We start from the raw sequence: 71,180 nt of genomic DNA on the forward strand, positions 1-71,180 counted from the left end.
CCTAAGTCCTGTCAATATGTAAATGTTTCATGTAGGAAGCTGTACAACTTACCTGACTGTAAGTTGGAATTCCTCCAAGGTATTACTGGAGTAATAGATTTCTACAGTTCCTGGTGTATATAACATAATGGTTTATGAGCGTGCACCCTGTAGGTTTGATTCTATCTCTGCATCTTGATAGCTGGTAAAATAGAATAATGATAGTACCTACCGCCTAGGCTCTTTTTGGAACTCAGTAAATGTTATTATTGGCTTCTCTCTCTCCCCCCTCCACACACACCAGACCCTTACATGAACAGCCCTCTTGACCATCGACATGAAGGTGGTGTAGACCCACCAGGGCTTCTCAAAATTTAATATGCATGTGAATGACCAGGAGATCTTGTTTAAATGAGGGTTCCGACTCAGGAGGTCTGGGCCTAAGATTCTCCATTTCTAACAACCTCTAGGTGATGTCACGCTGCTGATCCATGGACCACACTTTGAGACAAGAAGGTAAGGATGAGTTAATGTCTTTTTACAATGTCCAGGAACAAAATGCCCTTAAATGTATTCACATGTTACCTGTTGTAAGGACTCTCTTCTCCCTTGGGCAGTACTCTGTCATTCTGTCCATCAGTAAACATAAACACCTACTTCTGTGTGTAAGACCCTGTGCTGGGTTCTGGGAAATCAAGGTATCTGTTACAAGAGAGGGCCCCTGCCCTTAAGGAGCTTGCATTCAACACCTAAGCATAAAAATGTCGGCAGCTGTGAAAAGAATTTATCCTGGGTGCTGAGGGCTCCAGACAGTGAGTGAATGAAAGCAGGATTCCAGGGTCTATTTTAAATGCTGTAGAGAACTCAAGTCCAAATACTTACTTTGAAACGTTGAGGATTAACACATGCTCCAGATGCGGGATTGCATGAATAAGTCTTAACAGTTAATGTGAGTCATGTCTCTCTATATAAATATATGCTCCCATAGGATCTGTGAGGTTGTGGTGTATTGTTTTCATAGTTGCAAGTCCTCCCCATTCCTTGTTGAATGGAAGAACCAGGGGTTGAGATATGGAAGTCATCTGGAACATAAATACATAGGCTTGCGGCCATACCACACCATTGTATCCATTGTGTAAAGAACATGTTTGTCTCATTTGGCTGCATTTTGTGGGGCTTTCAGCTCCTGCTGTATTCCATTTGAAGATTATTATTTGATATGGAAACAGTGATGTCAAGTTGATGTGGATGGGACTCGGGCCATGAATAAACACAAAATAGTTCATCACACAGGGTGCAAATTATTATTAGGCTTAGGAGTTTCCAGCTTGTGCAGGCACCCCCCCAAGTTTGTGGGGAGTAGGCTGGCAGGCCGTGGGCTGGCACACTTGGGAGAAAGTGTCCATTTTAAATGGCACGAGTGTCTTGGAATAAAGCTATCAGCCCTGCTGAAACAGGACATGGTCTGCCCACAGGAGCAATGGGAAAGAAGAGGCGATTTAATGGCGACACATGAAGATAAGTGACCCACTGTGGGAAGATTTTCTTAAGTGATGATTGCCCTAGGAAGCAAGAACTCCCTTTTACATAAGGAATTTCTATCAGGTGGGGACCCTTTGGAATGGGAACTCCTGGAAAATGGGGCTCTCTGGGAGTACTTGGAGTTGAGCAGGTCTGAGGTTGACAGGAACTGCTGTGGGAAGCCATGGGGCCAGAAGAGAGCCATAGGCCTAGCTCATGGGGACGGGAGGTGTAAATAAGACTTCCCAGTAATATCAGCTGTTTTTATCAGGTGCTAGTTATGTTCCAGACATTATATCCTTCAGTTCTCTCCATAAGCCGTATGTTTGACCTGAATAGCAGTGTTGCTTCCCTCTCACAGATGTGGAAACTGAGGCTAAGGGAAGGCAAGAACTCGATGATGGAGTGAGATGAACCCATTCTGACTCCAGAACCTACTTTTTTTAAACACCACTCCATGTCCTTAAAGAAAAAGATGGAACCACAGCCTCAGAGTTTACCATATTCTGCTCAAAGTGTTTTGTTATCTCTAGATCCACGAAACACACACCATGGTCTGGTGACAGAGCACCCAACCGATCGGGGGGTGGGGGTGGGGTAGCTGGAGCGTGACCAGGTTCCGTCTGCTGGTTTTCCCTGGTAAAGGCGATGAAATCTTAGACCGGAGCTGTGCGAGAATACCATTGCCTCACTTTACAAAGCTCTTACCAAGGCTCCAGACACGTGCTAGGCAACACTAAGAGGCCCAGACTGTTCCACTCAACAGATAAAGGGGACAGAGGTATGATAACTTTCAGGGAAATACTCAAAGTTACTCAGGCAGTAAGGAGCCAAATCCTGGGACTACGGGAGTCAGCCCTTGACTGCTCTGCTCTTCTGCATGTGGACCAGAGACCTGGTGACTGCAGGTGAGCGGGAGGGCCACCTGGATTGCATGCTGGTTCAGCAGGACAGTGTCGGAGGCCCCTTTCACAAGGCTGAGGGGAGATGGAGGCCAGGAGAAGCCTCAGCAAGATTTACAGCTATTTAGTACTACTTCTGCTGGGACATACTCTTCCTCTCAGCACCCAGAACCTTCTTCTCCTCTCATGGTTTGCCCCTGCATTATTCCCCTATACACATGTTCTCCTAAGTGCCACTGAGTGTTTCCCTTGTGCCAGACATGGGGCCTTTTGGTGGCAGGGAGGGGTCAGTGGGGCCATCCGACCTGAGGCCCCAGCTTGAGGGAGAAGTTTGCAAGGAGAAGGCTACATCATAAGTGCTGATTTCACCTGCAAACTCTAGCCTCTAAGACTTTGCGTAGGAACTGAAAACTCAAAGAAGAAAATGAAAAGAAAAAAAAATTCCCAGCAGACAAATAAATGAAAAAGCTCTGTGTAGAAGCTCATGGAAAAACAGTCCTCTGCTTCTAATGGTCTCTGGGACTGAAAGGGAAGGGGGCTCAGTCCCCACAGTCTGGGGCCAAGTCTGGTTGAGTTACATGACCTGGTAAGAGTGATGGGTATCGAAAAAGTGCTTTGTGAACTCTGACGTGATATTGAGTGGGAGTTGCTGTTTTAATTACATAAAATACGAGTCTTAGAAAATACCCAAGAAAGGAAGCTCAGGATCTGGGGAAGATTAGAAGTAAAATTGAGGATCATGTAAGCCATCCAGGAACCCCAAATTATACAATGTCTTCATTTTTTACCCTAGGCACAGATTGCTGGTTTGAGGTCCAATTTCTAGATTTCCTTTTCAGTTTTTTTTTTTTTTTTCCCCAGGAAGGCATACTCATCTCTCTACTGTCCTCTGCCACCCAGGGCTGTGACATAAGTCTGTGCAGGTTACCCCCAGTATAGCTGCAGGGGACACCATTCACATCAAAGTCCATGTGAGTCAGACCATTGGTTCTTAAACTTGGTTGCACATTGGAGTCACTTGGGAGACTTTAAACATTATTGACATCTTGGTTCCTCCTTTAGATAAGAGTCTGATTTAATTGGTCTGAGATTCAGTCTGGGCATTGGGATTTTTCAAGCTGTTCAGGAGGCTCTAATAAGCAGGCATGTTTGAGAACCACTGAATTAGACTATGCTGTGGATGGTGTCCACTGGGGGATGTGTGGTGTACAATGTCTTAGCCCTTCAAATTGGCCCTGCCCATACACATATATCATCTTCAATGACCTGAACTTGCTAGTAGGAGAGATCACAGACTAAATACATATTTCTCTGTCTTTTGAGTCACAGTTTCCCTTGGGTTAGGACTGAGGTTGAAGAGGGTGTGGGGACTGACCTCTGAGCCTTTGAAGGCTCTCTTAAACTTTCTGCATCCTTCTGAAGAATGAGGGAGAGGCAGGGGTCTAATCCTGCTGAAAATGGGGAGTTTGTCAAGGCTGGTTTTGGAGCCTGCATAACTCTGGTGCTCTGCCCAGCGTAAGCATGCTGTTTTGATCTCTTGGCTGAGTGATTTAGGCCTTCAGAAGAATCTGGCATATTTCCCCTGGTGCCTAGGTTATAAATCAGCCCCTGTTAGCAGCTGCATCTTACTCTCTTAGGCCACAAGGGAACTGTAGTAGGTTTTACTGAATTAGCAACTTAATTGCACTAAATATAGCTCTAATGCCCCAAAGAAGTTATGGCAGCTCCCAAAGGGGTCTGGCTTCCTATACTCTCCCCCCTCTCTCCCCACCCCAAACTCAGAGAACCAGTTAAACTCTGAACAATTCAAGTTATTAAATCCCAGCTTCTGGAATGAACGCACTTTGTTTTGAATATGTCAGTATCATTAACTCCTGCCATGTGAATTTAATGTCACTGTTTCCCTAACAACTAATGTCCTTCAAATGTGAAGATGGAGGACACCGAAAATCCCACAAAAACCCAGAGAAATGAGACAAATATGTGACACAGCAAGTTCTTGGTGTTGTGGTGCAGTCAGTCAAAAGCTTGCCTGTTTTATAAGTTAGATGCTCTGTAACTCATTGATGCTTCCTGCAGATGAGTGCATCTATCGTCCTAAAATTACAAGGCAAGCTTCTTTGCCTGAAACCTTGCATCTGGCATGTGTATTTAGACTTGGCATTTCAAAGTTAATGTTTTTGGTTCAGCAGAAGGATTCAAAACAAACATTTTCTGAAAAGTTCCACATTCTTGAGCAGATAGTTGAATCTAGACTGAGTGAAAGAGAGAGAGGACCAAGTATGGAAGAAGCTGCTAGTTGCTACCCAGCATCCATTCTACTCTTTTCCCTTTGCAATAGAACAGCAGTAACAAAAAACAACTCTGTTTCCCAGAATGCCTTGACAGCTTGGTGAAGCCATGGGACCAAACTCTGGTTGGTGAGGTGGAAGTAGAAGTATAACATGGAGCTTCCAGGAAGTCTTTCTTTAAGAGAATTGAATGAGGTGTGAGGTGTGTCCTTTTTTCTTTTCTTTTTCTCCTTCCTTCAACCTTCTAGAATGGGGACATAATGCCAAGCTTCTGCAGTCACCTTGCACCATGAGATGACTTTGAAGAAGAAAACAAGGTGACAATAAAAATGGCGGAAAGATAGACATCTGGGCCACCAATGATAGGGATCAGCAGCCCTGTCCTACCTCTGTCTGGGCTTTTTATATGGAAGAGAGAAATAAATTTCTCCTGTTTGAGTTAATGTTATTTGGGGTTTTTAATGATATGAAAACAAATCTAATTCCAAGTGATGGATAATGGTAGGGCAAAATTAATAGAAAAATCATTTCTCTGATGATGTTAGCACATTTTGGCCTGTGTTTGTCCACCTGCTAGCGTGAACAGCATGATTTGAGAAGCCGTACATTTCTTGTGCTCAGCAAGGTTAAGCAACTTGCTTAAAGTCACCAAGCTAATAAGTGGCATCCCACCTACGCTTGTACTTGACCCTGCTTTCCCTGTCAGGGGAGCATGCCTTACTAATCACAACTCTGCAGACTTGTAGTTTTTGATCAACAGTGTCATCATGTCTAATCCCCAGCCGGCTGTGCAGTGGTCAGGTCTGGCCTGAGTGCACCCCAAACCCGAGGAGCCTGGGAGAAACCTGGTTACTCTGGAGATGCTACCCCTTCTGGAATCTGCATTTGGAATCTGGAATTTGGTCCTGTGGCTTCACCAAGTTGCCAAGGCATTCTGGGAAACAGAGTTGTTTTTTGTTACTGCTGTTCTATTGCAAAGGGAAGAGTAAGGCTTTTATACGTCTCTCCTTCACCCAGTCCTCACCTATGATGCTCCCAGGAGATGGTAATAGACTTTGTATAACAGGAGGGAGGAGACTGCTCTAAGTTTCCACAGAAAGTTACCTTTGCTTAGAAGATTTTAGTTTACCTTTGCTTAGAAGATGGACAAGTTTTGTTGGCCTTCTGCAACTGTACGTTCAAATCAGGCCAGTTACTATATGGATAGTGTAGCATGAGAGAGAGCGCTGAGTAGCTGACGTGGCTAGTCATGGAAATGAGATTTGTCAACCCATCCACCTTAAGGAAAGGGGAGAGGGGAGAGGGAAGCCTCTTTGTTTATTTGGGCCATTCTGGTTCAGTGAGTGTGGGTGACAGTGAAATTTGCTCAAGAGAATTTTAAGTCCTGCCCCAGAAATACCAGTTAAGGGACAAGCTGTCCACTTCTCTCGCTTTACTGAGAATAGTCCGTTATCTTACCTTGGGGCCCACAGCAGAGCCTCAAGGGCTGTACTAGTTCCTGGGGCGAGGCGGCTCCCTCCATGGACCCCAAGGGCTCTGAGGGTGTGTATACCCAGCGCCCGGCTCTCTGCCTGCCAAGAGCATGAGCCTCCTGAATGTTTGCTGATTAAAGAGCTGAACGAATTTCTTAGTGCCTGTAATGCTAACCCTGAGTAATGTTTTCTCAATATCATATCTTGATACAATGGTTGGCATGGGAGTGAAACCCAATCTTAAAAATACATAAGAAATAGTTATATAATCCACATAAAGATGGGCCCTTTGTGGCTACTCTTAACACACTGTCACACTTAAAGGAGACACTTAGCTTTCCCTACATGTAACAGAAAAATCAAAATAATGGTGGCTTAAACAAGATTTAAAACTTTTCTTCTCTTTCATTTAAAAGAAGTCTAGAGTAGACAATCAGGCAGCATCATAGTCATTGAGGACTCAACCTCTTCTGTCTTTTTGCTCCATCTTTGTAACAAGTAGCTTCTGTCCTCAGGGTCACCTCGCACTCTGAGCTGGCTGCCGGGTGTTCTGTGACAACATCCAAGTTGTAGTCTTTCAGAATGAGGAGAAGCAGAAAGTAGAAAAAGGAATTCCCCCAGCCATCTGTTTTCCAGGGAGCCTTTCTGGAAGCCCCACCCCCAAACTTCTGCTTACATCCAGTTGGCCAGAACTTCATTACATGCTCAAACTTAGCTGCAAAGGAGGCTGGAAAATGTAGTGTTTTAGGTAGGCTCATTGCCACTCCTTCTTCTCTGCCCCTAATCATATAGGCCAGCTGTTCTCAACACTTTGGAAATCATTTATACCCTTGAAATATATTGAGGAACCCAAAGAATTTTTGTTGATGTGATATCTATTAGTACTTACCATATTAGAAATTAAAACCAAAAAAAGATTAAATATTTATTTGTTTAATCATTTAAAAATTACATTATATCAAATTGTTTAGTTTAAAATCTTATAATTTTACTTGTCAGTTATACCTCAATAAAGCTGAAAAAAAATTAAAATAGCTCCAGGACCTTCAAAAAAATTAAAACATAAAAATAAAAATTACAGGGGCACCTGGGTGGCTCAGTCAGTTTAGCGTCTGCCTTCGGCTCAGGTCATGATCCCAGCAGGGAGTCTGCTTCTCCCTCTCCCCCTCCCCCTGCTCCTTCTCTCTCTCTCTTGCTCATGCTCTCTCTCTCAAATAGGTAAAAAATTTTTAAAAATAAAATAAAATAAAATAGAAATTACAGGGGCACCTGGCTGGCTCAGTTGGAAGAGCATGCAACTCTTGCTTCATCTTAGAATCGTGAGTTCGAGCCCCGGGTTGGGTGTAGAGATTACTTAAACAAACAAACAAACTTCAGAAAAATAGAGAAAGTAAAAAATAAATAAAAATTACAATTATAGATCCTTTATGTGTTAAATAACATATTTTTTTCCAATGTGGAAAAAAAAGGTGAGAAGAGTGGTATTTCTTTCCAATTTTACAAATTTTTAAAAAATATCTAACTTAACAGAAGACAGCCATAGTCTCATATCTGCTTCTTCATTGAATCTGTTGCAATGTGTTGTTTTGGTTGAATTATATGAAGAGAATCTGGTTTCACACAGATGTGTAAGTTGGAAAATATAGAAGTATTTTTAAAGCTCTTCAGATAGGGGCGCCTGGGTGGCTCAGTTGGTTGAGCGACTGCCTTCGGCTCAGGTCATGGTCCTGGAGTCCCGGGATCGAGTCCCACATCGGGCTCCCTGCTCGGCAGGGAGTCTGCTTCTCCCTCTGACCCTCCTCCCTCTCATGTTCTCTGTCTCTCATTCTCTCTCTCTCAAATAAATTAATTAATTAATTAATTAAAAAAAAAAAGCTTTTCAGATAATCGTAGATATTATTCTTTGATACTACACCAAAACTCACATAGCAGTTTCTTAAAGGCTAGTTGCGAAGTGGAATCGGAAATCATATCAATGAATATTGTGTACTCTATTACATGAAAACCCACTGGTCCATCTAGCATGTCGAACACATGTTGTACATGCACATGATTTTGTAATATCATCTAGTGCTCATGTGGAAAATTTTCACTGAGTTATACAGACCTTTTCAAATGTTGACACATCTCATTATATAATATTTTTTCAAATCACATTTTTAAATACCACTTCGATCTCAAAACCAAAGTCCACTTTTGGGGAAGTTGTCAAGCTCATGATGACAAAAGTTTTTCAGAAATTCTCATTTTCACTTGAAAGGTTGAATGTTATTGTGGGCCACACACACCGTCCATCACTTCTCTTGAAGTGACAAACTCACTTTGTTGAGGTTTGAGATGTCTGCCAAATACGCAAGTCTAAGTAGCCATGGTGCCTCCTGCCACAGGCCTTCGAGAACCACAGAGTAAGCTGGGGGGTCAGTCAGGGGCCAGCCGAGCACAGGGACCAGAAAGGTGACCCCTAAGGGTGAGTCCCTGTGGCCTCGAGGGGCCGAATGAGACGCAGACACACTCTAGTCTAAACCTGTTCTCTTTGGAGCTTTGTAGACAGAGCTTTTTGTTTTCCCTTCATAGTCTGTTTGCCTTCTGAGAAATTCCAAACATGTTTTTGTGGCTCCTGTGCAGACAGTTGAGGGATCAGGGCGTCCTTCCTGGCTGAAGTGGGATCAGGCCAGGCCCAGAGGCCCAGAAGGAGGCTGGATAGCAGGAGGGCCTGGGGGGCCCAGGAGGGAAAGCACCGGGGTGGCTGCTACAGGCCCTGATGTCCTTGCACACCCATCCAGAAGGAAGGAGGAGGAAATGGTTAGCCCCCAGCAGCTTCTGCTGAGGAATCAGGTAACTTAGGTTCCTCTCCATTTCACCTCCGAAGGTACAGAGGTAAATGAACGGCTGCCATGGTGAGCAGTTTTTCAAGGTGTGAAGGGGGAGGCTGGGTTGAGAAAATGATCAAAGGAAGAACCTGTGGAATCGGCCTCACGACTCTCTGTGCTGCTCCGTTGACACTGGTCCGTGTTTACCTAACACTGACCAGTAGCCCGCAGAGGACTTCAGCCAACAGCAGGGATGTGTGAAAAATCTTTCACACTCAGGATGAGCGATGGACAGAGAACACTCTGTTCTCTCCCCCGAGCCCTTATGTGTGTGTGTCCATGTAAAAGTGTTGTTCATATTCCAAGGTACTTGCGTCCACATGTCTATATACACACCGTATGTGCAGCGATGTGTCCTGTGTGTTTATCCGTGGGATAGATAAGCAGCAGTGACAATGAACATTATTTACCTCAGGACTCAAGAAGATGATGCTAACAGTAAAAGTACGTGGAGAGAGATCATTTCCTTCTCTTCTTCCTCTATTCTAAAAATAATTTTATGAACACATAGTAAATGGACTTGGTAAAAAAAAATTCATTAATTAGCATAGACTAAAGTGAAAAATGAGCCTCCCATCCTCTGCGTCAGAAATGACTATTACCAGTTCTTACGTAGTCATCAAAACATAAATACTAAAAAAGTGTACACACACCACACACACATTCCTTTTTAAAGTTTATTTCTTTAAGCTAATAAATGTGAGGATTCCAACAGGAAGATCGCGGACTTCTTACATAAGCTTCGTTTTCAGCCCCTTGTGTATCAGCAGACTCCAGCACACATAGTTGTGTCTATGATTTACACAAGTGTAAGTTTTGTGCCAGAGGACAAATTCTTTGTTTCAGGAGAAAACTTCTGGAACCCAGAAAACTGATTTCCTTCCCAGTTCATCTGGTTATTAATCTTCTTAAAAGCTCAAGACAAATAAAATTCCCATATCTGAGACCTTTGTGGTATCCCAGAGGCAGGTGAGAATCATTCCCATGGAGTTGTCTTCACTTTCTGATTTGTCATCAATTCTTAAGAGCAATCCAGGAAAGGTTTATTTAGTACAGCTCTCTGTTGATTTTATAACCAACTGCTGACTGCTTGGGACATAAGACTCTTGATGATTTACAGGTAGTAAATGGCAAGAAATCCATAAATCACATTCTATAAGAGGGATAGGTGAACACACACGCACACACACACTTATACTTAACCACCTTCAAAGGAAGAGTTGTAGGCATGTCCAGAAAATATATTCATTTTTAATTTGAGGAGAATCTCATTGGTGAGAGGTCCATAATCAATAACCTCTGTGAATTAAATTGTACCAGGTAATATTTTAACGTTCAGCAAGAGGCTTAGCGCATCATTTACTTACTTATTTATTTTAAAATTTATTTGTTTTAGAGAGAGAGAGAGGGCGAGCCAGAGGAGCGGCAGAGGGAGAGAGAGAGAGAATCTCAAGCAGACTCCCCGCTGAGAGTGGAGCCCAACGTGGGGCTCCATCCCAGGACCCTGCGCTCATGAGCTGAGCTGAAATCAAGAGTTGGAGGCTTAACCAACTGAGCCACCCAGGCGCCCCTGCCTATTAATTCTTAGAGGAGACTCTGGTTCCTACTTCTGAAATGCTCAAAGGAGTTTTTATGATTTCTAGAGGAAAGAACCTTTTTTTCCTACCAAGTCAAAAATGCTAAAGGTCGTCAGAGTTTTCAGATACTCTTGAAACTATTCTGCAGCAGATATTTCTCAACTAAACATTCACTTAAAGATCTCCTTTTGTTTTCATGTATATATTTCTTCTAGGCCTGTGTTTAGGAAAATCTCTAGTAATGTGCTAAAATCAGAAAAAATAAGTTTCTAATTCCAGGGAACTGACAGAGAAGGAGATACAAAGTGAAAAATCTTGAAAAACATTTTTGCTTGGAAAGTGAAATTTAATAAACATGAATCTGCTACCGTGAATAATTTGCCAACTCTCTGCCTCCCAGAATATAGTATAATATAACTAGAAATTTAGGATGCATTTAGCAAAAAGCTAATATCATTTGGATCCTGATTCAAGCAAAATGAAGAGGTAACAATAAAATAGAGAAAACTGGGGAAAGTTGAACACGGACTATTTGATGACATTAAGTAAGTATAAAGTTTTTAGACATACTAATGGTGTGATTTTTTTTGAGTCTTTACCTTTTAAAGATACACAATGAAATATTTTAGGATGACATGATTTGCTTTTTAAAAGTCCAGTTGGGTGATACAAATATCAAATCATTATATGGTACACCTGAAACTAACAAAATGTTGTATATCAATTACACCTCCATTTAAAAAAAGAAAAAAGAAATCTTTAAAACAGTAAAAAGATGAAAAACCCTGGAAAAAAAAAATAAAAATCCAGTTGGGGGATTGTGGGTGGGGGTGTAAATGAAACAGGATTGGTCGTGAGTTGAGGTTGGTGAGGGCCACACAAAGTTTGATATACTGTTCTCTCTACTCTTGTATTTGTTTGAAATTTTGCATAATGTAGAAAACACCAGAACAGCTAAGTTGCACTAGAGTGGTTCTGAATTATCTATTTGATAGATAATTTCTTTATTTCACATTTGTTGTTCAACAGGAGCTGGGTGCTGGTTGTGTGGAGGGGTCTGTATGAGGCTGAGTGGTGTGAGTTGCGGTCTGCAGACAGTGCCCTGGTGACCTTGACAGGTAGGGACACTACTGAGAACCAGGCAGGAAGCTCTCTTTGTTGGTAAGAAGTCTACTTCTCGGTTCCTATGAGGAGCTTCTGTTTGGGGGTGCAACACCAGCCATCCTGGGGAGGGGGCATGGGGCTTCAGCCGGCCCTGCTCCAGGGATCCAACAGTCAGCAAGGCCAATGAGGCGCCCCAGAGGTCAGAAGCTGAAAACAGACACCCACAGCCAGCTCTTCACAAACAAGAGGCTTTATTTTTATGCTGTACCCCCACCCTCTGCCAAATAAGTGGGGAGAGCATTGAAAGGGCTGACTTTGCTGTCGAGGGCCACTGAGTGCAATTGAAGCTTAGACTCGTGCCTGGCGCAGTGGAGCAAAGGGAGAAGGACCTCGGTCTCCAGGGAGTGCCACCTCAGCAAGACACCTCCCAGAGTTCTGCAGGAGGGAGTGAACGCAGACCCACACTGCACAGGAGATCCGTCCCTCTGTTGGCCCAACGGCAGAAAGAAGACGTCCTAAGAGCTTTGTGAAAATGTCTTCCCCTTGGTGGCGGGTCACAGGCCTGGATAATCCCTGTCCTGCCCTGTCAAGATGGTCAGCTGTCATCCATCTCTCCAGCCAAAAGGCCCGTCCCCAGTCGGCTCCTGGGAGATCTTTCCAGACAACATTACATTCTTAAGAAGCCTGTCTCCTTTGGTTAATTAACAAGACCTTTTAGCTTTCATTTGAATTCTATATAGATGGCCAGTACATGCCCACACACAATGCCCCACTGAAGGCTGGGGGTGGAGGAGCTGGTGCTGTGGTCACTTAGGTCTGAGCTTTGCCTGCGAGGTCCTTATTACCCCCTATGTGACTCTAGATCTTGCCTGAACCAGTAACTGTTCACAATCAGATCATAGCTCCCTCCTCATTAAGGCCGTTCAGTGGCTTTCCAGTTGTTCTCCAGACACAGACTAAAAGTTTGACAAGGCTGACCTGGCCCCTCAGGTTCTGGCCCAGGGAACTGAACCTTTTAGCACGTGTCTGAAGCCGGGGCCGCTTCCCCCACTGATAATCTCAGGGTGGATAGCATAGCCTGACCAGGACAGACAGACTCTAATTCACTCTCTCCAGATCAGTCCTCCATTCATCCCTGATAAGATACCGTGAGAAAGAATGATAAAAGGCAGATTTCTGGTTGACAAACTGGAAACTCGGCCAGGAATATGTCCTTGCTGGTCAGAGAGACCAAGAAAAGACCTGGTGTTGGAATCAAAAAGCCATGCAGTGGGCTTCCCATCATGCTGGTGCCTGCCACCCCCAAATAAAGATGGAGAGCATGGTGTCTAGAAGCCAGAGAGCAAGGGGATGGGATTCTCAGGTAGCAGAAGGGGGCTCTGTTTGAGCACGGTGGCAGCAGGGCGGTACAGTTTACACAGCCTGCAAGGCACTCCCTGATGCTCGGAGGGGTTGCCAGCCATCTCCCTCCTTCTCTTTGACTGGGTATCAGCTACTGTTCCTTCAGCTCCCAGCACAGTCCTCAGAGGTCAAGAGACACCAGTCGCATGGTGACCCAGTAGGAACAGTGCTCCCTGGGGTTATGCAAGTCAAGGGCCTTCACTTCACTTCCTCAAGCAAGCCCCCATGACCCTCCTGACCAGTCCAAATCCCTCTTGAAGCTACAGGACCCCTCATGGATGTCAGAGAGTGGTCAGATCTGTCTGTCTGTCTGTCTGTCTGTCTGTCTCTCTCTCTCTCACACACACACACACACACACATACACACACACCCCGACTAGAAGCTCTGTGAGGGCGTTTGTTGAGTGTTTCACTGTTATATCCCCACTTGATGGCCCATGTCCGGCCACAGAGGAGATACTCAATAAATGTTGAATGAATGAACACATTCCCATCCCACCTCCTTGACTCCCAACTGTTGTAGGCCAGCCACCCACCTTGAGCTCCTGAAGATCTGATGCAGTTTGGGAGGCATCAATTATCTCTGTGTTGGCCCTTTTTCCCTCTGAGAACAGGGACAGTTGGTGCTGAATCATTCTGCTGCCTGGAGCTAAAGACTCCCCAAGGCCACTTCCCTGCATGTGGGACTCCTGGCATCCCCGGGAGAAATCTGCTGCCACACGTGGACACCCTTTCCTAACATTCTTTTCCAGTTTGAGCTTCCCTCGATGCTCATTGTAACCCAAATCCAGGAATCTGAAGCTGTGGGGTGAGTGAGGATGAGCAGGGGAAGGGGTCAGGCAGGCAGGCATGCAGGGCGTCCTTACCAGTGGGTATGCTGCTGGTGATGCGCACGGCTATGTCCCTGTCACCACACTTCCTCCCCAGAACTGATGGCCCTCAGCTAGGAATCCAACATTTGATGACTATTGCTTCTGTAAACGGAAGCCTATTTTTCCATCCCCTTCTATCAGCACACATCAAAATGAATTCTCCTATGAAAATGTTCTGTTCCTAAGATAAAACACAAATCACAATAATCTACCAAGCATATTTTAATCATATCCTTGGAAAACTAGATGCTTTTGATAAAAATTAATTAAAATCACTTCCTATATACACATGGTACCAAAATTTTAAGGAATTGCCAAATCCTGTCTTCCTCTGGGATGAGTGTCCCTTATCTCGAGTGGCAGGAAAATAAGGAAAATATTTTCTTTTAAAACCCGACAGTTGTAACTGTCTCTTCTTAAGTCTTTGATCTGTCGTGGTTGTTTATTATACAGTTCAGATTCCGGAAGATTAAGGGCACCAACTTCTTTTATAAAGAAGGTGAGCTTGTCTTGACCATAAAGATCATTTCCATGATTCATGATTTTCCAGGTATTGACATGAGGCTCTATTTTGTCTAATTCAGGACTCATAGATAGGTGCTTACAGAAGTCCCCATGTTCTGTTGGTCACTGGGCCCGGGTAGCTCCTGTCCAACACAGATCCCAATCTGGGTGGGCAAACCAAGCTTTGGCCTTGCCGAGAGTCACTATGACCCAGTGATAACTTAAGGATTTATTGACATCATTGCCCTATCATATTTATTTTGTACGGTTATTAGTTTATTTTATAGCCAGCTACTTTTTTTTTTTTTTTAACAGGAGACATTATTTTATTTTATTCCACCAAAAAAATGTTTTGCAGCCTTTAAGATACCCAGAGTCCTCAAGGGACACCAGATGGCAAACATGTTGTTTGGGAATCTGCAAACCCCTCCAGGGGGTGGAGAACAGGTACTAGGAAATCTCCAGAGGAGCCTATTTTCTCTTCCCTGCTCCCTGCCCACCCCCCTTCTCACGGCCATGGAAACTCCCAGGGCCACAGCAGCGGTGATTTCCCCCTTGGCTGCTGGAGTTAAAATTGAGACACCAGTGCCTTCCAGTAGGAAAGGGGTGGGTTGTGGACCAAGTGAAATTCCTGCCCATGAGCCATATGCAGGGGATGTCCAGCTGTACCAGAAGGAAATTTCCCACCCCTGCCTAATTTTTACCCACCTGAGCTATTTTCCTTCCCATTTCCCCTCCCGCCCCACCCCCACCGTGCCCCTTCGAATGGTATCTGTCAGGCTGCCTGGGCTGCTCTGCTGTCTAACCTCTGAAGGTCACAGCACTGAACACCTCATTTGTCAGCAACAATGACTTGAATGCTGTTCCCTCGGCGTCATAGTCTAGTGAGGGAGGGAGTATATTTCCTCATAGGGGGGAGGAGAGAAGCAGGCGGAGTCCTCGTCTCCCAGCTGTGTCTCTTCTAGCTGGTCAGCATCAGGGCTGGATCTGAAATGGGAGCAGAAAACACAGACCCGGTAGAGTCCACGCCGCCTCTCTCGGAACCAGCGCCGCCATCTTGGCAACAGGCCACACGGACGCTTGCCTTCTCCCAACACCTTCCTTACACACCAGACAAAGCCATGGGCCGCGACTGTGACAGCTGGAAGGGGAGCATCCCCCTGCCACACAACATACCTGTCATTTCCACCGGCCACAAAGGAAGGGTAGTCTTGGTCACCAACAAATGCAGCGTTCTCTGGAGGATAGATGGTATAGTACTGCGGAGGGCTTGGCGTGGTGCTCACCACCCCTCCAGGTGGTATGAGACCACAGGGGTTCACCACTGGCTGCAGGTAGGTGGTGTTCATCCCAAAGGGCTCTTGAGCACCGTAAGGAGGAGGGATATATTGCACCACAGTGGCCCCGTGGAAGGTGATGGGTTGGTTGATACCAGTGAAAACAAATGATTGTCCTCCTGCCGTCTGCTCCGAATCCAGGACCCTTTCCTCACTTTCCTTGCACACCTGGCAGGAGAGCATTTTGAACTTGCACACAGCAATCAGGATGAATGTCACCCCCACTGACAGCAGGATGGGCCCAAGGAGCTGGGTCCATTCAAAGTGGGAAACACCTTGGTATTTGATCCAGCCCATGACGGTGAACGTGATCCCCACCAGTCCCAGGAAGATGCCTGAGAAGAGCAAGGTGGCCCCTGCCTTGTCATCATCGGACACCTGGATGTCAGCAGTGCTGGGTGTGTAAGGAGTGACGGAAAACACGTTGAGAGGGGAGTCCTCCAAGTGGCTGCTGCCTTGCTCCATCGTCCGCCTGTGATCACCCTGCTTCCTGGAGGGGAAGGGAGTGTGAGGGCTCCTAAGAGCCCAGCGGAATAATCATAGGCTCCGGTTAGTTATGGAAGAACTTTGGGCCTCTGTGGTTAACAGAGTATAACATGCAGAGGCCTGAACTTTGTTTAGAAGAATAAAGGTCTGAGAAATGAAGCTTGAAGTTTTCTAGTCGCTGTCAACAATTGGAGGTTTCTCTTTTACAATTCAGTGACAAGCTCTCTCTCATTCACATTCTTTCACTCATTCAAAAGTATTTGAGCCTGTCCTCATGTGCTAGGAGGTGCTTTCCTAGATGCTAAAGGCATTGCTCCAAAGCCGTTTACATTCTACCAAAACCAGGACTGGAGAGATGGCGGAGCCACGTCTGGGGCCTCTGGTGGAACGGGGGCCCTTGATGTACCCATTACATGTTCAGACACCTCACCCACTTTTCCTGCTGAGTCAGCTCATGGGAAGTAAGCAGACACCCATTTCTTGACTATGTGTTTGTCCTTCCCACACCAGGAGCTTGAGCTGGGATGACACTTAACCTCCCACACCTCTCACTGAGCTCTGAGGCGCTGTCTTCTGGCCAGCCCGTGTGCCTTTTGCTTTCAGCATGTGGGGAATAGCTCCAGCTGTGGGTGAGGAAGGACAGCCAAGGAAACGCACCACATCATTGGCAAAGGTTGAATAAGCATCAGGTATGACCTGGCGTCTAGGGGACACCTGCTTCGGACCCTCCCTCCATGGTGGCAGCAGAGCCCCTGGTCTCCAAGGTGAAGTCAACAGCTACATTTTCAAGGCTGCTGTGTTTTGCAACCAAACCCAAGCTAATTTAGAGAAGAAAGCTTGTCTTCAGTGACATTATCTGTCATTCATAACTATGGAATTGCAAAGCAGCCCCATGAATTTCTTCCTCTGCAGAATAGTAAGTATAGCCCTTTTTTCCTTTCCTGCACAAGTCTTATCCAAACAGATGGCTTTCTTCAGTGGTTAAATATTATATTAGCTCCCTTTGCCAATATTGAGCAGAAAGTCCAGGAAAACAGTTGCCCTCTTGCCCTAGGCAGGGCTTCCCAAACTTTCCTGATGATAAAAATCACCAAGTCCGCTTTTTTAAAAGGCAAGATCTGAGTTCCTTACTCAGACCAGCAAAAATAAAATTTCCAAGGAAGTCTAAGAGCCCCAAGTGGCTTTTCTCATCAGGAATCTTTGTAAACCCTACTCCAAGTTAAACCCAAGTGCTCCTAGGAGACCAGGAAACTTTGTTCCCCACCAAAAATGCCTCTCCCTGCTACAAGATAAGGCCTGTAGTCTCCAACTTCATTTCCAGATGGGAAAGCAAGCAGGTGACCCCCTCAGGTATCTTCTCAGGTGTGTCCCTGAGCAGCCAGGATGGAGTGGTGGTGCAGTTGGAGTGGTCTGCCCTTTTCCCCACTGAGCTGAATCAAAGATCCAGGGAAGCCAGCTTTTCTCTTTAATCATCAGAATTCTGCTCGGCTAGCCTGACATTCTTTTCATGCTCTTCATCCCTGAGTTAACAGCTGAAACAGTCCCTGGCATTTAGAAAAAGCTAGGCTCTCAAAATTCTTCTTTTCAATCACTCAGTAAATGTTTCTCATTTTTCTTAAGCTACATCCACTTGCAGTTAAGAGAATGACTGGGAACACTCAAGGAGCAGAGCAGAGAGATCACGTTAACGAAAATATCCCATGAGAGCAGAACTGGAATGACTTTTAGAGCAGACAGTTCAGGAAATTCTCTAAATTTCCAAGGTCACCTTGATTTAGCTTCTCACTCCAAAAGCTCAAACTCTGTCTATATGGTAAATAACAATTTTTAAAAGCCTAACAAACCAAATTCAACAGGATATTAAAAGGATTATATGCTATGACCAAGTGGGATTTATTCTTGGAATGCAAGGATGGTTCAACATTCAAAAATCAATCAATGTAATCCCAATGTAATCACATCAACAGAATGAAGGAGAGAGAAAAAACCCTATGTACTTATCTCAACTGATATCAGAAAAAAAGTGTTAAGGATTTTTTTTTTAGATTTATTTATTTATTTGGGAGAGAGAAAGAGAGAGAATGCACACCAGTAGGGGGAGGGGCAAAAGGAGAGAGTCCCAGGCAGACTTCCAGCTGAGCACGGAGCCTGACTTGAGGATTGATCCCAGGACCCATGAGATCTCCACCTGAGCTGAAATCACAAGTCAGAAGCTCAGCTAACTAAGCCACCCAACTAAGCTCAACCAACTAAGCCATGCCCCCAAATGTGAAGGATTATTGAACACTTATGATGGACCAGGCATGATTCTAGGTATTTACTATACATGGTATCATTTCATCTTTTCAACAACCAGGTTATAGTCAATCACGAAAACTATGCTGACCTCCAGGGCCTGGGGTCACCTGCAGGTTTGCCCATGGCAGCCTCACGGCAGCTGGGCCTTGAACACCCACAACCACAAAAGAACATCGGACTCTGCTTTTCCCTCTAAAATCATTTTGATTTCTCTCTTCTTTGTTTAGATCTTATTTATTTAACTAATGATGTGTTTAATATAATTCATATATATATATACATACATTATTTCCACTTGTAGATAACTTCTAGAGTTATGTCGTGTATTACATTTAAAATTTAGTAGATTGCATATTATTTCAACCATTAATGTATTTCAGCATGGGAAGAGACCTTTAAAACAATAAAATTATTTTAGTATGAAAAAAGAAAAGAAAATTATGCTGATAATTAAGCTCCAAACCATCCTTAGATACTCTGCTTTAGCTGAGACTCTATGTATATTTTTCCTTTGCCAGGTGGCTCCATGTTAGGCTCTGGTACCGGGGGCACTGGAGGGAGACTGCAAGGGAAGAGCAAGGAGAAAGAAATTACTGTGTCCTATTTTGCTTGCCCTTATTGTCATTGTCACTACAGGAGATTTCATCATCCTGGCGGTAACAGTTCCAGTTTCCGGGGGGTTCCCCCCAACACACCGAGACCAGCCTCACTGGCCCCTTCAGAAATACCAGCATCGTATTTTATATTTGAAAGTTGCCAAGAGAGTAAATCTTAAAAGTTCTCATCACAAGAAAAAAAAATTCTGTAACTGTGAATGGTGATGGATGGTAAGTAGAATTATTACGACTATTTCACAATATCTATAAATATTAAATCATTATGCTGTTCACTTGAAACTAACATAATGTATGTTAATTTTTAAAAATTACCAGCACCAGTCAGACAGTGGCTCCTCCCCAGAGGCTTTTGGGTTTTGGTTGTGTCTACTAGATCACCAGTTTATTAGAAAATGATGTATGTAACTCAGTGACAGGCAGATGGTCTGGGGAAAGGGCAGGGAGTTTCCATGCTCTCTCAGAGCACACCACTCTCCCCAAAGCTCCATGTGCTCACAACCCTGGATGTTCTCTGAATCCATCCTTTTGGGTTTTATGGAGTCTCCCCAGAGCTTCTTGGCCCAAGAGCCTCCGATGTCAGCACCAGTTGAGTGGCATTTTCTATTCAGAAAGCTGGGTCCCAACTCCATGGAGGTGCACTTCCCAGATATTTTGGATTCAATATGTTAATTTGTACAGCTGAGAGTGGCTTTAAAGGTGTACATGATTGGTTGACTGAAAGTTGGGCTTTCCGGTGGCCTATATTCAATGAGACTGAGATACCAGAGTTTCTGTGGTATAACGTAGAGGAATTCAAAGACATTGGGAGATAGAGATGTTGGAGTGAATTTTTCATGACTGATTTGCACACCAATTTCCCACCGCTTGATCCCTTCACTAAGGCATTGACAAATACCCCAGCACGGAGAGCACCAGCGCCCTTGAAAAGCTTTCTGATGGCTGTCTTCTATAGGCCAGGTATGATGTTAAGAGATTTTGCCAGTGAGGTAGGCTCCCTGATTTTAATGGGGATGATGTGCAAATTTCAGACTAGTAGAGGCCAAGTGAAAGCACTAATGGGCAATAGGGATGAAGGATTACCAGAATATTTTGACCCACAATAATCTGTGTTTATGGCAAACTGATCATAGCATCTCTAGGAACAAAATGCATGAGCATCCTACAAGAATGTTACTGGATTTGTAGAACAGGAAAAAAAATCCAGATCTGGGGTCCAAAATCCTGACCTGTGTTATCATCACAGAGAGTCAAGTTTTCTTAGCAAGTTTTCATACTTAAGCTGCTCAGGGACCTGGAACTCCATGACTGAAGAGGAAACTGGGATCCCTCCCCTTGAGAAAGAACTCTGCAACACTGTCTCAATGATATTCTTTAAATCGTCCTCCAACTATTCCTTCAAGGACCTACAGCCATTTGACCTTACTTCTTGGGAATTGATATACATGGACTCTGAACTGATACTCATTTCTAGGGACCCAAAATGCCACTGTGGTCCAAAAGTCAAAGTGGAGGGGAGCTTTTGATGGTTGGGTGATACATGGAGTTTTGTCTTGTTTAAATGACAAAGGGGTCAGTAGGTCTATGAGTTCACCGTGTGTTTATTTCACTAGTTCTTGAATGTACAATATTTGGCAACTGGCAAATCCCCAATTGGCTCTCTAACCTATGGAGTGAGGGCTACTCTGATAGGAAGAGCCAAGTAGAAGTCCTTCCTTATTATGATAGACATACAAAAGTAATTCCACTTTTCCTGGGGGAATGGCAGAAATGAATGTCACCATCAAAGACACAGGGGTGAAAGAGTCGGGGTGATGACACCTATCACATCCCTGTTGAACTCACCTATTTGGCCTATAAAGAAGTCAGATAAAACTTGAAAAATGATTATGTACAGGTTTAATCCAGTGGTGACTCCAGTTGTAGCTGGTGTTCCAGATGTAGATCTTAGCTGGAACAAATCATCGTAGCCCCCGGCACCTGGTATGCAGTGATCATTCTGGCAAATGACGGTTTTCTTTTCCTTTTTTTTTTAAAAGAGTTTTTATTTATTTATTTGACAGAGAGAGAGACAGCGAGAGAGGAACACAAGCAGGGGGAGTGGGAGGGGGAGAAGCAGGCTTCGCCGAGCAGGGAGCCCGCTGCGGGGCTCGATCCCAGGACCCTGGGAGCATGACCTGAGCCGAAGGCAGATGCTTATTAACGACTGAGCCACCCAGGTGCCCCTGATGGTTTTCTTCTACATCAAGTTATAAGAACCAATTCTTTCTCTACTGTCTTCAAAATTTTTATCAGTTTAAATGAACGGTCTCAAATAGCTTATAGTCTCTGTGATCAAGCAAGTCTCTTCCTTCAATTTTTAAATTTAATTTTTGTTGCAGTGACATCATGTACAAGAAAAACATCTAATTTCCCCCTCCACTTGTTGTTCAAGAATATTTAGCATTGAAACTTGAAAAGTATTTGTTGACTAAGCCAACGTTGTGAGCCCTTTGTCTTTAAGGTGAACAATTGATTCATTCATCTTATACAAAGTTTGACCCTTTGTACCATAGGGTATTTCTTCAATGAATAAAAATAATAGTAATTCATAGAGCAGTGGTTTTCCAAACATGATCTCCAGATTAGCAGAACTGGCAGCATCTCACAAGTTGATAGAAATGCAAATTTTTGGCCACTCCCTAAACCTAGAGAATCAGCTCTGTGAGAGCCAGCCCTTCAGATCAATCCCATGCCTGTTGAAGTTTGGGAACCACCACAATCAAGAAATATGTTGAACTGAAAATGACAATGCTGTGACTGTCTTAGAGAAAATGATTTCAAGTACATTCAACTCAAAACATATTTCAGGTTATGCTTCATGAAAAAACTCTCTGGTCCATAGTGTTTCTCAGTATTATCCTTTGGCTACCTAAGAGAAAGTAAATTTCAGCATATATAAAAAATCCTGTTAAGACCAGACAGTGGGGAGGAGTGCAGTCAGCATTCCCTACACAGAAATACCGGGCCTGGAGGAGGGAGCAACCGCATCTTATGAGCTCCTGTACCATTGCTCTATGCTTTGTGGTGGCCCTCACTGCTTGTGCAAGAGGTCTCTTACTCCACTGGGGTTTCCATTCATTGTAGAATCAAAGGTGGCAGGACCTTCAAACCACAGGCCTAACCTTCTAACTGAGTTTGCAGAATTTCTTAAGAAGTCAGGGGCAGGGACGCCTCGGTGGCTCAGTAGGTCAAGAGTCTGCCTTCGGCTCAGGTTGTGATCCCAGGGTCCTGGGATTGAGTCAGTTATTGGGCTCCCTGCTCAGCGGAGAGCCTGCTTTTCCCTCTTCCTCTGCCCTCCCCCTGCTTGTGCTGTCTCTCTTTCTCATTCTCTCTCTCTCTCTCAAAATAAATAAAATTTTAAAAAAAGAAGAAGTCAGGGTCAGAAGTAGATGTCCCTGTGCTCCCAGACATGGGAATGTGAATGCGGAATGAGAACGCCCTCATCTTGCCTTCCGATATGTGCTTCCCCAAGTGCCCCGCAGCGGATCTGACTCAACTTTGGAGGGTGAGGGGCAAGCGAGGTAGTGGCAGGTGGTGGGGGGAAGTGACAAAGGGAAACTTGGAGGTTGGTGGCAATAGCAGGAGTGGTGATGAGTGGTGATGGTGATGCAGAGAGGGATGATGCTGTGACTGTCACACCCCACCGTGACGGGCGCCTTGCTGGCCACACCTTTATCTGGGATAGGGGCAGGCAAATTCGGGCTATTAGTTAAAAAAAAAAAACAAACTACTAATAATAATTCAACTCTGAGTTCAGAAAATTTGGCTGGTAAGTTTTCAAAGTTATTGATCACTCATTTTAAATTTGTTGGAAGTATGTACATTCAATATGCTATTTCCTCTTTCAACAAAATTGACTTCTGTTTAAGAAAATGCAGAGGCACATTCTTTGGGATGGTTCTCAATGAACCCAGTGGCTGCTGGAGACACTTCAGGACCCCATCTTATTGCAGACTTCTGTGTCCGTTGTTATGTGATCACCTGGGCACGTCCTCACAGACAGCATTATAAACTGAAGCTGTCCCCCTTGAGCTCCCCGCGCTCTGCCCCTCCCTCTGTCTCCACTTGCAGCAGACATGAGACTAAATGAATCAGAGACAAAATGACTTTCCTTAAGATGCAGTTATAATGACAAATGAAAACTAGTCAACTAAAACTAAATACTTCCAAGAAACAACTAAGGTTGCTGAATAGGTCATTTAGCAGATTCGTTATTTGGGAAATCAACCCAGATCCATGACCCTATATGTATCTTTTGATAAGAGCACTCTTTTCCATACGGCTGACTCTTTCAACCTAAACTTTTCCCAGCCACATCTAGGAAACAGAGCTACCTCCTTCCAAAGCAGTCGTGACACTGACCTTGCAGGCAATTCCAGGCTGTGTTTTATTTGCTGTTTTGATTGTGGTTTATAATTACGATGGACCTTGCTTCTTCTTAACACTTTGTGTATATATACTTCCAGATTTTTTTCCCCCTTACAACAAGCTTACACATTTTATGGAAATGAAATCACATTAAACTTTAATAGTCTTTAACTCTCTTTTTGCCTAACGGCTCATACCATCCTTCCCAAATCCATGTAATTTATTTTTAACATTCTTACAAAAATGACTGCTTGGGGCAATTACAGCTGGGAAGTTCTGAAACATGATATATCAAGATAGCAAATAGAGATCAAGGATTAAACTCATTTTTTGCCAGAATAATAAAATCCACAATCTGAATAAGAGTCCAGGGTAAAAAATTTTTTAAATTTGGTGAGGCACTGTTGTGGCAAGAGTGTCAGAAAACAGACACCTTTAAATTGACTGGTGAGGGGGCACCTGGGTGGCTCCATTGGTTAAGCGTCCGAGTCTTGATTTCAGATCAGGTCATGATCTCAGGGTCGTGAGATTGAGCCCTGAGTCGGGCTCCCCGCTTGTGGAGTCTGCTTGAGACTCTCTCTCTCTCCCTCTTCCTCTGCCCCTTCCCCTGCTCATGCTCTCTCTCTCTCTCTCTCAAATAAATAAATGAAATCTTTAAATTGACTGGTGAGAACATGACTTGGTACAACTTTTTTTTTTGGAGGAGAGCAATTTGGTAATATCTGTTAAAATTTAAAATGCACGTACAATTGAAGAAGATGCAAATATTTTCTTCTAAGAATGTAACCTACATATATACTTTACACAAAAGAGTGTCTTCACAGAGCAGACAATGAATCACTGTCGGTAGTAACACACACACACAAATCCCTAAATGTCCATCAGCCTGGACTGGATAAATAAGTTACGGTGGTAACGATGGGGTATCTGGTCTGTAGGGACAAGTAGGGGATAATCTCTAAGATGTATTGTGACTGAAAAAAAAAGAGGGAATAGTGTATTTCCTATCTGCCATTTGCAAGGGGAGAGACATATATGCCTGTCATTGAATGTATGTGCTTGGAATATCACTGAAAGGATACACAATAAATTGGGAAAGAGAACTGGCAAGGGGTTCCATTTATCTATTGCTGGGTATAACAATCCACCCCAAAATTTTGTGGCTTAAAACACAATTCCGTAGATTGACTGAGTTTTGCGGGGCAGCCTGCTAGGGTGGCAGTCATCTGTAAGCCCAAGATGGACCGACTGAGGTGGCCGTCCAAGATGGTTCACTCCCATGGCTGAGAGTTACACTGGCTGTTGCTAGGAGCTCAGCGAGGCTTGTTTACCTGAGCTTCTACCTATGCTCTTTCCACATGATTTCTCCCAGCTTGCTGCCTGGCTTTCAAGAGGGAGTGTCCTAAGAGTGAGAATTCCATGGGTCTCAGGTGGAAGCTGCAAGGATCTTAGGACCTAGCTTTGGAAGCCCCAGAATATCACTTCTATTTCATTCTGTTGCTCAAGCAGGCTACTAAACCAGCCCAGACACAAAAGGAATGGAATTAGATTCTTCTTCTCTATGGGAAGTGTCAAGGTCACAGTGCAGAAGAGCCTATCGGATAGGAAATAATATTGCCATCCTCTGGAAATACAATCTGCCACAGAGAGATACTGACTTTTCCACTGTTTAGTCTGTGATCCTGCTTGAACTTTTGTCCACGTGGACATCCAAGCGTGTTTCAAGATTTTAGATCAACCACATTTGTATACTCATTCACTTATGTTTGGTTAGTAACCTCATCCTTCTTTACAAGCAAGTTCTCCAGGGGACTCACGGGGGCAACACTGTCACAGTCATCAGTAATACCAAGTTCTGAATTTTCCTGGAGTTTCTGGCACATTTTCACTGTTTGTCAGACTTACCCATCAAACTTCCTGTTTTTAACCACCAACCCACATTTCTCAGTTAAAAATTATAATTTTGAAATGATTATAGTTCGAAGAAGTCAATGAAAAGTGACACTAAAACCACAAAAACGGTTTTCAGAGGTTATCGGAGAACTCTCGTGGGAAGTGAAACTAAGCATGGTCACGCATTTGTTAACAAAACATTTGAACACATTGCGGGTGGGAAGGAAATTGCTTTGTGGGAGCATGTGTGTGTGTGTGTGTGATATCAAATGCCTGGAACCTCACCCATGAGAGATGAATCTGCATTTAAATAAATGTCAGGTGTCTATAAATCAGTGGGAGGTGAGTATTTGAGAGGAATCTCAATATTAAGAATTATCTCCTGCTAACCTGTTTTATTTACTTGAATTATAGCTGTGACAGCAGATAGTTATATTCCTCCTTTTACAACAAAAAGACACAGTGGTTGAATCCGAGCTATATTATGGTCATGCAGAAAATCAAAACTGTCCCCATGTATTTTACTTTGTTATAAGAATAACAAGAGTATTTGGAGGGCGGGGACGATTGCCCTATGGATTCTGTGCATTTATCCCATCCTGTTGCATGCACTTCCTAATAACCATGTGAGGAACTGTCCCTCAATTTTACAGATGATTAATCCCAGCAACAGGCAAGTGTGTTATCTGACCAACCAGCAGTGCGGGAAGACAATCTGTTTTCCTAAACTGTTTTTAAACTGCTCTTCCGTGAAGGGCACGCACCTGCTGACAGAGAGATACAGAGTGAGCTCTGTATTCCTCAGCCAGGCTGCATCTGCTGAGGGTTGCCAGGGCAGGTGGTTCTTAGGATGTTCTCTCCGACAACCTTTACATTGCTTTTTTTGAACTGAATGTTACCTTGATGGGGCTGGAATGTAGGTGGCAGCCACTGACTTTTTCAGCAGGCAGTAAGGGGGGGCCCCCAAGGGCCCAGCTCCCGGCCTGAGGATCTTCTGAATGGGGTAGGTCTGCCTCTGGCCGGGGCCAAAGCTCCCTTCCAAACTCAGGAATTTATGTACTTGTGTATGCAGCCAGAGGAAGTTGTGGGCTTTTAAGGAACCATGTGATTAAATTACAGTCACCTGGATAATCCCCTTTTTAGGTCAGCTGTGCCATATAACATAACAAACACAGGAATGATACCACAGCCCCAGGTTCAGGAGGATAAGGGGTACTGCATCCATGGGTGGGTGGAGCGGGGGTAGGGGGTGGTACAGGGAGGGTGGGAGACGGGAGGGCATTTTTAGAATCCCGATTACCCCATTCTGGTTCTGCTGCTGGGAGTCAGAGAGAGGTATTTGAGAACAAGTGACTCAGGTAAGAATGACCCCACAGGGGATGTTTGTCTAGGCTTCCCTGACATTGCTAAGTACGTTTAAGGAACAATTGCAGTGGGTCTTATGGTCCCCAGTGTGTGCCAACTGTGCAGTGCAGTGGCTGTCAGTGTGGGCACAGGACCGTAGCATCGGCGTCATCTGGGACCCTGTCAGGAATGTCAGTTTGGGGTCCCACCCCAGACCTACTCAATAAGACACCCTGGGGTTGTGGTCCCGAGATCTGTGTTTTAGCCACGTGATTCTGATACTACTCAATTGAGAACTGTTCCTCTAAAACAAGTCCCCAGCTTCCTTTTTGTTTCTTTCTTTTCATTTCTGTGTGTGTGTGTATAAATGAGTCTCTAAGTTGACTTGCACTTCCAAGAAGCTATGCTTCTGTGAATATTACTGAACTGATTCCAGTGTATAAACCAAAGGCACATGTGTACATCATCTTGTGTGTGTGTGTGTGTAAGCCTACACATGCACAGTGGTTGAGGGCATGGGCTCTGGAGGTTTCTCTGCAACACAATCCTGGCTCCACTAATCACTAGCTGTGTTGCTGGGTCAGCTGCGTAGATTCTCTGACGCTCGGTTTCCTCATTTATAAAAGGCTAATGACAGTACCTACTTCAGAAGGGTATGAGGATCAAGCGAGATGATACGGCAAGAGCATGTAGCCTAGTAAGCTCAGTGGCCGTGGGCTGTAGAAGTATTTTATCTTGCTACATTTCTTTAAGCTTTCCCCTTGGGCACTTGAGGAGCTGGGTCCCTAGGAGGGTTGGAGCACCCAGGTTCTCCATGGCAGGGGACCCTGAAACCGTTGCCTGGGCACTCAGGATTAGCTGCCACTAGGCCTGAAGGTGGACCTTCTCTGACTCTTAGGGTCAGTTGAAGTCTTACCACGGCAAAGGGAGTCACGTAGGTAGAGTGCGTACATAATTCTACAACTTCGTCAATCTCCTCCTCTGGGCAGCTTAAAAACACAAAGAGGAAATGACATATCAACATAGAATCCACTGAAATGGGGAGAAAGAGGCTGGAAACAGCGGGCCTTTGTTATCTGTGTGTGTCTGTTTATATGTTTGTTCTGCATCTTCCGAGGAGCAGAAATAGTTACGGCCTGGGATAGAGACAAGATGCGCCTCTGTGTGAAGTTTAGGGGAGCAAGTGCGTCCGCGGGGAGACCTAGAGCACCTCTGCACCGCTTGTCGCCCCCTGACTTCACGGGCCCCACCCTTGAGCTTCGAGGGCTCTGGCCAGAGCTTCCCAAGAGGTCTGAGTGGAGAGCAAGCCCTGTCTGAGCCAGAGACCCGGAGAGAGGAGACGCCCGACGGCAGGGTCTGCTTCCGCCACGGGGAGCTACGGGCTCCTCAGCCTTCTGGGTCCTTCCCAGTGCGCTGATGTGGGAGGGAAGGCAGAGGCCACCCAGCGTGAACTGCTGTCGCCTGAAAAGGAATGCATTCTCCCTTGCGTAGGTGGCAGCGACGTGAGGGGCCACCCCCGCAGCTGCTCCCCACCCGCGGCCGTTCCCAGGCACCACATGGCTCCGTTGGCCTCAGTGCCACCAAGAGAGTGAGTGGCTCAGCCTGGGAGACACTGCTCTGCTCAAAACCACTAATAACCGCAGGAACTCTGGGACAGGACGCTGGCGGGGGCTCTGCAGCCCCGGCAAGAGGAGCTCGAGCTTGCAGCTCTGTGCACTGTCTGAGGCTGATCTCCGGCTGAAGCCTTCGGCAGCTGCCGGATGTCCACCAGTTTTGTGCGGGAAGTGAGCTCCCCCCTGAGAGCTCCCGGGCCTGCGGGACTGCGGATGTGCGAGGTTACTGGAAGGCCTCACCTTTCAGAGAGCCAGAGGCCCAAAGGTGCGCTCACGACTAACCCATAGCCGTCCCACACTTCGTGTGTTCCCCATGAGTGTGCTCTCCTTATTAATCCACTTGGTCCCCTTCGTGCAGGCCAAGGTTGAACAGTCTGGGGGGTGATTAAACATACTTTCTTCCCCCACTCTGTTGCTCTGGAAAGCCCATCAATAATTTGATTCCAGTTAGCTGGAACACTGGAGAACAGAACATTCTGCAATACTAAACAATGTTCATAAAATGTCACTGTGGAAGGAAGGACCCTTGGAGACCAATATCCAGCATCCTGAAGATATTTTTTAAATGGTGCTGAGTAAAAAAGTGCTAGGAATAAAATGAAGTCTGTAGCACAATATAACATATGAAAATTAAAAATCCATACACAAGGGCCCCCCGGGTGGCTCAGTTGTTAAGCGTCTGCCTTAGGCTCAGGTCGTGATCCCAGGGTCCTGGGATCGAGCCCCGCCTCGAGCCCCGCGTCGGGCTCCCTGCTCCGTGGGAAGCCTGCTTCTCCCTCTCCGGCTGCCCCTCTCCCTGCTTGTATGCTCTCTCTCTCCCCACCTCTCTCTCTCTCAGATAAATAAAATCTTTTCTAAAAATCCACATACAGAACAAAACTCACAAAAACTTCACCTTATTCAATGATAAACATTTTTCACATTGATATGGTTGCCTACTGGGAGAAAAAAGATTAGTGCTGGGAATGGAGAAAGCAGGGAGAGGGGGTTAGGAGAGGAGGGAAGGGGAGGGGAAGGCAAGGGGAAGAGGGGAAGGGGAGGGGAAGGCAAGGGGAAGAGGGGTTGGAGAGCGGAGGGAAAAACTTGTAATGATGATGAGAGCAAACTGTGTCTCCAAGGAGTATGAGTCACTCTACCCTCTAGAATGAAGTTCCAAAACAAAAGGTAAAAGAGGAAGCAAGCCCTGGCCTAGTCCTTTCCCTTGGCCGATGGAGGAACCAAGGCTCAGAAAGATGAATTCCGTGGGTCTGAGGTTCCATTGTCATCCGTGGCACGAACTCCCACTCCACTGCTCTTTATCCTACGTCAAACTGCTGCCCATGTATTTATAATACATTGATCCCTACCCTTCTAATGAGTAGTTCATCGAGTTCTAGTTCTAACTAGAGAGGTTGATCGTTGCTGGTCTAACTCCTACCTCCTCCCCAGAGAAGCTGCCCCACGCTCCTGAAAGACAGTAGCCCTGCTGGACACCAGCTGACCCAGCCCTCCTCCTCTTGAGGTGGGCATCCGACCCAAGGGCCGCCTCTCCACAGATAGGGGGAAGGGTGGCCAACCATCCTGGTTTGCCCTGGACTGAGGGGATTCCCAGGATGCAAGACTCCCAGTGTGCAAACACCAGACAAGTCCTGAGCCAACTGGGATAAGTTGTTCATTCCATCAGGAAGGGACTTATGACCTGTGTGCTCAGGTTCAAAACCGCAGAAGAGGCAATCAGGTTCTCCGAGACTGGGAAAGTAGAAGATTGAGGCCATTGCCAGAAAGAGAAGTGCCATGGTATACAAAGAGGGCAAGGAGAGTTGAAGAGCTGCCATGTTGATCACATGTAAACAAAATTTACAAGTAGAAACTACGAGCAAGTAGAGGATACTGATTATATTTTAGGAAAGCTGACTTGCAGTAGCTTCTTCCTTAAAAACCACCGTGGCCAATTGCAGATCCTTGTGGAGACTCTTTCCAGATGCTTCTGTTTGCTCTTGCTGCTACTTACGCTTTCGTTGCCAAGGAAAGGGCTACAGCAGACTCTTCTCTTCTGTATTAAAGCTAGTTCTCTCCAAATCTTGCTGCTTATCTTCCAAATTAAAAAGAAATGAGCAAAATCCAGCACACTTAGAGATTTCCAAGTTGGGAAACCCCAGAGCGACTCTTAACTGACCCCCACCTCCCATCTTCTGGAGCTCATGAAGCTCTTAATCAGCCAAAGCTGAGGTGGCAGATTGTCTTTCCCAAAGGGAGCTGTGACAACATGTCCCATTTCTCATCCTCTTCTGACATTTTACTTTGACACCCCGGAGCTACTGTGAATGTCGCTGCTAATAGCTCACAGCCAATCCCAGTCCAGAGACTTGCCCTTAGCCACGGGGAGGCTTCTCTCCCAGAGGATTGCACCCAACACCAAGAGAACCCTCAGCCACAGCCAAGCTGACACAGGGGGACATAAGGCCAGCCGCTCCCCCCGAGAGCTGGCTCACTGCAGCCCATCACAGCCTGTGTCCAGAACCATTTTGCCTCAGGGATAGAACCTCTTTTATTCATATTTATGTAAGTACGGGCACGGTGATGGCGCTCTGCACAGAGGAGGTCAATTAATGTTTATAAAATAGAATTTGATCTACCTGCTCGGCCAGTCTCTTCCCAACGAGAAGGGATCCCAGTCAAGTTAGAAACATTTTTAAAGCAGGTGTACGGTACCAAAGTACATGAGTCGGCTATAACAGATACAAGCCATGTGACTTTTCCCTAGCCATGCAAGGAGACAACAGCAAGAAACTGAAAGACCCTAAAGGGGACTATGATCCTATGAAAGTCAGCGATTCACCCAGAGGGACACTCCCAGCCTGCTTTGCCACAGAGGGGTCTCTGTGCGTGGGTGACCTAACTGTCCATCTTTCTGTTGAGTTTTCACGTGATCTTCCTTTGTATCTTTCTCTACTTTGCTACTTTTCTATGCCTTTCGATCACTTCAAGGCTTGACTTTATTCGTCATCTTAGACTCCCCATGTCTTACTTTATTCTCCCCTCTTCCCTCTGACTTTCTTCCTGATTAACTGGGATTAGAAGTACGCCAAGATCTACATCTAAACATAAAATGAGGTTTAGGTTTTCTGGGGTTTTTTTTGAGGTTTTGTTTCAGGTATACAATATAATGATTCAACATTTGTGTGTATATATATAATATATATATATCGCAAAATGATCACCACAATAAATGTACTTAGTATCCATCACCATACATAGTTACACATTTTTTTTCCTGATGGGAACCTTTAAGATTTACTCTTAGCAACTTTCAAATAAGCACTACAGTGTTATTAACTGTAGTCGCTCAGTTCTGAAGCTGTACAAGGACCATGCGGTAGTGGATAAACTAGCTGGGTGGTGCTGGTATCTCACCCCCACCCCCTTGCCTCCCCTCCATCTCAGGGAAGTCTCTTCTTGCTAAGCCCCTTCCCACGTGGGTTATGATCTTACCCCCTCCCTTAACTATCCTGTTTCCCCGTCCTAGCCTCTCCCCTCTGGTCTCCAGACACTAAAACCCTCTCCTTTCTTCCTTCCTTCCCAGCCATCACACTACTGCACAAAACTTCCTGAAAAATCGCCAGCACACGGTGCCTCCATATCCTCCCTCTTGTGCAATCCCTAAGCTCTCCCCCCGCTCTCCACCCCCCCACTCCCCACCCCGGGAAATTACTCTGGCCCTGACCCCCAAGAGCGGAGCAGCCTGATCCAGTGAACTTTCTACAGCCCTTAACTCCGGGTGGGGGTGCTCTGTAATATTTCATACCAACTATGCACCTGCGTCCTTCATTCATTTCCCTCCCCTGTGAAGGCACACACTGCCTCTTTCTCTTCCCGAGACTCTGCTCCCCTCCCTTCACTGGCTCCTCGCCCTACTTGTGAAAGGCCTGCTTTCCTGAGGAAGCGCTTCCCGATTTCTTACCTTCCCTCATCATCTCCAGGACCTCACATGCCAAAGCCCTGGGCGGTGTCTCAGGGTTATCAGTGAGCCTGGGGTCTGAAGGGAGGCATTTTTATGCACAAATGTCGTCTTTTGTAAGATGTGTGTAGCCTTCTATAAGGTGCTCCTGTCAACCCGGTTTTCACTGTTTAGCCAACAGGGCCACCTGGGCCTTGTTTCTTCCTGGGCTTTGGCCCTGAGGCTTTGGGCTTGGCAGGCAGAATTTAGCTAGGGAGAGCCCTGTGCAGGCTCAGAGAAGGTTCAACAGTGGGGGGGGCGGGTAGCTAGTTAACCACCTCCCTTCTACCGGTGGGGGGGAGCGCAGCAGAGGCGCCCCCAGTGGCGCTCCCGACCCATGCTGCACCCGCGAGGCCACGGAAGCCAGAAGCCCGGAGCTGCAACCAGGTCTTCCTAATGCGTTTTGGGCTGGGATTCTGTTCACAAACAAGCACTTAGAAGAAGAACTCAGAGAAAATCGTGGCTTGGTAAGTGTCTTGGTCTAAGAAAAATGTGCAGATTTAAGAGTAAGCCATAACACCTCAACCTGAGCTTTTCTTCCCCCAATTATTGTCATTATTATTATTATTATTATTATGGAATGTTGGTGGGAAATGTTGAAAAGTCAGAAAAGTTGAAAGCACAGTGAAAATCTATATATCCTCCATCTTCTTCAACAATTATTAATATCTGCCAGCTTTGTTTCATCTCTGTATCTGTTTTTAAACAATTCGGTATATTACTCCGCGATCACCATGATAAGTGTAGTCTCCATCTGTCACCATACAACCTTATTACAATATTATTGACTCTGTTCCCTATGCTGTACTTTTCATCTCTGTGACTTATTTATTTTATAACTAGACGTTTGTACCTCTTAATCCCCTTTACCTGTTTCACCCATCACCCATCCCCCCCACCCCCTCCCTTCTGGCAACCACCATTTTGTTCTCTGTATTTATTAGTCTGTTCCTGTTTTTTTGGTTTTGTTCTGTTTTGTTTTGGGTCCATGTTATAAGTGAAATCATATGGTATTTGTCTTTTTCTGTCTGACTGATTTCACTTAGCGTGATACTCTCTAGGTCCATTCATGTTGCAAATGGCAAGATTTCATTCTTTTTTATAATTGAGTAATAGTCCCGTGTATATTTACTACATCTTCTTTATCCATTCCTCCATTGATAGACACTTGGGTTACTTCCACATCTTGGCTATTGTAAATAATGCTGCAATAAACATTGGGGTGTATATATATCTTTTCAAATCAGTGTTTTCGTTTTCTTTGGGCAAATATCCAGTAGGAGAATGACTGAATCATACAGTATTTCTATTTTTAATTTTTTGCAGAATCTCCATACAGTTTTCCAGAGTGGCTGCCTCAATTTATATTCTCACCATCAGTGCATGAGGGTTCCTTTTTCTTCACATCCTCACCAATGCCTGTTATTTCTTGTCTTTTTGATACTAGCTATTCCACCCAGTGTGAGGTGATATCTCATGTGGCTTTGATTTGCATTTCCCTCATAATGAGTGATGTTGAGCATCTTTTCATGTGTCTGTTGGCCATCTGCATGCCTTCTTTGGAAAGATGTCTATTTGGGTCCTCTGCCCATTTTTAAATTGGATTATTTGGGTTTTTTGGTATGAGTTGCGTAAGTTCTTTATATATTTTGGATGTTAATGCCTTATCAGATACACCATTTGCAAGTATCTTCGCCCATTCAGTAGAGTGCCTTTTCGTTTTATTGATGGCTTCCTTCGCTGTGCAGAAGTTTTTATTTTGGTGTAATCCTAATAGCTCACTTTTGTTTCCCTTGCCTGAGGAGACATGTCCATAAATACGCTGCTCAGGGGGATAGCCAAGGGATTATTGCCTGTGTTTCCTTTTAGAGGTTTTATGGTTTCAGGTCTTACATTTGGGTCTTTAATGCATTTAGAATTTATTTTTGTGTATGGTGTGAGAAAGTGGTACATATTTTTTTGAATCATTGGAAAGTAAGTTGTAGACATCATGATATTTGAATCCTAAATACTTAAGCACACGTCTAAGAATAAAGACATGCTTCTCTCTAACCACAAAAGCATTATTACACCTAAGGAGATTAACAATCATTCTATAATATTATCTAAGAGCCATGCCCTACTTAAAGTTTCCCAATCATCCTAAGAACCTTTTATCGCTTTGTTTTCACCAAATCGGGATTCAGCTGAGATTCACACATTACATTTTGTTATTATTTCCTTTGGGTCTATTTATTTTGTTTTATTTTTTTACAGATTTAATTTATTTATTTGAGAGAGAGAGCAAGAGATCAAGCAAAAGAGCACAAGCGGGGGGGAGGGGGAGCGCAGAGGGAGAAGCAGGCTTCCCGCCGAGTAGGGAGCCCGATGCAGGGCTCAATTCCAAGACCCTGGGATCATGACCTGAGCCGAAGGCAGTCGCTTAACTGACTGACCCACCCAGGTGCTCCTCTTTTGGGTCTGTTTAAAAAATCTTGTTTACTGATATAAAATCAACATAATTTTAATGCATCTGTGTTAAGTGTACAGTTTGGTGAGTTTTGAAATAAATAAATATATATACATATATATATATATATATATATGCACCTTTCAATCAAAATATAGAAAATGTTCTCTCATGCTACCTTTGCAACCAATCACCCATTCATCCCCTGTCCCAGGCAAACACTGATCTGATTGTTATCACCGTAAATAGCTTTGGCTGGTCAAGAACTTCAGAAATCCAGCAATATAGCTTATATTCTTTTTTGTCTGGTTTCTTTTGATCAGGCATAATATTTTTGAGACTCATCCATGTTGTTGTATATATGAGTAGCTTGTTCCTTTTTGTTGCGGAGTAATATTCCATTGTATGAATATACTAGTTTGTTTATCCATTCACCCATTGATGAACATCTGGATTATTTTTAGTTGGAAGCTATTATGATTAAAGCTACTATGGGGGCGCCTGGGTGGCTCAGTCGATAAGCGTCTGCCTTCGGCTCAGGTCGTGATCTCAGGGTCCTGGGATCGAGCCCCGCATCGGGCTCCCTGTTCCGCGGGAGGCCTGCTTCTCCCTCTCCCCCTCCCCCTGCTTGTGTTCCCTCTCTTGCTGTGTCTCTCTCTGTCAAATAAATAAATAAAATCTTAAAAAAAAAAAAAAAGCTACTATGAACATTCATGTACAAGTCATTTTGTGGACATATGTTTTCATTCCTCTGGGGTAAAAATCTAGAAGTAGAGTTGCTGGATCATATAGTTAATGTATGTTTAACTTTATAAAAAGCTGCCAAACTGTTTCCCAAAGTGTTCATAACATTTCACACTATTACCAGGAATATACGAGAGCTCTAGTTTCCCCACATCCTCACCAATGCTTAATATTAAAAATCTTTTTGCTTTTTGCCATTTTACTGGGGGTCTACATAGTGGTATCTCCACATTGTATGTCCCAGATAACTAGAGAAGTTATATGTCTTTTCATGGGTTTATTGCTCACTTATATAGTATACAGGTGACCCTTGACAATGTGGGTTTGAACCATGCAGGTCCACTTAATATGTGGATTTTCTACAGTACTGTAAATGCATTTTCTCTTCCTTATGATTTTCCTAACATTTTCTTTTCTCTAGCTTACTGTATTATAAGAATACAGTACATAATACATACAACATACAAAATATGTGTGAATTGACTGTTTATGTTATTGGTTAAGGCTTCCAGTCAACAATAAACTATTAGTAATTTTGGGGGAGTCAAAAATTATACGCTGATTTTTGACTGCACAGGGGATTGGCAGCCCAGCCCCTGTGTTGTTTAAAGGTCCACTGTATATTCTTTTTGGGATCTGTCTCTTCACATCTTTGCCCTTTTAAAAATTGGCTTGTTATTTGTTGTTGAAGTGCACCTGTGAATCTTTTGCCAAGTTTATGCATTATAAATAATTTCTTCCAATGACTTGACTTTTCATTTTCTTAATGGTGTCTTTCGAGAAGTTTTTAATTTTGATAAAATCCAATTTATCAATATTTTCTTTTAAGATTGGTGCTTTTTGTATCCTGTCTAAGAAATCTTTGCCTACCCCAAGGTTAGAAAGGTTTTTTTTTTTTAAAGATTTTATTTATTTATTTGAGAGAGAGAGAATGAGAGAGAGCACATGAGAGGGGGGAGGGTCAGAGGGAGAAGCAGACTCCCCGCTGAGCAGGGAGCCCGATGCGGGACTCGATCCAGGGACTCCAGGATCATGACCTGAGCCGAAGGCAGTCGCTTAACCAACTGAGCCACCCAGGCGCCCAGAAAGGTTTTCTTCTGTGTTTTTTTCTAGAAGTATTGTAGTTTTAGCTTTAACATGTAGACCTATAATCCCTTTAGAGCTCATTTTTATATATAGTGTGAAACTGGAGTTAAGATTTTTTTCATATATAGGGTCAATTGTTCTAGCACCATTTGTAGAAAAGACTATTTTTTCCCCATTGGATCACCTTAAAAAATAAGTTGACCAGGGATCCGTGGGTCCACATTGGACTCTCTTCTGTTCCATTGTGTATCCTCTGCTGATACCACAACAATTACCAAGGTGTTATAGTCGCTCTTGAAATCCTCCAAATTTATTCTTCTTTTCCAAAATTATTTTGAGTCTTCTGGTCCTTTACATTTTCATATACATTTTGTAATAATCTTCCCAATTTTTATTTTTTTAAATGCCTGTTGAGTTGGTGATTGGGATGGTTTGAATCTATAAATCTGTGGGGAAAACTGACATTTTAACAATATTGATTCTTTCAATCCATGAACATGGAAAATCTGTCCATTCACTTGGAGCTTGTTTAATTTCAACAGTGTTTGGTCATTTTCAGTACACAGAGTGTGTGTGAGTGTGTGTGTGTGTACACACATATACACATACACATATATATTTATATATACATTTATCTGAAACATTAATTTTTTGACCTTGTAAATAATATTTCCTTTCCCAACTGTTTGTGCTGAAATACAGACATACAGTTGATTACTATATATTGACCTTGTGTTTTCCATCCTTACTAGGTGTCCCTTTTTGGTTTTAGTAGCTTTTCTGTGGAATCCTGAGGATTTTCTATGTTCACAACCACGTTTTAGTTCTTCCTTTCCAATGTGTGTGCTCTTTTTCCCCTTGCCTTTTGGCACTGGCTAGGACCCACCACAGAATGTTGACTAGAAATGGTGAGAGAAAACTTCCTTCCTTGTCTCTGATCTTAGGAGGGAAATATTCTGTCATTTACCAAAAAATATGATGTAGAAAAAGAAAAAGATTCAGAAAAAAAAAAAAACATTTTACAAAACTCAAAATCCATTCATGATTAAAGTTCTTGGTAAATGTGGACTAAAAAGTCAAAGGCATCTATCCTTGTTGTTTTCTCTGAAGACTGTTGAGTTTTGATTTCATGGATAGTTAATTTGTATGTGGATTAACTTGATTCTTTGAAGACTTACTTTTAAGCTTTATTGAGGTAGATCTAAAGTAGCTAGTTAGCCCTAATCCTGAGGTGTCACCTTTCTGGTAGTCAACTCAGAGCCCTTGGGATTCAATGAGGCCTTTCCACGCTGGTTGATCAAAACTGAAGCATCTCTCAACTCTGCGTGAGCTCCAACAGCTGTTATGTTTACAGCTCCATGATAGCCTTTCTTCCAAGCTTGTGGCATGTCCCTCTATACATGTAGAACCTAGTATTTAGCCAAAGACTCAGAGGGAATCCCATGGCCTGGAACTCTTTCTCTGGTTAGTTTCTTCCTCAAAAATATTCTGCTGTGGAAATCCAGCGGCCTCAGCCTCCCCCCCCAACCCCCCGCCCCCCCGCCAACTCCAATCACCTGTCTTGTCAGTTCTGTGAGACCTCTGTATTCTGTTTGTGTCCCCCTGCCTGGGTTGGGAAATGCAGATGCCTCTGGGAGAAAGCCTGGGTGATTATAGCCTCACCTTGTTTGTTTCCTTTCCCTCAGAAAGTCCACCCCTGTGCCGCCAATTTTTTCATGTCTGAAAACAATTATTTAATGTTTTATCCAGGCTTCTAATTGTGTATGGCAGAATGGCTAGTCAGTACTACTTACTCTGTCATTGATGGAGAAGAGTCACTGGTCTCTTAATTTCGAACAGGGTTCAGCCAACTTTTTCTGAAAGGGCAGGATAGTAAATAGTTTAGTTTGCAGGCGACACTGTTTCTGTCGCAGTCACTCAGCTAGGTCCTTGTGGCACAAAAGCAGCCTCCCACAATACGTAACCTCATAAGCATGACAGCGTTCTAGTAAAATTTTATTTCCAAAAATAGACAACTGACCTGCAGGTCATGGTTTGGCAACCTTTGATCTAGAACAGTGCCTCTGCCTGTTTCCCCCATGTCGTAGACTCTTTCAAGGGCCACCCCAGTCACTTTCTGAATCCCCCAAATTCTGGGTTCAAGTAGTTATTTTCTGAAGGTATTGTATGAGTAATACATTCCTTCATCCTCTGTGTTTTCTGTAAGCTGCTAGGTAGGCCAAGAAGCTTTACGAGAGTGAGGTTAAATATTAGGGGGCAAGAATTTTGTCTTAGGGAATGCTGGGAATATTAGCTTTTGACAAAGCAGCATCAAAGTCAGTGCGACTGTGTTTCATTCCTTGATGAATTCACTCACTCAGCCATGCACCATCCAGCCATTGATGACCCATGGTGCGCCCTCTCTTCGCTGTGCAGTGCTGGGTGCCCTGAGGAGCCCAGCGATGTGGCCCAACCTGCCCTCGCTGGGGTGGGGCAGGACTGTTGGGGGACAGAAAAGCACAGTGCTAAAAAGCCAGCCCCTTGCTCTGTCTTCCAGGGCCATTGTCAGGGGGCGCTTGATCTGAGGTAGTTGTAAAAATCCAGATTCACCAGCCCCTCAGACCCAATGAGATAGAAAGAATCTCTTGGTGAGATCCAGAAATCTGCATTTGTAACCAGTTCCATTGTTAAAAGAGGTCAAAGGAAAGCAGATGTGATGAAAGTGACCTCGTCAGGGGGGATGCCCTCCACCTGGGAGGAGGTTGCAGTTCCTCTGATTTGCCACTGGGTCTACCAGAAAGACGGACACGCCTTGCAGCCCTGGGGTCAGGTAGCCCTCCCATTAGAGGAGAAAAAGCCTCTTGGTCTCAGGGACTGTGATGATTTAAAAATATGTCCGCAATTCTTTGAGACTCCTTTGTTGAAAAGGTAGAAGTTAATGCCTCTCTCCTTGAGTGTGGGCCTGCCCTCGCGGCTTGCTTCTGGCAGATAGAATGGGACCGAAAGGATGATGTTGGCCATCAAGACGAGATCCTGAAAAGCATCGCGGCTTCCTCCTGCCTTTCTCTGAGAGCCTTGCTCTGCGGGAAGCCAGGCATCGTGTCCTGAAGACACTCCGGCCGCCCTGTGGCTGTCCCCATGGAGAGGGGCTGAGGTCTCCCGCTAGCGGCCAGCATCACTTGCCAGCCCCGTGTGTGACCGTGTCCGAAGTGGGCTGGAGAGAACTGTAGTCCTGGCTGACATCTTGACCGCAACCTCCTGAGAGACCATAGGCCCGAACGCCTCCGCTGAACTGCTCCGGAATTTCTGACCCACAGAAACATGCTAGACAACAGATTTTTATTGCTGTTGTAAGCCTTTTGTTTTGGGATAGTTTATGCCGCAACAGGCAACTCTTACAGGGCCTTTGCACAGAGTTGAAGGCTGCTACTGAAAGGGCACCAGTGACCCCCTCCCTGCCTCCCCAGTTGAGGCGGCCAGCTTGAAAAACGGGAGCGTGCAGGGCTCTGCATGCTTTCCTGTTGGACTCACGTGTCTTCTCAACGGGCTGCTGACCTCACAGTGCAATCCCCAGGCAGAGACCTACACAGGCCTCCAAAGAATCGGGCCCTGGGACCTCCACCCCCCGGGTGAACTATGTGTGAAGATGACGCCATTGCCCCTTCCTTCCCCACAGAGTGTTCTTTGGAGACTTCTGTCTGAATGTAAGGCAGCTGGGCAGCCCCCCTTCTGGCAGGGGAACAGCTTTCCTCAAGGCAGAGCCAGCAGCGCATATGGGTATCAAAACTGGCACCTTTATTTCATTAACACCCTGTTCTAACAAAGCCGGCTGACTGGCCATGATTTTGAAAAATAATAAGACAGTGAGCTGCTGCCAGAATACTCCAGTCAACTCCGTAGGGCCTGTGGAAGAAAAAAAAGTTAAAATGTAAGGAGTCACCAATACTTCTTGGTTTAGAGTGAGTTTAGGAAGGAGGGAGCAAAGTACAGTATTCTGGTAACTCCTCGTTGGTCTGAGTTTGTATTTGACATCTCCCCAGAAGGTAGGAGTGAAAAGGGACTTCGCTGGCCTCCACAAAGATTTGAGTTAATTTCTCCTTTTTTAATTAGACGACAACCAAGGAAATAATGAGCAAAGTATATGAACAGTTCACAGAAAAGAAGATTCAAAAGGCTCCTAATATTTGAAGATTCCCAGTTTCACTCATAAAAAAATGTAAATTAAAACTGCCCTGGACTAGGATCTCTCACTAATCAGACGGGCAAAAATCCAGAAGTTGGATTTGGACAACACACTCTGTTGTGGAAGTGGTAAGGAGATAGGCACTTGTATATGTTGCCAGTCAGAGCGTAAGAGGCCTACATCCACATTTCCCTTTTATTTATTTATTTTAAAGATTTTATTTATTTGACACAGAGAGAGAGAGAGCACAAGCAAGGGGAGTGGCAGAGGGAGAGGGAGAAGCAGGCTCTGCTAAGCAGCCCAATGCGGGGCTCGATCCCAGGACCCTGGGATCATGACCTGAGCGGAAGGCAGAGGCTCAACCAGCTGAGCTGCCCAGGCGCCCCCGCATTTCCCTTTTAAAGTGGCAGCGTCACTCTGAGTTTGCACTGAACATAGACCTTGTCCAATCAAAAACAACATAAGCACAAGGTTATTCACTGTGATATTATTTATAATAATAAAAGATTAGAAACAAACCTAAATGTCCATACTTAGAGGAATGGCTGAGCAAACGGTATATTCACACAATGGGGTGCTGTGTAGCTATACGCAAAAATGAGAACAATCTCTACCTCTGGAGTCATTATCAAGAGATAGTATTAGATGAAAAAAGCAAGCTGCTGAGCAGCATATATTTGTGTGTGTGTGTGTGTACATATGTATATACACATGCCTATAAAATTAGTATATACTGTATCCTATATATCAGGACATATGTTGCAATGTATATTAGTATTCATATATGAAATAATATATATTATATGTAAATATATATTGCAAAATGTATGTATCAAAAAGGAAACACTGGGAGGATACAACTGAAACTAATAAAAGGAATGATAAAAAGAAAGATGACTTGGTAGGTGGGACAGGGTAGATGACTAAAGGATGGAACCATCCTTTATGTATACCTTTTAATATAGTATATGTTTTATGTGTTCAAAAATAAAATTAAATTGGGGCACCTGGGTGGCTCAGTCGGTTGGGATCTGACTCTTGATTTCGGCTCAGGTTGTGATCTCAGGGTTGTGGGATTGAGCCCCATGTCGGGCTCCATGCTCAGGGGGGAGTCTGCTTGAGATTCTCTCTCTGCCTCTCCCTCTGCCCTTCCCCCACTCATGCTCGCTCTCTCGCTCTCCTGCTCTCTCTCAAACAGTAAATCTTTAAAAAAAAATTTAATTTAATTTAAAAGCAAAATTAACCTTAATATTAAATATAAATGGGGATAAATGACCCTAATTGTATATCAGATTAGTAATACAGAGAAAAATAATTATTTAAGTGATTTCCAATGTAATACTCTTAAGTTTACATTTGGGCTTAATGAAATATATTTTAAGGACTTAAAAAACTTAAAAACTCTTTTACTTTACTCAATAATTTTATTAGTAGTAATATTGAATTACAATTCAAAGGGAGAAAGAATCCCAAAGCCAGCAGCCTACTATGAAGAGAGGAGGCCCTTATAGGAGCTGGACTGCAGTCTGGTTCCTTTCCAGGGCTGAAGGGCACCCCAGAAACAGGCCAGCATGGGAGCAGAGCAGTAACCTGCCCATGGCCACGTCTAACTGGGCATTAAGTTCCCTTTGCAGTGCACAGCCGTGAAGGACACAGGCCTGGTGAAGGACGTCAGGCTCTGCCAGACTGCACCTCTGGGACCTGTAATAACTTGTCACTTCTCATGGAGCAGCAGGGAGGAGACACAGCAGGGAAACCGCTTGGCCTGGCCTTGCCCCTGTCAGAGCTGGGCTTCAATCCCCCAACCCAGCAGGTTCCCCAGAGAGAGCAGCAGGGGGGTTCCGCTCCTAGCAACTTTACTACCTGAGCCCCATGAAGGGGGAAGAAAGTTTCAGAGCCTGAGGATGAGAATCTTGGAGGCAAGTTAGTGCCTAAGGGCCTTTAAATAAGTGCCCTTTGAGTGGTTGGACACACAACATCAGTGGTGGCTCATCTACCCCCACCAACCCGCCTCACCCAGCTTCTGGCTCCTTCAGGCCCAAGCAGCCTCCAGAAAACAGAGGAGTAGTGACGTCACTGTACGTCCAGCACTGACCCCCCCCCCCCAGCCCCACAAAGCTGCATCCAAGCCTCTCCTTCGTTCCTGTTGGGGAACTTGTGTTGGCAGCAGCGTAGTCCAAGAAATCAAGGTACGCCAGACCCCAGGAGGGCTCGTGGCACGAGGCAAACAGACCATGCATCGTTCCCCACCAAGGGTCAGAGGACATTTCACCCCGCTGGCCCACCTACCATCCCTGCAGTGTGCTTCCCAACTTCTCTCTCCTTTGGAGAAGTACCGACACCAGAGGCTCAAGGATCAGGGTTTCCTGTTCCCAGGGTGGCAGCAGGTGGAGCCCAGCCCACCAGTCTGACCGGGGGAGCTCTCCTAACTGACCCATCAGAGGCTGAGAGGCACTGAGAGGAAGGAACCCTCATACTACTCCCATACTATTTCCCACTTGGACATTTTCAAGCATTTCCCATTTCAACCTGAATAACGTTTTCCTCCGTTCTGCCTGGTCTGGACAAACATCATCAATGCTCCCAGCTGTAGGCACCCAGTGGTCCTGATTGCTTCCAACACAGAGAAGCAAAGATAAAACCATGCCTTCCCGAATAAATGAGACCAACGTCCCCCAGTCTGGAAATTCAGGAGGACTCCCCATATGAAGGAGGCAAGGGCCTCTGAGTTGGTTTCCCCAGGACCCTGGGGCTGTCTCATACATCCCTGACAGAGCTGCCTGGAAGACTGGACTGGTGAGACTGTGTGAAGCCCCCATCCACACTGGGGGGCTGACGGCAAACCCACATCCTTCCCTTTTAGGACCCTTAGCATGGGCTGGGGTGTGTAAACAGGGCTTTCTGGAAGGCCTAGAAGTCACAAGGAGCTCATAATCCCAGATAATCTGGCCCACATGGCATTGCCTCTGCAGTTTCTATTGTCCCCACTGGCAGTGTTTCCCAGGTTCCCAGTTGATAAACACTACTCTCCTGGAGATTTGGATTTATTGACCCAGTCTGGAATGGAACTCAGGACATTAACTTTTTCAACAATTAATCCTGGTTCTTATCATTGTGGACCCTCATAGATTCCACCAGGCTACAGTCTGTCTTCTGCCCACCTAAGGCCACCTTCTGAGGTTCACTTCCTATCTTTAGACCCATTCCTTTCCTATGACCTGCCCTGAAATGGTGCCTCCCTTCCGGGGCCACCCACCGCCCTCCTGGCCTCATTCCTCTGCAAAGCAACCATATAAGAAAACAATAGTCACATCACACCAGGATGTCCCAGAGGCCTCACCCCGTCCTACTCCCAGATGGAACCTCTCAGGTGGAATCTCTCAGGTGAAATTAGATGACCACATACTTGCTTCCCCTCAGCTCTCATCCTCTGAAAACACGCTTCCCTTGGCCTGTTGCCTTCCTCCTTAGCCTGTAAATTGAAGAAATAGCCAAGGGACTTTGCCTAGTCCAACATTTGCTTTCGTTTCAGTAGAACCTGTTGACTGGGTTAGTCCACTTCACTGACCCCAGGGGAGGATGAAGAATTCACAAGAACAGGTTCTCACGGCATGGAGGCAGTACGGCAACACAGTGTAGCTGGTGTGGGTTGTCCCACCTGAACTTGCAGAGCTCATCATGGTTTTCCACAAGGTGGCTATCACACCTCCCAACACCATAGGAGGGAACTCAGGAATAAGATTTTCTATGCTACTGACGATAACATTTGGGTCTTCAAAAACAGGTAACACACATGGGAAGATGTTCAATATGCTTAGTCACTAGAGAAATGGAAATGAAAACCAGAATGAGACACCATTTCATGCTAACTAGGGTTGCTATAGGCATAATGATGATGGTGATGGTGGTGATGACGATGACAAAATAACAAGTGTGGGTGGGGGTGTGGAAGAATTGGAACTCTCATACACTGCCAGTGGGAATGGAAAAAGGTACAGCCTCTGTGGGCAACAGCTTTCATTTCTTCAAAAACTTAAGGTTAGCATATGGTCTAGCAATTCCATTCCCAAGGTGTACAACCCAAAGAATCAGAACATTAGAAGCTTGTACACGAATGTCCATAGCCGCACTCATCGGAACAGCCAAAAGGAGGGCACAACAGATATCCACCAATGGGTGAACGAATAAACTATGGCATATTCATACAAGGCAGTATCACTCCGCTCTAAAAAGCGATGAAGTACTGATATGTATTATGGTGTGGATGAATCTCAAAACATGAAATACCCAGGAAAGGTAAATCTACAGAGACAGAGCAGACTGGTGGTTGCCAAGGGGTGGGGTGAGGGAGGCGATGGGGAGTGACTGTTTAATGGGTTTTCTTTGGGGGTAAGGAAAATATTTTGGAATCAGATAGAGGAGGTGGTTACACAATGCTGTGAATATACCCAGTGCCACTGAATTGTTCACCTTAAAATGGTTCGTTTTATATTAATTTTGCCTCAATTAAAAAAAAATGTTAACACATACGAAGGAAAAGTCAAGTAACAGTCCACCAGGTAGGTTTTCGGAAGCTGTCACCCTTTGCCAGAACCTTGATAGGCATAGGATGTATCTTCCATGACTAAATAATTTGCCCCAGCTCTGCCACCTGTGACTTCAGTCTGGCAATAAACAGCTTCACCCTGGGGGACCTCTCACAATGCTCCGGCTTCTCCAGGCTCCACCAGGCTCCACCTTGCTGAACACCACGGAGACTGACAGAGGTTGAAGAGACTTCCCTAACCAGAAGGTCAGACTTACGCCTACTGCATTTTAATTTTATTAGCATATAAAGATAAAATACTCAGTGACAAACCCCAGCTCTGAGCCATTGAACCAAGCCAAGCCATCCTTGGTTATTGAGGAGAACTCATAAATGTTTAGAACTAAGTCAGTCTACCTAGAAATTTCAGCTTCATCATTTTATTTATTTTTTATTTATTTTTTTAAAGATTTTATTTATTTATCTGAGATAGAGAGAATGAGAGAGACAGAGAGCATGAGAGGGGGGAGGGTCAGAGGGAGAAGCAGACTCCCTGCTGAGCAGGTAGCCCGACGCGGGACTCGATCCCGGGACTCCAGGATCATGACCTGAGCCGAAGGCAGTCGCTTAACCGACTGAGCCACCCAGGCGCCCAGCTTCATCATTTTAAACAAATAATAGCAGTAGGAAGTGGTAATAATCTACCTTTTGTTCTAATTTTAAAATGTGAATAATTAACCTTCCAGGAGAAAAAAACAGCAGAATTTTAAGAGCAGTTCAATCCAATGCATGTCCAGTTCAGAGACAGATGAGTGCTGCTAGTAGAGACGGCTTCCCAGGATTTATTGCAGTAGCAATTCCCATGAAATCAGTCATTACTTTGGTCAAACTACTGGAGCATTAACGCCCTTACGTTCTGCTTTTAGGCACTTAACTGCTGGGTAATACAGATTTTTATAGGGGTTATGGCTTGTGTAAAGGCACAGAAAGCTCACATTTTTGCTACACCAAACTGTGTTATCAACAGTGCTGTTACTATAGATTTACGTTTTCTCAAAGGCAGTTTCTCCCAGGTAGAACTGATAACAGTGATTATTTCTGGGTTATATCTAGAATTAAATACTTACCATGCTGCCCAACTCTACAGAAGCTTTGGTTCATCAGTAGCCTTATGAGAATCAAAGTCGGTGGTCCACGCAGTCGGAGCAGTACGTAGAGGTCCTTCCCGGACCTCTCCAGGGGAATCGAGTTTTCCCAGGAGCCCAAGAAATCTCTTTTCTGAAAGTGTCACTTCACCGTAAGGAGACTTCCGGGTATCAGTGGGCTGAAACTGCCCCAGTGTGAAAGGCCTAATTACCTTCTTGCAAAATGAAAGAAAGAAAGGAGAATAGGAGAGGAGGAAGAAGGAAGAGAGGGAGAGGGAAGAAAAGACGAGGAAGAAGAAATAATAAAGAAATGAAGAGAGTAATCTAGTTTCTCTGCCCCAGAAGCAGTTAACATTGGAAAACAGAATGGACCAGGCTCACCATGAACAACTGCATCTGGTCAGCTTCTGAACAGCACAGGGTAACGACTTCCGGAACCCAGCGGCATTGGCTCAAAACCCAGCCTCGGTATTTAGAAGCAGTGTGACCTGCAATAAGTTAATTAGCCTCTCAGAGCCTTTGTTTCTTCCTCCACCACTTCAGATGTAGCGGGTCTCAGTGAGAGAACCAGCTTATGGGCGGGCTGGAGGCACATGGCGTCTCCCGTGGTCCAGAGCACGCTTGATCCAGAACATTCACTGAAATCAGAACAGAGCCTAGGCCATTGTATTTTTTTTATTAAAAAACAAATTAAATAAAACAGTGATCAATTTTATAGAAAATGGAACTGGAGTCCAGAGTTCACGGTGGGGAAGGCTCAGAAGATGGAGATGAGGTTGTGGCTACCGCCATTTCTTTTTCTTCATATCTGGGAGGCAGTTCAGAGGAGAGATGAGGAGTGATTGAGATCTCAGAGGCCAAAGCAGTCCCAGAAATGGTGTATATAGATTCATGATCTCTCTCGGAGGCCGCGCCTTGGCCCTCAGGAGTTGGGGTCCTACTAAAAAGGAGGGAGAACAGAAAGGGAAGAGAGGAGAACAGTAACACACCGTAAGGATGAGGTTCTTTTCAAATGTTTGATTATAGGTGTTTAGGAGCATTTGCAAGGGTCTAAGGAATAATTTCTTCCCTATTCTATTTCTTACAGATGCGCCTTGATTTCTTGCCCCTTTCCTTCCTTAGAGCTGACTGTCACATTAAGAGAGTCTCACCCCGTGGCTGTTTCCCTTGTCATTGAGAAGACACGAGGTAGGAACGTGTCACTGCCATCCAAAATATTCACATGCAGTTACTGTTCTTTACTGTTTTCTCTTCAGAGACAGCTAACATAAGGTAGACAAACTTATACGAAGAGAAAATTAAATCAGTAAGCCAAAAACGTGAAGGGAGGCTAGAAAGCATACTGGGTACTGGGGTGGGTTCTAGCAACGGGCAGACATGCCTCTGGACTGCCCCTCCACTGCTTTCCAGCTGTGCGATCTTGAGCAAGTTATTTCACCTGACTAAGCCTCGGTCTCTTCATCTGTAAAATGGGGACGACAAGATTGCTGTCTCGGCTACCCAGGAGAATGACCTGAGAGAATGCAAGGAAAGCCAGGCCGTGGCACACAGAAATTGTGGGGGTAGCAAGTACGAGTTTGTTTTAAGTTAAAAGACATTTGTTTAGGGCTTGGGGAAGTTCATCATTGGAGAAAAGAATACAAAAATTCACTCACAGAATTATACAAATGTCCAGAACCTAACCTCCCCTTCATCCATGCAGGACAATTCCTATACCTGTCTCTGTCTGGATCTCTGGCCCACCACCCTGTCTGAAGCTCAAGAAGAACGTGTGCCTTAAAACATGAATGACCAGGTAAGGCTGTGCCCATCCCCAGCATTCTCTCCGGGTCTCCTAGGTCCTACTTCTCAGTGTCTACAGAAGCCAGCCCCCCAACTGGTCTGCCCCCACCAGCCTTCCCACATTGTGAGCTGCACTGGTTCCATGAAGGTCTGAAACCTTCAACTGCATCCCTCTGCCTGAAGGGATGGCGTTTAATCTGACCCCAGGTATGCCTCCTAATTTGTGGCATATGGGGAGCATGGGGGATGGGGGTGTGAATCTTGGATTTCCCTTCATTCAATCTGAGAAGGCTCTGAGGCCCAGGGAACAACTTCAAATTGAGAGGAGAAGCCCAGCTTGGTTGGGTCAGGGGGCAGGCTATCAGCCAGTCACCCAACTTCTTCTGTGAGATACTGAAACCCTCTGTACCTGCTGGAGGTCCCCTAGGACTCCCGCGTCTCCCCTTCATCTAAAGTGGCAAAGCCTAACATAGCAGGGGGCCTCCCAAGCCCTGCTCTGGTGCTCAGTCTGGCTAATAAAGTGTTAAACACTTGGAGGATTCCCCCCTGCCAGGGGTACATGAAGATGCCTGGAGAAGGCTTCGTATTTAACCCAGCATAACCACTTTTATAATTTTTAATGTATGTGCTGCCCAACGTTTCCCAAAAGGTACTCTTAATATTAAGGCAGTAATTCTGATACGATGTCAGCAAAAAAGATACACTGTAATGTTTATTCCTGTACTATGGTACAAAGCTAATTTGGCCTGAGTTCAGGCACAGGCCTGAGAAAGTTAAACATGCCTACTCTTGAAGTTCAAATGCAAAGTCTTACCCATAGGTAAAAATACTGTAATATGAAGGCGGATTTTCATTTGGAAGCAAACCATTAGCCCCAGGACTCGGAGTTGTAGAAGCTGAAGACTCGGGAAAGTAAGGTGGTGGTGGGGGTGGGAATATTATCACGGCATCACCTAAGGAAACACAATATTTCATTGAAGACAAGCACATTAGCAAGAATAAAACAAATTAATTATATATTTGGCCCGTGAATATAAAAGGTCAAAACCCCTATGCTAACTCCAGAATTTAAAAGTGGGCCTATCAAATTCACAGAGAGGGAGCATGGAGGTTGCCAGGGACCGGGGTGAGGCTTGGGGGGATTCGAGTGAGTGTTTAACGGGGGCAGTTTCTCTTTGATAATGAAAAACTTCTAGAACTTGATAGTGGGGATGGCTGCGGAACACTGCGAATGTACTTAATGTCACTGTCCACTAAAAAATGCTTAAAATGGTAAATTTTATGTTACATATATTGCAGCACAATTTTTTCAAACAGTGGGCCAATATTTTCCTAGTAAGTCTGAGCTCAAGCATTTCTGTTTAAGTATTTGCTTCCTTGGGATGCCTCCTGCTGCAAAGCCTTTCTCATTCTCAACTTGAAGTTTTAAACTGTCAACCCTTAGCAGTTAGATAAAGTGCCTGTTCCTTACATGCAGTTGTAGCCTCTGACCACAGGCCAACAAGCTGCTGTTCACTCCAGAATACATCCCATATTTTGGGGAGGAGAAACAGACACCAGACGCAAGCCCTCATTGGTAGTCCAATTCCAATACAAAACGCGGCACGTGAGTTGCCCAGAACATTCTACGCACATGGCGGCACCACTCCGTAGCGGTTTGAGGGCAGCCTCTGATAAGCTGGCAGCACCAAAGGACAGCGCGGGAGGAACGAAGGGGAGAGGACTTCAGGTGGCGGCAGCGGATCGGACGCTTGGCTGGGTAAGCACCGGGTTCCTGAGCGCAACCAGCGGGCCATCTGCCAATTACCGGCCCAGCGTGGCCCTGAGCGAGGGATCGGACCCCCACCGGCCTCAGCTGCCGCATCGGTGAACTGCAGGCCATCCATAACCGCTCCTGCCTCAGCGAACAGGCAGGAGGGCCGGGGTGGTGTGTGGCGGGGACAGCAGTGCCGGGCATGGAGCAAACGCTCACAGCCGGAACACACAGCCGCAGAGGTGCTTTCTGCACCAGCCGCCGCCGCCAGCCAGTAGCCCTGATTTGCATGTGTGATGAAACCCTCGCCGCAGGCAGCCCCTCTCCGTGCAGCCTCGGTGGCTCCCCCAGAGGGGAGGGAGCCCTTCGGAAAATGTGTTAACTCTTTCTCTCCTCCTCCAAGCACAGGACCACGAGGGCTTAAGATAGCGCTCACCTAAATCTGATAACAGCTAATGGTTATCTTGGGCTTCTCATTTAATTTTTTTCACAGGTCTTGGTAGGTTAGAGGAAGCAAGGTCGATTGTTTAATTACACAGTGTAGAACAAAGGAGCTGGGAATAAGCCTCCAGAGCAGGCCAGCCACCTCTCCAACGCAAACAAGGAAGTGCTCGCAGTCACCCGCTGTGTCTGAGGCTCGTCCAAGCCTCTGCCCATCAGTTGCCCGCCCCTCCCTCCCCGAGCCTTGCGACCTGCTCTCCCTGAAAGCAGTCCTGTCCCTCCCTTTCACTATGTCCTGCAGGACTTGACGTCCTCTGAGTTGACAGCAGACATCCCTCAAGGGAGGGGGCTGTCTCATGCCCCTGCTTGTGTGTTCAGGACCCAGCGCTGAGTGTGCCCACAGTGGGGGTATCACGTGTCTGGGGAGGAGGGGCTTTCATTCTGGGAACAGCTGAATTCTGGGACTCAGCCAAGAACTGCTTCTCTTCACCCCAGTCCCTCATAGGCAGAAGCGACCACGGACAATGTCTAGATTCTTATCAATTAGGCTAACAGGCACGGTTTCTAAACGTTTAAACCCTATCCCATAATATCAAAGGAGAGAAAAATGAGTTAGGCTACCAGACTTCCACAGGTTTGATGGCACTTAAAGGGTTAAGTGGAAAAGATTTTAAGCGATGGAGGATGGAGTGCCAACATCAGGAGGAGAACCCCCCCCCACCCCGAGTCACTATGTCCCAGCACCAGCAGCCCTGCTTTCTGCTGCCCCCCAATTCCAGCCATTGGGAGGGAGGCTGGGCCCCACAGACCCTCTGATAGTAAACCCACAGGGCACACGTCGAAATGCTCCCAACTACGCGGAATACTATGAGCATCAAGTGAGTGTATTTACTTGTCCCCACTGCGTTCCCCAAAAGGCCTGAGCACATCTATAACGGAAGGCAAGCCCTTTAGTCATGTAACAGCTACCCACAACACTTGGGGAAGGATGAAACCAGCTGAAACAGAATCACAGCCATGTGCCCAGAGGCCCTCCCTGGTGCTCCGCGGGGGCCAGAGTCCATGCGTGCCCCCTGCCTGGGTTTGGAGCCCGGCCCTGCCACTTGCTAGTCTGTGACCTTGGCAAGTTATGTGATATCCCTGTGCCTCAGTTTCTTCATCCCTAACACAGAGATACTAAGAGTATCTGCCTCATAGGGTTGTTGTAGGTGTGAACAGCTTTGACAGAGTAGGCCCTTGAAGGGCACTTGGATGGGTATACGGCCCTGGAATGAGCCCCATATCTGTGTTAGCTATTATTAATATATAACTGATATTGGTGTGGTCACCGTAAATATATAAATACACAAATAGTAGCCTGGGAGTTTCACCCGCGGCTCCAGGATTGGCCTGTAAATCCATCTGCCCTTGCTCGCCAAGGCCGGGGCCACGCAAGGCTGGAAGGCCAGGGATTTCCCCCAGTGAGTAGCACTTCCTCCAGCAGACAGCCCCAACCATGAGAAACATCCCTTTCACCACACTCCTCCTCTCTTCCCTCCGGGGTTTCTGTCCCATAATGCTCTGTGCCTAGCCTTTTAGATGTCACAGCGATGGCTTCAGAGCTTTACCCTTTCAAAAGTAGGGGACTGAAACAACAAAGTGATTTTCAAAAATGAGCAGCAGCGGGGTTTCCCCTTGGTTGTGTGAAACTGAGGCCAAAGCTACGGAAGTGGTGCTATAGGGGCTGACTCCAGGAAACGGTAATCCATCCCTTCTGCAGAACCCAGAGAACACAAACGTCGTTTCTCGGCATTCCATGGGGGAAATAAGTGACAAGTGCGATCATGCTTTATCAGTGTTGGTGCCACTATTTCCAAACTTCGCCTCCACCCTGAAGCCAAGGATAAGGTTACAGAAAATAGAGAACAATGTGGGAAACAGTGTGGAAAGCCCCCTCAAAACACAGATCTACGGACTTGGGGCAGACAGAATCCTAGAATGTTAGTGCTGGGAGGGATCTTAGCAATGCAGTGCTCATTTTATAGATGCATAAACTCAGGCCAGAAGGGGTTAAGGACTTACCAAGGACAGCCAGCCGGTGACAGCCAGGGATGAGAATCTACACGTCCAACACAAAGTGCCCTAGCTTTCAACGTCACTTGGCGGGTCTCTAACGTGACAGAAGGCTCCCAGGCTATGCTAGCACTTTCTCTCACTTTCCTTCTAATTTGCTCTGTGACCTCAGTCAAGGTCATGACTTAATGTCCCAAAGCTTTTGCTTGATCACAAGGAATTGCTGGGAGGAAATGATGTGCACAAGGATTCTTACAGGGCTTAGCACAGCAGCAGCACCGTGTGTGTGTGTGTGTGTGTGCGCACGCGCGCACGCGTGTGCATGTGCATGCGTGCATGGGTGTGTAAGAGAGACAGAGAAAAGGGAGAACCTAGGCCAGACCCGAGGACAACCCAGCAAAGCCCTGACGCAACAGCCACCGTGATGTGAGGGTGCCCAGGAACGACAGCTACGTACCTACAGTGACATGGACGGGCTCCGTGCTCTGCGTCTGTCTGTCTTCACTTTCGGAGGCATCCTGGCCCTCATTCAAGTTGTTTCTCTTAACGTGGGCAACCACAAAGAAACACAGTCCCATGAGTACAATCAACGGCCCCATGATCTGCAGGGACAGGAATCCACAGATCTGGGGCTCCACGTCGGCAGTGTCTGTCTCATTCAGGGGTTCCTGCGTCCAGTCTGAACCACAGCCGGGGACCCAAATGCCCAGAATGCTGATGAGCATGCCACTCGTCAAGAACAGAAACCCGAAGATGAGGCACTGGGCAAACTGGCGGCTCTCTCCACAGATGAAGGCTCGGTCGGGGTCCGCCTGACTGCCCCGCAGGCGCCCCTCACGGAGCTGAAGTCGTGCCCGCGAGCGGGCCAGGATCACAGCCCCAAGCCCAGCCGCGGCACAGGCAGGCCCAGCGACCTTCAGCACCATGCTGCAGTCTGGGAAGATTTTGTACTGGCATGCCTGGAACCCAAAGATGGAGAGCAGGACTCCCACACACAACAGGATGGCACCAAATACAAAAAGGAAGAAAATGAGCTTGCTGACACGCCTGTCTCGCTGGACCCCGTCTGGCTCAGCAGCAGCTACAGGAGACATGGCCAGAAGAAGCCCCTTCCCCAGAACCAGGCAGGATGGATTTCCTTCCCTCCAGTGGTTTCAACAGCTCTGAAAATACAACCAAACACCAAATTAAAGTGGGCACAGGTGTTCCTGGCCTGTCCTGGCCATTTCAGAAATCACTCCAGGATGAAATCATAGGGGACAGAACTTGATGCAAGTGATACACTGGTGAACAATGAGTTGGTTTATGAGTCAGAAGCACTGGCATTCAGAAACTCCTGAATATGAAATTTTGTGAAGATATTCAAGAAGAGGAAATGCAATTACCATGCACCTAAGATTATCTAAAAAAAACAAAACCCATACAAGAGAAGTAACGGGGTGTGGCTTTTCCTGTTATGAGTCTTACAAACTCACTTCCCCGGGCAAAACAAAACAAAACAAAACAAACAACCCCCAAAACAGTGGTGAGTAAGGGAAGAACCACAGGGATTATTTCTGATTTACAGACATCCCACGTTTCATCACAGCTGCTCTGAGCATTTCCGAGTCAATAAATTTTTGTTCAGTAACTAACTTTCCATTTCCTATTTCAGACTGCAGCAACTTTCCATTCCGCCGCCTTCTTCTAAGGCCAGGACACCTGCAGGAGGCCCAATTCAGTCGTTTCCACTGAAGGGGAAGGCAGTTCAGGAACACAGTGAGTTTGGGGGATTTTAAGTTAACTCTGTCAAAATGTGATTTTTGAGTTCTCACACAGGCACTGGAACTCGGGGGCCCGGCTGACTAGGCCGGGGTGACCCAGGGGAGTCTAGCACAGAGCGTCAGGAGGAGCCTTGTCTCCCAGGTGTGCAGGTGGCCTCTCACGTACCCTCCTCCAAGGTGCCTCTCACTTCCACAAAAAGGTTTAGGCTCCGTTAAAAATAAGCAGCCGATAAAATCACCAGTTAAAAAAGCATGAAACAGCAACAGCACTTGACTCTGAACTCTCGGAGAGTGTAAGTGAGATCAAGTGGGAAAGCACCTCCCCACAAGGTTACCCAAGCCCTCTGCTGGTATCATCATATATGAAGTGGACTCGAATCCATTGTTAATAGTTGTCTAGTGTATGCAGATTGACTTTATCATCTTAGTTATCTTGTCTTACTCTCATGAGTGGAGTATTTTACCAGGACCCTTCAAGTTGGGGCAGTGGAAAAGACAACCCAAGTGTGAAGACCATTTTTACTGGCTCAAGGAAAGAAAACTTAAAATATTTTGTACCATTTGTATCCATGATCCCATGAAGGAGCTCAAGATTGAGGCTGTAAAGCCAAGGCCGTCCTGACAAACCCAAGTCGTGTCCAAGGAGGGTCAATTTAAGTAAAGAAAAGAAATAGCTGGTCTTATACTAGGAAGTACTTTTCCAGGAAAAAGTACAATCGAATCAGAAGGAAGCTGGAGAAAGAAGGAAATCTAGGAGGGAAATAAGCTTCCATTTTAAACCTGGGCAAACTGTATTTGTGAAGATGGAATATGCTGAGACAAACACTTAAAGAAAATATTGAACTAATTTAAAAAACAGAAATCTGAATCATGTAATCTCTTGTGCTGGTTCCAGAGATAAGGGTGATTCTCTGTTATAAAGTCCTATCAGGAATTCACTGAATTCCTGGTACCTTCAACTCTGAAGCGAGTCACAAGGCTTCAAATGTCTTAAGGCGAATTCCCCAAATACTAGTAAAGTAAAAGTAAGCCTAAAACTGGATCTGTAGCTCTTGTCCATGGACAAGTGGACTAAACACCTGCCATACGTACCAATCCCTCATCCATAATAATGTAGGCAGTCAAGTCTGTCTGTCTGTCTCATACACGCATTCACGAACGGACACAAAAACATCTACACTAACAGAAAATTAAACCCTTTCCAAATACCAACCTACATTTAATTTCCCCAAAGCCAAATCTACCTCTCCACCACTGTTTTCCAAAGGACAATTCCAAATCAGCATCTCACCACGCCCAAGGCTCTGCTGCGTTTGGGGATCGAGGTAAAGCCAGCCCCAAGTCTTGTATAGGGAATCCTTCCGTGGGTTTCAGGGAGCCCGAGCGCAACAACAGCCCCCAGCGGCTGGGCTTGCGGCTCCCACCCCCGCAGCTTCGGCTCGGGGTCCTCCGCGCCCGCGCCGCTCCCCGCACCAAGACTTGGCCGCGCGGGAGTGCGGAGAAGCGCGGGGCGCGGAGCACTCACCTGAGGCTTCGTCCTGCGTGCGCGCTACCTGCGCCAGCGCGCGTCCCGGGCGCTGGCACCGGCCTCGGGGTGGGCGCTCGGCGGGGCGGCGCTGGCCGTGGGCACCCGGCTGGGCGCGGCCTCCGGTGGCGGCCCGCACCGCCCGTTTCCACCTGCGCGTCCGGTTGCGGAGGGCGGGCCGCCACTGTATTTACAGAAGGAGGCGGTGCCAGAGAGGGCGCGGCGGCGGGGGCACGCCGGGCAGGGCGGACTGGCGGGAGCTGGCCGCCACCGGGTGCTGCCCTGCGGGGCCGGAGGCGCGCCCGGCGCGGCAGTGGGTGACGAGGGGCGGCCTCGGAGCCCAAGGCTGGCAGATGTGGCCGCTTCGCCCGTGACCGTGCGCGCGAGGAATCCGGGGAAAATGGGCACCCCCGCCACCTCCCTGGCCCGCAGCCGTGCGAGGTAGGGGGAGGCGAGCTGAGGTTCTCCTCTTGGCTGCCCGAACTGCGCGCCGCGCGGGCCGAGATCCAGGCAGCAGGAAGGGAACCGGATCCTTTGGGCGCTCAGGGCGCAGAGTTGAGGCGGGGGAAGCCCCTGGCCCCCTTTCCGATGTGGCCGGGGCCCAGGCGGGATCGGGCCCCGCGTTCCTGAGGCTGCGCTTTCGGCCACGACGCTGTCCGGGACCGGTCTACCTGGCGGCGGGTGGCCCTCCTGCCGCTCCGGAGACCTTGATGGCTGGTCACTGGAGCGCGTCCCCCGCTGCCAGCTCCCCGACCGCGAACGCGTTATGGAGACACCAAGTCACTGAAACGTGCGCTCTGTTTAGAATGTGAGACAAGGTGCTCCATACCTGAGCTATTCAGGCATGAGGTCCTCGCTCCAAGACTGAAGCAGGCCCTTGGCAGGTCAGCTCTGTCCCTTCCGCACTCACACCTACGCTCTTTGCCTTAGAACCCCTCTTCCGGTTCTCAGTTGTTAATGGTCGGCAGCAATTAAAGCGGTAACTTTCCCTGCCCTTGAACCAGGAGTTTCGGGATGGGTTTGCCAATCCCCGTGCTATTTGTAACCTGCCCTGTGACACGTGACACGGACCCAACTATGCCAGTTTCCACCCCAGAGGTCAGGGCGCTGTGGAAGGTGAGTCAAGGGCTCAGCCCAAGCACAGCTGCGCCATGAAGCCCTGGGGACTTACCCATCCCGCCACTTCTCCCGGCTTCCTGTCAGCTTTGCCTGAAACCCGGTTACGGGTTCATGCCAATCGCTTTCAGCTTTAATACAGCAAGTGGTTCTGTAGGTCTCACTGACGGTAAAGAGTGAGATGGGCTTAGCCAGTGACCAGGGGTGAGAGGGAGGGAGACTCTCAAAGAAGGGGTCAGAGGGAGGCAGAGAGGGAAGGGGGTTCCCTGGACTCTGAGCGCTGGATGGCTGGGTGGGTGAGACGAGGCTTCACGAGGGAGGCATACTGGACAAGTTCCAGCCTTGCAATTTGCTGGGGGCACTTGCCCCAGTGGCCAGATGTGGCCTTTGTCACAGCCAGAGTGAGAATCTCTGCCCTAACTAAATATTGCTGATTATTCCTATCATGAACAATACTGACATCCCTGGCTCTGTGCCAGGCTCTGTGTTCCCCATTTTACCTACAGCCTGTGGTTCTTTAATGTGTGTTCCCAGCAACTCACAGGAGGCTGGAGCCAGAAGAGGATGGGGGGCTAAAAACCAGTCAGTTTTCAGTTGAGGAAACCAAGGCCCAAAGGCAAAAATTGACCTCCCCAGCTGATTAACGTGGAGCCTGGGCCTGAACCAGAAGTACTGACTGTTCCTCCCAGAGACACCTGTCACGCAGAGAACACACAATGCCGTGAACACAGAAATGCCTTTTGATTATGTGGCTTTTTTTTTTTTTTTAAGAGAGAGTGAGAGAAAGCGCATGAGAGCAAGGGAGTGGGAGAGGGAGAGAGAGAATCTTATGTATTTATGTAACAAGCAGGTAAGCAAGAGTGGTGATTGTGCAACAGTGGCCGACACCGAGCTTTCTACGAACACAGGCCCCGAATACAGAATGTGTTCTCCCTACACAGGCCTTTCGTGTACAACAGGGTTTCCGTCTCCAGTGGGCCCTCATGCTCTCCTTCTCCTGTATGTGCAACTCGATCTCTGGCCGCGTCGTGTGAGGACCTGCAAGGGGCCTGTTCATACAGCTGCCCTCCGGTGCCACGTGACTGCAGGCTGGCCACACATGACGGCCGTGAATGTACGGACACCAAGACCATCAGATTAGCCTCTGCTCAGGATATCGGCTGCTTGGACTGTTTGCCTTGTGGAGCCTGTTTGACTAAATTAAAATCCTTGGAAACCAATCGTCAGTCAAGTATGAAAGACAAAGCCACCAGCCTGCAAGGTGCCCATCTTGGGGGCAGACCTATTTTTTTTTTTTTAAAGATTTTATTTATTTATTTGACAGAGAGAGACACAGCGAGAGAGGGAACACAAGCAGGGGGAGCGGGAGAGGGAGAAGCAGGCCTCCCGCGGAGCAGGGAGCCCCATGCGGGGCTCGATCCCAGGACCCCAGGACCATGACCTGAGCCGAAGGCAGACGCGTAACGACTGAGCCACCCAGGCGCCCCGGGGGCAGACCTATTTTGATGAGAGAGGCTGGGTGACCTCCTTCCTCTCTAAAACAAACTGGCCTTTTCCAGTCTGTGTGGTCGTGAAAAAAAAAGAAGACCAGACAGAGTCCTTAGAAAAACAGCATCAGGGGCGCCTGGGTGGCTCAGTTGGTTAAGCGACTGCCTTCAGCTCAGGTCGTGATCCTGGAGTCCCTGGATTGAGTCCCGCATCGGGCTCCCTGCTTGGCAGGGAGTCTGCTTCTCCCTCTGACCCTCCTCCCCCTCATGCTCTCTGTCTCTCATTCTCTCTCTCTCAAATAAATAAATAAAATCTTTAAAAGAAAAAAAAGAAAAACAGCATCAGAACAAGGTTTTAAAAATGCATGAATCTTGGGATGCCTGGGTGGCTCAGTCAGTTAAGCATCTGCCTCCGGCTCAGGTCACCTGGGATCCAGCCCCGTGTCCTGTCGGGCTCCTAGCTCAGCGGGGAGCCTGCTTCTCCCTCTCCCTCTGCTCCCCCTGGTCTGTGCGTGCGCGCGTGAGCGCGCTCTCTCTCTCTCTGACAAATAAATAAATAAAATCTAAAAAAAAAATGAATCTTGAATTCAGTGAATACAGACAGTGAAGCTGTGGCATGCATTCATTTATTCATTCAGCAAATATTTACTGAGTGCTGACTGCAGGCCAATAAACAGACACAATACTTTGCCCTCGTGGAACCTATATTCTAAGGAAAAGGAGGACAATGAAAGAAACAGGGAAATGATGCAGGGTGTTAGAAGGCCGTAGGTGCTGTGGAGAGTAAGAAATCACAGAAGGCGGCTGGGGAAATCCTGCTTCCAAGAGGGTGGTTAAGGAAGGCGTCTCTGAGAAGGTGACACCGCAGTGAAGGAAATGAGGAAGCAAGCACACTGTTTATCTATGATTGCATAACAAATGACCCCCAAACTTAGAAGCTTAAGCAACAACGATTTATTACCTCTCACAGTTTCTGAAGGTCAGGAATTTCAAAGCAGCTTAGCCAGGTGCTTCTGGCTTGGGATCTCTCCTGAGGCTGGAGTCCAGCTGATGGCTGGGGTCGCATCCCCTGCAGGCCTGCCTGAGGCTGGAGGGTTGGCCTCCACAGTGGCTCCCTCCTGGGACTCTGGGCAGAAGGCCTCGCTTTCCTACCCTTGTAGACCTCTGCACAGAGCCACCTGATTGTCCTCATGACATGGAAGCTGACTTCCCCTGGAGTGAGTGATCCAAGAGAGAGCAAATGAGGGGGAAGGTGCAGTGCCTTTTATGATGTAGTCCCTGAAGGCACACACCATCGCGGTGCTTTATTCTGTTCCTTAGAGTTGCGTCACTAAGTCAAGGGGAGAGAAATTAGGCTCCACCTCTTGAAGGGGGAGACTATCAAAGAACCCATGAGCATATTGTAAAACCATCAGAGAGAGCTATAGTGATATTTTGGCCAAGAAGGGAAGGGCCCTTCAGACAAAGGAAACAGCAAGTGCAAAGGCCCTGAGGTGGAAGCAGGGATGACATATTCAAGGAAGAACAAGAGGCCAGGATGACTGGGTGAGCAAGGGGATGAAGAATAAGAGAAGAGGTCAGCGAGGAAAGGTGTGTGTGTGTGTGTGTGTGTCCACATGTACCAGATCGTGTAGAGCTTCATGAGGCATTGTAAGTACTCTGAGTGAGATGAGGAGACTCTGGAGGGTTTTTTTAGCTGAGTGTGATGTGGTCTGACTTACTCTTTTTAAGGCAGCAGTGGCTTCCAGGTGAGAATAGTCTGAGGAGAGGGAAGGGTGGAAGCGAGACATTTAGGAGGCTATTATAGTAACCCAGGAGAGAAATGGCTGTAGCTTGTGTTCGGAGGCGAGAAAACAGTGGGATTCTGTATATATCTCAAAGAGAGAGTCCTTGGATGGGATGTGGGTTTTGACTTGAGGATTTTTGGCCTGAGGAACTGGAAGGATGGTTCTGGCATTGCTCAGGATGGGGAAGAAGGAAGGCAGGACAAGTTTGAGAGGGAAGCTTCGGGGCATATTAACTTTGAGATGTCCATTTCTCCATCCGAGTGGAGAAGGTGAGTAGGCAAAGGGATATCCGGGGCCTGGAGCTAGGGAATTCTAGGAGGCCTACGTTCCTGTGCTCCATAAGGTCTGGTCATTACAGAACCAAGAAGGCCGGGCCCCTCTTCAGGAAGAGTTTACACATGCATGTGTGGCTCCGCCCGCCTTGCAGCACTCGGTGCTTCGGAGGGCTTCAAGCCGACACAAAGCAGTGGGCAGTCTGGTGCTCTCTGATGCAGGGGTTTCTGACATTTCCACGGGGCAGGGGGCAGCGGGCGGCCAGCGTGGCTGGGAGGGATGACTTTCTGCTGGTGCAGGGGCTTCTGCTGTTCTGTGCCCAGAGCAGTGCCCTAAGGAGCACGGATCCTCTGCTCCCACCGGACAGGCCACGTGACACTCCCTGGAGCACTGCCAAGCTGAGAAGTGGCTGGGGCGAGTGGTGTGGACTGGCTGGTAGAACTGAGTATCACAGTCTCAGGATTCACAAGACTGCAGGAAGACAATTAAGCAACCAAGGGAGCCACCTTCTCGTTTCTCTTTCCTTTTTTGGTCGACTCTCTCTTGTTCTGCCCCAGATTAACCTCAGCGCCCAGAAGCATGCATTCCTCTTTCCAATTCCTGACATTTCCTGAGACTCTGCTGAGGCTGGGGTACAGGAATTTACTCTTGAGTGCTCGGTCGTGGGCCAAACTGCAGCTGGTGTTCCCAGCTCTGAACCTAGGTGGGTGCCATCCAGCTGCCTGCCCCTGCGAAGGCGGCTGTGGTCAGGGGAGGCCAAGGTTTCTGGAGCGTTCTCCTCCTCCCGCCCGTGTTGGACTTAGACCAGGCCTGAGAGATAGGATGGGTGGGATTGACTGACTCAGCCGGCTTGAGTGGAGGGTTTATGTTTGGCACCTTAACTGACCCCTAGTGCAAGACTGGTGTTTTGCAGAGTCATTTTATTGCCTGGAACGGTCCTGTTGATAACAGCTCAGCTTGAGTGCGGCGAGTGGAGCCAGGGCTACGGAATGTGGGGAGTTGTTTCAGACAGAATGAGTGAGGATTTGCCGTGGTCTTGGCAGAGGCCTCCACATTGCCAGAGAGAGAGAGGGCACTTCGACAGTGGTGGCAGCCGGCCACAGGGGAGACCAGCGCGGAGACAGCAAGAGTTTTCTGGAAATGTCTGTCTCCTGGCGGCTTGCATTGTCTCCATCAGTGCACTGACTGGGTTGCAAAGAACAAAATATTTCTCCCCAGTATGTAAAAAGGGCATAAATGGACCTCAGTTTAGATCCTGACTTGGCCACCTAGTAGCCGTGCGACCTTGGGCAGGTAAACAAATTTTCTGTGCCTCAGTATCATCATCTGTAAAATGGGAATAAGCAGACCTACCTCAAAGGATGTCTTGAAGAATCAATTTCTGGCACACGACGGGCCACCAATCAATGTATGTGCAGCTAGTTACCTCATCTTCCATCTGTGGCTCCTCCCTGGCCCACAGTCTTCAGCAAGGCTGATCTGACCCATCCATGGAAAAGGTAAAGGGATGGATGAAGAGGGAGAGCAGGATGCTCCTCGAGAGCAAAATGAGTCATGTTGACTTCTCTTGCTCACTTGCGGAGGTCTGGGCCACTGCCAGCTCAACTCCAGCACATTTCCTGGTTATTGCTAGGAGTCCTCAAAGGTGTGTATCCCCTGATCTCAAAAACCAGCTGTCCAAATGGTCACCCAGTGTTGTCTGCCTCTGTTCCACCACCGCCCCCAGCCACCAAAGCTTCTGGAAAGGGCCCTGTCGCTGTGGGTCCCTGGAGGGATACGTGGGGACCCTGCAGGCTGCTCCTCGGGGTCCAGGGATCCACCCGCTAGCCTCTCCTGGATCCACCTGCACATTTCAGCCCCGTCACTACACCTTTGGTTCTGACCCTCCACTTCCTGCTTGCTGCTGATGACTCCAAAAAGGAGTCAATTCAGATTACAGTGCTCCCAAAATATAGCCAGGTGAAGTAAACCTGAAAATAAATGAGAAAAGGAAAGAAAAAAAGAAAAGGTTGGCTGTCCTTCCTGCCTCACTCCAACAACTTGTCGGTAATGCACGAGGAACAGGGTGGAATCCCTTTGCCATTATCCATACAGGATCTTGGCTGTTTTAGGATCCGATGTGGACACTTGTCTGAGACACTTGGAGATGGCTCTCAGAATAGCCCAACGCAGACCCCAGGAGGGGCCATCTGACTGCTGAGGTGCTGTCTGTGGGGACCCACACCGGCGGGCAGGGTGCAGCCTTCCGAGGTGGTCCCCTCATGGACACACACTCGAACCCTCGGCCTCTCCCATAGCAACTGCTGGCCTAAAAACTGAAGCAGTAAGAATCTGAACACCTGAGAGCTGGCCACCTGATCATTTAAAAGGCAGTTTGGCAGGAAGCCACTTCCTAAATGCCCCAGATTTTAACAAAAGGCCCCTTGTCGCAGCCACAGAATGCAGGTAAAGCCAGGGCTGGAGGTGGTGTTGATTCAAAAAGAAGGAAAAGAAAACTGCTCTGTGGGGTTTTTTTCTTGTGAACCTATCTCACAGGGTTATTGAAAGGATTAAATGAATCCAGAGAGAAAGACCTGCTGTAATTTGTGCTTGGATGCCATTCTGGAAGAAATAATTTCTCCTCAATAATAACAATTGCTAACTCCTACATAAAGCATGCTCTGTGTTTAAAGTGACGCACACCTCTTACTCACGTGCACTGCATAACAAGCCAAATGTTCCCCATTTTACACATGCAAAGAGGGAGTGAGCAGCTCCGACCCTAGCTTGCCAGGAAGCACGGTGCTTGTCCCCTCTCCTAAGGAGCCCGAAGCTCTGCCCACAGCATCCTTTTTCAGTGCCGATGGGAGGCAGCTGTGGCTCTTTTTCCATGTCAGTTCACTCGTAGGCAAGCTAACGAACTCCCCTTCATTTTTTAATTCTCCAATTAAAAGTCGTTTCCCCGGAGAGCCCCCAGATCTGAATCAGCCCCCACTCCGCACACCACCTGGTGATTTTCAGAGTTCTGGCATTTTTCATTCAGGGCACTGGCCACAAATGTAGTTGATGATCCCCTTGAGACCCCTTCTCCCCAACCCTCTGCCGTTTACACCACTATGTCACCCTCCGCCCTTCTCATTGCTGTGATCCCGGGCCTCCCAGACCGCCCACCGTCCAGCTCGGGTTCGGGCACCTGGTGCTCAGATCTCTTCCATTCAAATCCTGCCTTAATCCCGGACGCCTTCAACCTCACAGGGATGACCCAGGTGACATCCAGACCTTCTGCTCGCGTCCACTTCCGCTGACGCCTCCCGCCAGCTCACGCTGGACCCGTGATGATCCCAAACAGCTCCTCCTGCAAAAGCAGGAGCTAGAGCGTCTCCTTCCTCACGCGCGTCCGGCCGCCACTGCGGCTGCGCTGTCTGTCGCTCCCCACCGGACCCCGGCTTGCGGCGCTCCACGCTCTTCTCCTCGCTTCATGTCCTTCTCGTGTAGTGTACATTCTACGGCCTGTCCGTCCCGTGGCACTCTCTCTGATTCCCTAAATGATGTCCAAGCCTGTGTCTTTCTATCCCGGCATCTGGCAGATCTGCCTTTGCCCCCCTTTCTCAGCCCGTACCTCGGTGGCCGCGTGCTGCTGATAAAAGACACGACCCCAGGGTCAACCACTGTCTGCATAAATCAGTGTCCCCAAACTGCAGGGCCCTCAGCTGTGCCTGGCAACCCAAGCCCGTTTTGCTCCTAGACTCACTTTCCATACGACTGTTTGGGCAGGTGGCCCAAAGCCAAGTGAGCCCTGTCTTCTCCGATGGTGGCACCGCTGATGGGCCCGATCCCTGCCTGGCCAGCATGGTTCTTCAAGGGAAGACAACCCTTGGCCAAGTGTGTTCCACCTCTCATGCCCCTGGCTCGGGGTCCTCCACTTACAGCTCTTTAATTTTCTGTCGAGGGCTTGACTCCCAAAGCATAAATCAGGCAGCTTCAAGTCACAGCCTCCTGCTGTGCCAAAGCCAGTTTTCCTTTTACGGTGACTTTGCCTTGACCTTGGACCCACCTCACCATTCCAGCTCCCCTCCCTTATGGTGAGCTCTTCCCTGAGGGTTCTCGATACTTCTTGCCAAAGACCTAAGTCAGAACCACCTCCATCCATCACCAAAGTGTAGGAGAGGAAAGATAATTTTCCCTCTACCTTTCTGAATTCTCAGCTGAAACCTTTTAATGAGAGACAAATTAACCAGAGAGAAACAGAAGCTTACTAACACGGACAACCATGTATACCTGGGAGATACCCAGGGGAAAGTGAGTAACTCTCCACGGTGGCCTAGAATTCAGGCTTAATACCATCTTAATAGGGAAACAACATGAAGGATGGTGACCTCTTAGGGAGGATAAGTGATTTTTAAGAAAGACGAATGGGTCCTTAGAACAGAGGGAAGGTATAATATTTTGTGACAAAGTCTGGGTGTGGTATCAACTTCTGTGTCAATTTCCAGCCTGCTCTCCTGCAGTAAGAGTTGATCTTCCCTGGTTGATGAGGCCCCCAGGTAGAGGATTTATGACAACTGAGCTCCTTTTGGAGAACCTGACTTCAGGCAGACAAGAGGAGTTCAGAGAAAACTTCTCTCTGCATTTGCTGTTTTTCAAGTGCCTACAGCTCAAAATAACTATTGATATGACAAATTGGCACATTTTGGGGTGTCATATTCTGCTGCCCCTCAAAGGTTTAAAATATAGTTGGTAAACAGGTTCTGTAAAGGGCCAGATAATAAGAAATTTAGGCCTGCAGGACATTTGGTCTCTATTGCAACTGCTCAGCTCCACTGTCAGAGTGGGAAAGCAGGCTTGGACACAGATAATACATAAACAAATGAGCGTTTGTTCCCATAAAACTTTGCTTATGGACACTGAACCTTGAATGTCATACAATTTTCACATGTCACAAAGTATTCTTCTTTAAATTTTTTCCAACCATTTAAAGTATAAAACTCATGCTTAGTTCGTGAGTCACGCAAAAATAGGAGGCAGCCAGATTTGTCCCATAGGCTGTAGTTCGCTTACTCTGCACCAAGGTGTTGACCCTGTCCGACTTTCTCTGGTTATGCCCAGTTAACCCAGACAAGGATAATGCTGAGAGGGATCCAAGCAGGAGGCTCCCTGATGGCTCTGAGCTTATCTTACCCAACTGTGTCACCACCTTCCCCAGTCCATGGTCCTCTGGGGCCACAATGGGGCCTTTTTATATATAGTTCAAATTCTTTCCCTCTGGACCACCCTCCCACACTTTTTTACAGCACAAACCCCTCCCCCAAACTCCGCCAGGTTCAAGGTGGACCTATTATTTCTAGTAATAGTTTGCTTTTGTATTTAACGATTACCAATATTTCTAATATAGTCAAATCTGATCAATTAGTGCTAATAATAATTGTACTGATAATCCAATCCAAAATCATTTTAATACTTATGGTTATAGGAAACTAAAAAAGGTTATGTATGTATATATTTTCTTGCAAAGCAAAATATATGCATCACAAAGAAATATAATAAGGTGATTAATAGGAAATGCTCTTGCATAAAAACACTACATCAGGATAAAATTCTCTGGGGAAGGGAGCACCTGGGTGGCTCGGTCAGTTAAGCATCTGCTTTCAGCTCAGGTCACGATCCTGGGGTCCTGGGATTGAGTCCTGCCTCAGGCTCCTTGCTCAGTGGGGAGCCTGCTTATCCCTCTGCCTGCTGCTCCCCCCTGCTTGTGCTCTCTCTCTTTCTCTGACAAATAAATAAATAAAATCTTTAAAAAACAAATTTATAATAAAAATATGTAAAATGTATTACCACTTTTTAATTTTTTTAAAGATTTTATTTGAGAGTGAGAGAGAGAGAGCACAAGAGGGGGTAGGGTCAGAGGGAGAAGCAGACTCCCTGCCGAGCAGGGAGCCCGATGCGGGACTCAATCCCGGGACTCCGGGATCATGACCTGAGCCGAAGGCAGTCGCTTAACCAACTGAGCCACCCAGGCACCCTGTATTACCATTTTTAAAAAGCTGTCTAATTTAAAAAAAATAGATTATGGTTATGTCATGAACTAAGCTAAACCAACTTAATCATATCACACTGCCCAGATTGTTTTCCGTATGCTACCAAAGATGTCTGCATTAACCACACAGTCTTGCTAACAGGTGAGAAAGCAAATGTCTCAAACATCTCAGATCAATTCTACTGGACACACAGACATTTATTAAACACTTATTAACAAACAGGCACAAAGCAGTTTATACGGCTGCCCTGCCCCATGAGCGCAATGACCTTGACTTGACTGGAGTTAGCACCATGACATCCCAGAGCCAGGGTTCTCCAGTACTCAGCACGCACCAGGCCACTGGTCAGCTCTGTCTCATCCGTGGCTGCTGACTGGCCCGCTAGGGGAGGAGACGAGCCAACGGTGCCCTCCCTCCGGGTAAGCTGACCCAGTCCTGAGTTCCTATGAGGGTAAGAGATAGTACCTCTAAAATCTTGTAGCCAACCCACATGTCTTAAATACCGCTAATCCCCAAAAGTTAGCCTGCGGCTGCATTCACCATGATTCCCAGGCCACCACTTATCCCGGAAGACTTTTATGCTAATAAGCAACGCCCCAGGGATGGATTGAGATGAGGAGGACATGAGGAAACCCATGGCCTGTGGCCTTTCCAATCTTAGCCCACTTCCCAGACTCCGTAGTCTGGAAATTCCGGCTGACCCGGTTATAGTTTAACCCAAGTAGCACAATATCACACTTGGGCTGCCAAATTTTAACATCAAGTACAAACGTCTAGCAGTGAGCATCAAACCGCTGATGTATTTCTATCCCATTAGGCATCTTTAAAAATGACATACATTTTATTTTAAAATGTCAATATTTATAACATGCCATAAATACAAGCCCTTTCTATTTATTTTTTTAAAGATTTATTTGTTTATTTCAGAGAGAGCGAGAAAGAGGGAGGGAGAAGCAGACTCCCCGCTGAGCAGAGAGCCCCACATGGGGCTCAATCCCAGGACTCTGGGATCATGACCTGAGCCGAAGGCAGACGCTTAACTGACTGAGCCACCCAGGTGCCCTGAAGTCCTTTGTATTTAAATGTATGAAGAAAGTTTTGAACATCCACTTAATTTTTTTAGTTTTTACATTTATTTTACATGTCAACTGAACAAGAGGGTAGTTTCTACAGATTCTTTCAGAGGTTACTCGCAGCAGAACTCTCTTTGGTGGTGGGAGAGAATGGCTCCTTGGTCTCCAAGCTTGTTTCCTCACCCTCTTCCCGGAGCCCTCAGGACTCTGCATTCCAAAGGATTAGGAACAGCCAAGTTCCTGTGACACCTTCTCCCAAGCAGAAGGTGCCTTCTGGCCTTTTGGTTTATATCTGAGTGAGGCTTCTCAGGAGGTTCTTCCAGAATGAAGATCTGCCCCTAGGTGATTGGCTTATTCTGCTTAAACTGAGAAGCACTGGTAACTTAGCAGCTTCTCTCTTTAAGATGAAATTAAGTTTTGCTTTATCCGCACCCTCTTCACAGCACAACTCTATATTTATTTGTATTAAGGATTCATGTGCCTTATTAGACTATAAGCACCATGGTAGCAGGAATATGTCTAAATTGTTTACTGCCAAGTCCCCAGTGCCTGGCCAAGTACCTGGCTGGCCCATGGTAGGTGCTCAGTAAATATTTGCTGAATGATGAGATGAAATGAGCTGCTGAGAGATGGAAGCAAAACAGAACCAGAAGATACCCGCTGTCAAAACTGAAGAGGAACTAGGCCAGCAGTCAACCAACAGGATATAGGAGTACAAACCTGGACCTAAGGATAAAAGAAGACATAAACCAGCCACGCCAGGATCCAAGTAAAGCCAGCCAAGGGTCCTGGGAGTTCATAAGGCTGAGCCTACGTTATGAATTTACATGACTGACTTATGACATAAATAGTAATTTCATTTTATTTGTCCCTCGTTGCTCATGCTGGACCTCAACATTCCCTTCAATGACTCATTCCAATTCTCTCTTCAGCTCTGCCAGCTCATCTTTCATTTCTTACTTTCTTACTAGCCCTTAACATGAGCTCTTGCTTGTCGTTATTATGCTCTTATTTTCTGGAGGTAATTACTTCATGAAATGTTTAAATTCATGATTTTATATTTGGTCTCATTTTGCGTCTGTTCCATGGAAAGATATTTCTGGTGAGTATACTTCATTTGCCATTTGTTTTTCCTGTCATGTTTCTCAATCTTTTGTTCTTTCTCCTTTTTGTTTATTATTATACATTTTAAATTATGACCCTTCTTTGCATAAGGTAAGTGCTTCGTGGGCAAGATATTTTTAGGAGTTGTGTGTGGGGAGAGGTCAGGCCTGTATTCCAGGCCATTACAGCAGTTCTCTGATGACATGAGCTGAAGTGCATGAGTTAATTTTCTAGACTTCACTTCTCCCAAGCCAACCAATTTGCAACTAGAGGGTTCCTCAGATGGACCGCGCTATGGCTTAAACACGCGCTTCTACATTTGGTCCTCCTTCCCCTGCATTATCTTGGAGACAAATCAGGCCCAGGGTAACTCCTGCTGCCAGGGCACTTGCTTATTCTCATTGCTAAACAGGTTTTTAGTTTTGCCCCTCAGAATGGTCACCAACTTTTGGAGAACCATGTATTATCAGTTTTGTTTGGGACTTGCGCCTACATTCCCAAGGGTACTCTTCCCACTTGAGATGTTTGCTTTTACCTATTAATGAGGTGATGGGGGGAATCTAGCCTTCACTCACTCCAGCCTACAATACTCTCAGGATCTTCTCATATTCTGTTTGAGTGCCATTGCCCTGATAGCTCTTCATCATGTTTTGTGATTTTGAGATACAGAAGTCCCCTTTGTCAAAGGGGAATTTGCATTTCTGTTTCTCATTGTTGTCACTGTTGGTGACAATTTTGAAGGAGAGAAGAGAGCAGCATTATTTTTCCTCTATTTTAAAGCAGGAGTCTCCTGGTGGGTGGGGAGATGGGTGAAATGGATGATGGAGAGGAAAGAATGCACTTGTGCTGAGTGCTGGGTGATGTATGGAAGTGTTGAGTTGCTATACTGTACACCTGAAACTAATATTACACTGTATGTTAACTAACTGGAATTCAAATAAAAATAAAAAAAATAAACTAGGAGTCTCCTTGGGTCAGATTTTGAATGTCAAAGATGGTGTCAAGGGAAAGGGGAAGACATTCCAGGTGGAGTGGGAGTCCACGGTGGGCAAAGGTCAGAGATTTGAAGAGTGCTTTCGAATTAATGATCAGACTGGTTTGGCTAAAATATGGAATGAAGTCGGGGGAAATGGGAGAGAATTTTACCTGGCAAAGTCAGAGAGGGATGATACTTTTGGAATCCTTCAGTGTCAGATTGAGAGGGTTTTATTCAATTCTATAGTCAAGGGAGAACCTTTGAAAGTTCTCAAATAGGGAATTAGTGAAGTCACAGCTTCCAGGATGGGGGGGAAGTACAGGGGGCCTCGGGCAGCAAAGAGGGCAGTGAGGAGTTAGTGCCGACTCTCAGAAGGGAGGTACTGAAGAATCAAGCCTAACCAGCCCTCCCACCCCCGCACACATATACATACACACGCTTACAGTTTCATTGATTTATTCACACATTATGTAGTTCAACAAAAGATTTAAGCTGGTGTCCAAAGTACATACAACCTAACAATATAAAGTGAAATAACAAATACCATGCTAGAGTACAATCCTGCCTACCTCCTCTACCTGATTTGAGTTCCTGGAAGGCCAGAAGAGTGTATTTTGTTGTCTTTCTCCTCCCTTATAGAAGGAGGATGCGTAAGGGTGAAGAGAGGAAAGGAGCAGGTCTATGGGAAGCTGCCAGCCATCTCTTGCCTGCCCGGTCCTGGGACCATAAGGGATGGGTTTTGCTACAAGCCGTCGAGTAATTGGTTTGCCTTAGGAGCTGAGAGCTTGGCGGGGTGGAGCTGTCTGGAAGCTTGCGTGTTTCTACAGTCCAGGAAAATTAAGGAAAGTACCGGCTGCAGCCTGTGCGGCCTCCCCGACAGTCAGCTCGACCAAGCTCTCTGTGCAGTCTTTCGATGCTGGCGGACCGTGGCGACAGGCTCTCCGTGGCCCCGGGGGGGTCTAGTGCTCCTGATCAGCTAGGAGACTTGATCAGGTAGAAAATATAATGGCTTTAGCTAAGAACAAGTTCTGCTGATAGGCTGGGTGTGTGTCTATCAGACATTGCATCTCACTGGTCTGGAGACAGAATAATACTATCAGCTCATATTTCTGATATTTCTGCCTAGCCAACTGTGCAGTTTATGACTCCAACCAGGACTGAAAGATGGAAAAAAGCATCTTGGAAATAACTGTACAACTTCACAGATCATTAGCAAGCCTGACTTCCCATTACCAGCCCCAGAGTTATAATATGAGTTTTGTTTTCATCCAACCTTTGACTGTTACTCAAACGAAAAATCTGCCCTCAGTTCTTTATGTACTTTATGATCTGACCCATATCTCTCAACACCCAAAAACTGGAAGCTATCAGAGAAAAGTACCCATTGAAAACACAAAACAGAAATGAATTAAATATCGATAAAGCCATAGCAAAAGAGAATGTGTAAGTCTATGGGGGG

The 71,180-nt window shown here is 46.4% G+C and overlaps 2 protein-coding genes across 5 annotated transcripts; both read right to left on the reverse strand.

The window, feature by feature from the left end:
• Nucleotides 1-15,374: 15,374 nt before the first annotated feature.
• Nucleotides 15,375-16,295, reverse strand: TMEM174 (transmembrane protein 174). Its single transcript, XM_006736835.2, has 2 exons — nt 15,670-16,295; nt 15,375-15,480 (listed from the first exon to the last, which is right to left on the reverse strand). The coding sequence occupies exons 1-2, from the start codon at nt 16,293-16,295 to the stop codon at nt 15,375-15,377; spliced, it is 732 nt and encodes a 243-aa protein (XP_006736898.2).
• A 30,940-nt stretch (nt 16,296-47,235) lies between these two features.
• On the reverse strand, nt 47,236-56,042 carry TMEM171 (transmembrane protein 171). Of its 4 annotated transcripts, none has more exons than XM_081826760.1 (4): nt 55,892-56,042; nt 53,061-53,766; nt 49,172-49,310; nt 47,236-47,512 (listed from the first exon to the last, which is right to left on the reverse strand). In XM_081826760.1, the coding sequence occupies exons 2-4, from the start codon at nt 53,695-53,697 to the stop codon at nt 47,317-47,319; spliced, it is 972 nt and encodes a 323-aa protein (XP_081682886.1). In that variant the 5' UTR covers nt 53,698-53,766; nt 55,892-56,042; the 3' UTR covers nt 47,236-47,316. The 4 variants fall into 4 exon arrangements, with proteins under 4 accessions (XP_081682886.1, XP_006737771.2, XP_030888732.2 ...); XM_006737708.3 differs by having other exon boundaries at nt 47,236-47,515; nt 55,892-56,041; XM_031032872.2 differs by lacking the exon at nt 55,892-56,042 and adding an exon at nt 55,658-55,821 and having other exon boundaries at nt 47,236-47,515.
• Nucleotides 56,043-71,180: the final 15,138 nt, after the last annotated feature.

This window comes from Leptonychotes weddellii, chromosome 7 (genome assembly GCF_054177405.1).
Source record: "Leptonychotes weddellii isolate Sample4059 chromosome 7, ASM5417740v2, whole genome shotgun sequence".
Taxonomy (NCBI): Eukaryota; Metazoa; Chordata; class Mammalia; order Carnivora; family Phocidae; genus Leptonychotes; species Leptonychotes weddellii.

Bases quoted from the DNA above. Each gene is read 5' to 3' on its own strand.
- TMEM174 (XM_006736835.2), bottom strand. From the start codon at position 16,295: ATGGAGCAAGGCAGCAGCCACTTGGAGGACTCCCCTCTCAACGTGTTT. The intron at 15,481-15,669 runs GTATGTTGTGTG...CTCCCATTTCAG, and splicing joins GTGGCCGGTGGAAATGACAG to ATCCAGCCCTGATGCTGACC.
- TMEM171 (XM_006737708.3), bottom strand. From the start codon at position 53,697: ATGTCTCCTGTAGCTGCTGCTGAGCCAGACGGGGTCCAGCGAGACAGG. The intron at 49,311-53,060 runs GTACGTAGCTGT...GTGTTTCCTTAG, and splicing joins GCCCGTCCATGTCACTGTAG to GTGATGCCGTGATAATATTC. The intron at 47,516-49,171 runs GTAAGACTTTGC...CCTCCTTTTTAG, and splicing joins TACAGTATTTTTACCTATGG to TAGGACCCCAACTCCTGAGG.